Source organism: Rattus norvegicus, chromosome 1 (genome assembly GCF_036323735.1).
Source record: "Rattus norvegicus strain BN/NHsdMcwi chromosome 1, GRCr8, whole genome shotgun sequence".
Classification (NCBI taxonomy): Eukaryota; Metazoa; Chordata; class Mammalia; order Rodentia; family Muridae; genus Rattus; species Rattus norvegicus.
The window spans coordinates 206,329,740-206,400,164 of record NC_086019.1 but is presented as its reverse complement, the minus strand read 5'-3'; the positions used below and the strand labels follow the sequence as shown (position 1 = coordinate 206,400,164).

Here is a 70,425-nt window from a genome sequence, read left to right as displayed (position 1 = left end):
AGCTACTGATACTGATGCAGTCTCCAAAATGGACCCTGAAGGGAGCTTTGTAAGTCCTGTGTGAGAAGTGGTGTGGTTGTAGCTCGTGTGAGCCAGTGGTTGACATCATTTGTTTTCTTTGGTCTTCACCTTGACTCTTGTTCTCACTGAAACTGAAACTCATTCCATTCACTAGATTGGCTGGCTAATGAACTTGAGGGATCTTCTTGTCTCTGCCTCTCTCGTCCTAGGATTATAGATATGTGTCACACACACACACACACACACACACACACACACACACACACACACATAAACATAGCTTTATATATGGGTGCCGGGGATTGAACTCATGTCCTCATGCTTGTGCACCAAGCACTTTCCTAACTGAGCTGTAGTTCTGAGTCTGCAGCCCAAGTCTTCCAGCTGAAGGGAGGAGGTCTGCAGGAGTGGTGCAGATGAAACCAGTGGCCATGGACACTACATTCTTGCTGAGGATTCCATGTCTTGGGTGTTGCTGTCTGGGCTGTGGCTAGGACTAGCCCTATGATACCAGAAGTAACAAGATTGACATATGGTATGGTCCTCCTTGACACCCATGTTTTTCTTTGTTGTGTTTCAGTCCCTTCCAGCTGCCATGATGATGCCGCCTCAGCCTGTGGTTCTGATGCCAACTGTGTACCAGCAGGGTGTTGGCTATGTGCCCATTGCAGGTGTGTACTGCTTCTTTGGTAGGCATCCCAGGGACAAAGTAGGACAGGAGGAGGGAGGGGCCCAGCATTCCTATGAAGCTTGAGTAGTGTAGAATTGTGTAAGCATGGCTATTTTAAATGAAGACCTTCTAAAACCTACTCCAGTGTCATATTTGAATTATTTTTGTATACATAGGAAGTAGTGTTTGCTCTGTTTTTGCCACAAGTAAGGTGAGTTGAAATTTTTAGAGGTGTAGAAACGTTGTCTAGGAATATTTTCATGTATGAGTTGTAGGAATAAGAAAATCTGGTTCCTGTTAGACAAGGCATACTACATCTTAAATCATGGCTTTCGTTGAAAGTATTTACCCATGTAAATTAATACCTGCTTGAGTCGTAAAGTCAAGATGTGGCTTTTATATATTTTTTTAATTTTTAACCTTCCTGTGGATTTCACAGTACCTGGTGTCCAGTTGGCCTTCCTACCAGAGTAGGGCAAGCCAGATGAGATCACACACCTGCTTTCTTAGCCAACAGGAAAGACTGTGGCTCTGAGAGTAGACACCAGGGCAGGCCTTCAGGACCCCTGTTCTCTGCTAGGGTTCAGGAAACTGGAGTCCAAGCAAACCATGTAGTCCTGCTATCCCAAGGAATTCAAAGGCTAAGGCAGTAGGGATGGCCAGTCCATAGGGCAAGAGGGAATATGAGATCCTGGATGGGGCTTTGCCTATATGGTCCCTGCTTGCTGGTGCTCAGAGTGAGCATTGCTTTGGATCTAGGACAGCACAGAGCTGCTGTGGTTCATCTGTGTGGGGTCTGAGGGTTCCACACAGTCAGAATGGAGTGACTCATTAGTCTTTATTAAACTTAGCCCTTACGCCAGCTGAGCGAGGGAAGATAGTACAGGACTTGGGAATGAAATCCACCCACACATATCCTGAAAACAGCCCTGACAGACAGAACTTGGGCCTTCTGCCTATGACAAATCTCCCTGCAGGGACAAAGGGCAGCGTTTTCCAAAGGAAAGGGAGGGTAAGTTCACAGGGTTCCAGGGCCCTGCAGTATTTGAACTGGACTAGGTTGTCACCAGATCAGCAGACTAGAATGTACAACCTGCAGTAGAGGGCAAACAAGTCAAGTGGGCAGTGACCCAGGTCCTTAGAGAAACTTTAAAGCAGTGTGGTGGTTCACCAGGAGCCTTAGAAATCAGGAAAGTGGGGTTTTAGGATGTGTGCTCTCTGGAGTCCCAAATACAAGATACTGACTTGTCCTAGTTCAGTGATCAAATCAGATCCTCAAAACCCTGAGGTATGAGGGTTGGGTTCCCAGAGTTGCTCCCAGATTCCATTTTGAACTACAGCCCCGTCAGGGTATGTATGGAGTTTATCAGTGAGATGTGCTGAATTGGAGGTCTGAGGAGGGAGAAGAAGCAAGTGAAATGCAGTGAGCACAAAGGGTACCCAGTGTAGCAGAGGCGACTGGGTCACAGATGGGACAGTGTAGCCCTGAGGCCCTGAGGCCAGGAGTCAAAACAAGGGCTGTAATCCTTTCCGACGCTCCAGAGAGGGAAATTCTACCTTTTTGAGCTCTTGTGGTCTGTCTTCATACACTTGTGGCCGCCACCCTCTTTGTATGTTTCTGTCCTGTATGGTCACTGGACAAGGGCTCTTCTGTGCTCCTTCATGGTCTTATCCGAACAAGGGTACCCTCTTTCCAAGTAAAGCCCATCTACAGGCACCGGGGTTGGACTTGAGCAGAGGGTATGGGGAAGCAACAAAGACAAACTTCTGTGCAGTTACAAACAGGAGAACTACTTCTAAACAAAAGATAAAAGTTGTTGACCAATTTACCCTTTCTTGAAGGGCTCCTGTCCTTCATTCTCTGTAATGCCTCTAGGCTGCTCTAGAATGTGTATTTTAGGGAAGGCTCCTCTGTAAATAGACTTTGATCCTTTGATGTACATCTTTAAAGTTAGAAATAGTTTCCTACCAACAGAAAAGCTGTCACAGAAATAAAAGGATATTTTTCCTTTGGAGACTAGCCTCTGATGTTTGCTCTATCCCCATGTAAGCATGCTTCCTGGAAGTGAGGACTCTTCCCAAAGGGACGTGCTACAGGACTGGTGGACTGGATCTTCTGAGAATTTGTGACAGGCTTTGCTCTGTTCACTGTCTGGCCAGGTGTCCCCAGGTGCTGCTTAGAAAGCTGCTCTCTTCTATTTCTGCTGCTCCCACCTTAGTGTTTGGTGAGGTGACAGTTTGCCCTTTCATTCTCTTGGGAACCCCTTCGTATCTCCTCGAGGATTGTATTCAAGGTCACAGTTGCTGCCTGTTTTATGTCAGACTGAGCTGTCCACTGATAGTTGTAGCAGTGTGGACTTGAGGTTTGTTTTATTTTCTGAGCTATTAATTCGTTACTATATTGTTTTGTTACTCAGTGATCCCAGATTGACTAGGTCTGGAAGTGAGGCCTAGTTGGCTGAATTATGTGCTTTTTGATGCCGTGTGAGCTTCCTGACGTTGGCACAGGAAGCCTCTGGCTACCTTGTACATTTTCTTCTTCCACCCCAGAATTAGCCACTTCTCTCTGAACCCAGACTTCCACTCATGGAGAATCAGTTCTAAAAACGTTCTTGAATTGTTTTTGTGTTGTATTTATCTTAATGATTGGGGTATTATAAGGATGTTGTTTTGTTGAAACTGGATGCCCAGCTTTGGTTCTTAGGATTCCTGTATGTTTGTGAGGGCAGAGCTGTCCTAGCAGTGTGCTTGGGGTATCCTGTGCAGGGATGATTCGTAGCTGCCATCTGTCCCGTGAGTCAGGTTATCTCAGTCCACAGAGGCAGGAGAAGCAGTTCATCCAGGGTGTTTTTATTCCTGTTGCTCTCTGCCTTCTCAAAAGTGAGGTCAAGTCACGTGATATTTCTTGGTTCATATCAGCTTCATGCTGCAGAGTTTGCTCTCTTGGGAAGACTCATACCCTTGACTATTCACAGTGTGAGGTCTATGTGTACACAGACCATACATGAAAGAAGACTGCACTCAAGCTCCTGACAGTAAGGTGAAATAAGTCTGTGACCAGTTAGACAGGAATGAGGAGACTCACATGTTAGCCTGTTCTCACTGCCCATTGGTCTACCCTTGCTGTATGCCCAAGGGCCAATGCATGGCCAGTAGGTGCCTGCTGCCTCTGCATATCAGGAGGCATAGACCCTGTTGTCTGTGTTTGAGGTCTTGGTTTCAAGACCATAGCTGCTGCTTTGCAGAGCTAAAGCTGAAGGTTGAGGATCAAGGGTTACCTGTGTTTATGAATCTGTTAGTTTGAGAGCGTAGAAATGTCCTGTGGTGTGCAGCCTGCTCTGAGCTCCCTTATTCAGCATGGTTTACTTCCTTCTGTATGGCTCCGCACTGTACCCACTTGAACCAGAGAGGACACATTTTTTACAACCCAAAACTACAGGGTCCTGTCCATCCTTTACCCGCAAAATTGGCTGCTCACCCCACACTTGCTCTTACAATTTCAAGGAAGTTTTGATAAACTGGTCCATACTCGGTCATGGTGACAGGTCATGGATTGAGAATATAGTATTCACTCCGGAGGATGGAAGACACTAGGGCCAGTTTTCCTTGTATGTAGTGGCCTGCTGCTCCCAAAGGAGCTGGTTTATGAGAGCAGATGACTGCACACTGCTTTCCTATGCTGACTCTGTGCAGTTTTTTTCTGCAGGTTTTGCAGCGGTGCCTAGTTCTCTCTTTTCTGTACCCAGCTAGGTTGAAAAGTGTTGGAAAGTCTGAGCAGGACTCAGAGGAAGCTGCCCAGCCTGCATATGGTTGCGCACCTTTCCGTGTGTTGCTGCAGTGGCTGTGTTCATGGCTGTAGGCACTGCATTCGTTCTGGTGAGGTTGTTTGGGTCCCTTTAGAAACAGGCTGCTGTCTTACACCTGGATCAGGCAAAAATTTTGGCGTTTTGTTTTCTTTAGAAAATACAGAAATAGTATAAGAATATGTTTTGTTGTAATCCCAGGTGTGGGACATGGGGCTGCTTCAGACCGTCTGCAGCAGCTGACTGTGATTTGCCTCGTGCTCTAGCAGAGGTGTGGTTTTGCCAGCGACAGTTTCTGCAGTTGTGTGGTGGTGAGAACTCTGGAGACTTTTCAGAGAGTGTATATATAAGTGCTAGGCTCAAGAGGCAGGGTGGGTTGTTGTTTGGTTGTTGTTTGCTGTCGGTTATGGTTTGTTAAGTGTCATGTGCAGAGAAGAAACAAGAATTATTAGATATGCTGATGGCAAAGATCAAACCTGCCCCAAAGATCTTAATGCCCCGAGTCAGCAGGAAGTAGTCTATGATAAGCCCTCCCTTCTTTCTATCCTTTTTTTTTCTTTCCTATCTAGTATTAGGAGTTTGAAAGATTGGAGAAGGGTATTAGAATGAAAAACTCAAATAGCAAATGCCAGCTACACCACTATATGGTGACAACTTGTAAGGTGTCTGATGACAACCTGTCTAAGTCAGTCAGGACACAAGCATGAAGGAGAAGGCCTGGCCCAGAGGGTACTTAGGAAACCTGCCTCTGTTTCTCAGCTTGTACCCCTTCACCTAGCACAGGCTGCAGGGAGCCATGTAACATCAGTGCTGAGCCCAGTGCCAGCAGCCCTTCGTTGCTCTCATGGCAAAGGAATTGGCTCCCATGCCCCACTGAAGTCCCTGTGCCTCAGGCTGCCGAGAAGCGATGTGCTTTCTAATGAGCGTCGTCTTCATTGTGAAAGGCTAGAATGCAGCTTTCTTGAGGTTTTCAGAGAGTGCTTTTTTAGCCTTACCTTGTGTGTGGCTACTGTAATGTCTTTGCTAGGCTGTGAAAGTAAATTCTAGAATGTTGACACAAGCAGACTTTGGAGTATTGGGTGTACAAGCATAATACTTTGTTGTCCCCAATCTCAGTAAAGACTCATGAGTGTAGTGAGTCTCCTAAGTTCTTGAAGTAGCACATGTGATGACCAAGTTTTCATCTTGCTCCCTGTAATTTTTGATGAGATAGATTCATCTTGAATTTTTGTTCAGAAAGAAAATACACCAGGAGAGGTAGCGAGGTAGTGAGGATGATGGCCCATCCCATCTGCCGTGGGCATCCCTGTGAGATCCGGTTTCAAGTCAGGCCTAAGGTAGTCTTTCCCCTTGGAACCAGTGAGATGTATTATTTCTTTCTTTGGCACTGCAGCTTTGTGACCCCACTATTTTTGTCCTAGAACTCACTCTGTAGACCAGGCTGGCCTTGAACTTAGAGACTCTCCTGTTGCCTTCTAAGTATTGGGATTAAAGGCATGTACCACCACGCCTGGCTGACCCCACTCTTTTTAACCAAATTTCAACTTTTGTTTTCAGGGATGCCTGCTGTCTGCAGCCCTGGCATGGTGCCTATGGCTATGCCCCCACCAGCTGTGGCTCCTCAGCCCCGCTGTAATGAGGAGGACCTCAAGGCTATCCAGGACATGTTTCCCAACATGGACAGGGAAGTAATCCGTTCTGTGCTTGAAGCCCAAAGAGGGAACAAAGATGCTGCCATCAACTCCTTACTGCAAATGGGCGAAGAGTCCTAGACCCACCTGTGGCCCTTGGCTTCACAGCACTGACCCTTGGACTTGTCCACCCGGGGCTCCCCAGGGTCACCATCCCCACAAGATTCCAATGAAAGACCATCCACATACCCTTTCCTTGGACATCTGCGCCGCCCCTTCCCACATATTTTGGGGATGCATGTGGATTTTCGGTTCTAGGCAGGCAGTCCTCTTCAATGTTGCTGGGGGACAGGGTTGGGGGACAGTTCTCTCCCTGTCTCTAGCTGGGTGATGGTGGCATGGCCCTGTTATTGCACAGACCAGTCGTCCTGTTTGGGGACCTGCATCTCCTGTCCTCACCCTATTCTGGAAAGCATTCTTATAGAAAGCAAGCTGCCTCTGCCAGGATAGAGGTGATTGTACAGCGTCCTTCTGAGTTGATGGATGGCATGGAGTTACTCAGCCCAGCTGGGATGGTTGTTGACGGTGCACTGAGTTCATGTGCACTTACTTACAGGTTATTTTTAGAACTTTCAAGCTAAAACCTCCTTCCCTCCTCTGATGTTGTATGTGAACCTGGGCCCCTCAGCTAGTCCTGGGCCAGGAGATATGCTTCCCAGCCATATCCAGCAGGTCTCTAACCTCCTGTCTTGCTTACCTGCCACTGTCTGGCTAGGCTTCAGCCACAGAAATCCATCTTGGAAACAGAAGGTATCCAGACTTGGTGCTTGGCTAGCAAGGCCCCACCTTGGCCCTTACTGCTGAAGGCTGCTTTCCACCTCTTCTTTAGTCCAGCATTGTGGGTCTTACTCCAGGGGCTGTTCTTGTTGATAGACCTTCATCACAGAGTTCAGAGTCAAGTGAAGGAGATGGGCGGGTGTGGCACTGCGTGCTTACTACTAAAATTCAAGCATCGTGACACTACTGACCTGCAGTACACTCTATGGACCCACACTGTAGATTGGCTTGAGTAATAAAAATCCATGCTTAAATTAAACCTTCATGGAGGTAGAGGTGCCTGTACCTGACCAGTGGATATTGTGCATTGTATTTTGAGTTACAAACCTATGAGCCCATGGCCTGGCTATAGACCTGTTTAGGGGAAAGATGGGTGGCACCTTGTCCTAAGATTCAGACCTTGAAAGCTTTCTCAGAATCGATCCACTGTACAGGTACTGTTAAGAAGCTATCACACATTGTCACGTGTTTATGGTGTTACAGTTTTGCCTTACATTGCAGTTGCTTTTTGTTTTTCTGAGAATTTGCACACCCAGTGTTTGAATATGTGATGCACCAATATGGGCGTGAAGGTGACTCCTAGCAGTTTGGACTATTGAAATACAAAAACTAGTACTTCAGTTTTGATCTTTGCCTCCTAAAAAAGCAGTGAGATATACTACTTTCTGTTATCCGTGGGGTGCTTTTTGTCAGATGTATTGTTCATAAGTATTTATTTTTGTAAGCCTAAAGGCAGTATGTGGTGACGGTGAGCATGGGATGGTGGTAACAAGCACTTTTCTGTAGTTGTAGCTCTTTAAACCTTTTAACTGCAAAACAGAGAAGAAAGACCAATGTTTGTTAAATAGATTCAACCACTCACTTTAACACAACCAGGCACTGGAAGTCTCCATTCTAGACCGTTGTGTGGCCTTGTTCTGGGTAAGCAGATGCCCTCTTATAGGGTGGATGAGTCAAGCAGGCAGGACCTCCTCAAGTGGTCTGCTTAGTGTCACCAGCAGACTCGAGACACTGCAGAGCAGGGACCTCAGTACCTGTCTCTAGGTCTCAGTGTGGCTGTGCGCATCAGCCTCTGCCTTAGGAGGTGTGGTCTGAGCACAGGGCCACTTTGCTCTTGTGAGGCTCTGTAGGGAGCCCCTGAGCAGCCCCCACAGCACTCAGAGGCAGCATTCACTAACTTGTGCTTGCTCGAATGAGGAAGAGGGATGGTTTTAAGACAGATTTAAGACTTGAGCTAAACACAGACTCTTCCCTTGGTCATGAACATTTTATTTTTTTAATAGATTAAAGGAAGATCACGTTTTATAAGGCCTGAGTGATATCCCACTCTCCTAGGTTTTATGCTATTTTGTCTTGGAATTTCATGTCAGTACCCATGTAGTACAAGGAAAGAGGCAGTGCTTGTCGGCGCCTGTGTAGGGACTAAGGCATCAGAGCATGGCTTGCTTGGCCTTCCATCGCATCCTGAATCTTCTCAAGGTGAGAAGTCACCCCTGGAAGGAGCTCAAAGGCAGAGGCCACAGCAGAGACAGACAAGCTTCTGCGTGGGGACCAGGCTCTTTCTGGGTATCATTGCTGCTCTTGCCAAGTTTGAAGATTGATGTTGGTAGCAAAATTTCACAAGGTGTTCATTGGAGGCCCTGCCCTCAAGGTGTTCACTGGGGCCCCTGCCCTCAGGCCAACTCCAGGGTAGGTAGGTATGGGTCTAGGGATGGCCTGCGCTGTTCTCTTCTCTGCACATGTTGGTTGGCTGAAGTTGTAACCTGCTGCACATTTGTGGTCTGACATGGCCAGTGGCTTTCATCTCACCTGTGAGTAACGCCTGCCCAATTGACAGAAGTGTGGTGCGATGGGCTCTGCCCTCGCCCTCCCAGGCCACTCTTTACAGACACTGGCATCATCCGACACACTGTCTAGAGGTTGGTGGGAATAGTTCTCAGAACCCTGTCTGTGGTTATTTTGGGGATGGGGGTCCATGTCCAGATTTTTCTTTGATTATATGATATATTTTTACTTTCAGCCTTCTAATTTAATAAGTGGTCTATATAAAATAGAAAAATAAAGCCCTCTGAGGAAATGTTTACCATTTTTGTTCTTGAGTATTTTTTTAACTTATTAGTTCTTTGTGAATTTCACATCATACACCCCAATTCCACTTATCTCCCCCCTTCCCTAGTACCTGCCTTCCACCCTTGCAACCTCCTCCCCCAGCAGAGAGGGAAATCACGTGGAAGCTGTAGTACATCACACGGTGTCCCACAGTGTGTCCTTTTGTCAGTACTTCTTGCAAATGTCCGTCACATTCAGTCGTTGGTCTGCTATGAGGCCTCTGCTTTCTGCTACATCGTCTGTACTGCATCCTCATGGGGACGCCTCTGGGAGTTGGTACACTGTGTCATGGAGATCCTGCAGCTTTGGATCTGTAGGACCGGCCCCTTCACACCCTCCAGCAGTTTATCCATGGGGTAGATGTTGGGGTGGGACGATACAGAGTCGTAGGTCTGGGCCTGAGAGGTGTCTGAACTGGGGACAGAGGCAGCTCTTCAGCTCGCGTGCCCTTGACTGGCTCATCCACGCCTGTACCATCAGGGCAACTGTGCTGCCCAGGTGAGGTGCAAGGCCTGCTCTCCAGCTCATGACCCCAGGGCCAGGTCTCCAGCCTGCCGCAGGTAGCCAGGGGTGAGTGGAGAGGAAGCTATCTCTCCCTGATTCATGCCACCACACAGGAAACAAATGTCAGGGCCAGCTCTCCTACACTTATACCCCCGGGCCTGAGCCACCTAAAACTCCATTACCAGAGTCAGCTCTGCTTTGCTTTCTGGGAGGTGTGCTGTGCAGCACATGTTCTTCCAAGTACAGCATAGGCCAGGTCTCTACCATGGTCCCAGATGGCATCAGCAGTTACTTACATCAGGCTGTTCCTCACTGCCCTCAAGTCTCCAGTTCTGCCCTTCTTCATTGTTCCTACATTCTTCTTTCTCTTCTATCTTTTCTCTGCCTGTTCCTCTTACTGGCACCTAAGGTTTCTGATTGTCTGGGGTCAGCTCAGGAGTGGTTTCAGGAGTGCTATGCCCTGCCTGTGCATTATGGTACCAGACTGGTGGTCATCTCAGATTAGCCCCCTGTCTAGGCCCCATACAGTGGTCTCCGTTCACTTCTCACCCAGGCCCACCCCTGTGACCCTATGCAGGGGTTGTCTGTTTCAGGCTGTCCTCCTGTTCCTTGTAGGCTTTGTTTAAAAAACAAAACAAAACAAACAGACAAACAGGAAAAAAAAAAAAAAAACCTCTGCGGGAGACTGTGTAGCCTAGCAGGAAGGAGCCAAAGAATAGAAGAATCCTCCTTGGAGCCGCCGCTGTAGCACAGTGCTGGGCACGTGTGGAAGGATATAGGTCTGAAGACTCAGGTACACGGTGTTTGATGACAGTCCTGCAGCTTTGACTTGAGTGGGACTGTCATCTATATGGGATGTTAGAAGAGTGTGGTGGTTTGAATGCTTGGCCCAGGAAGAGGCACTATTAGGAGGTGTGGCCTTGTTAGAAGTGTGTTACTATGGGCATGGGCTTGGAGACCCACCTCCTAGCTGCCTGGAAGTCAGTCTCTGTCTTCAGATGAAGATACAGAACTTTCAGCTCCTTCCCCAACACCATGCCTGCCTGGATGCTGCCATGCTCCCACCTTGATGATAACGGACTGAACCTCTGAACCTGTAAGCCAGCCCCAATTAAATCTTGTCCTTATAAGAGTTGCCTTGGCCATGGTGTCTTCACACAATAAAACACTGACTGAGACAAAGAGTAAGATTTTAATCCCCAGCTTGAGCTGGGGAAAGCTGACCCGACAGAGACAAGAAGGCAAGGGATGAAAAACAGGAATTCACAATTCAGTTTCTCCTGGCCGTCTTGGGTTGAGCTCCACAGTCATATAGTCCAGAATCTGAGGTGTGCAGGAATAAAAGCATTCCTTCTGGAAAATCGGGGGTCAGTGTGGGCCCACAGCAGCCAACAGCAAATGAAACGCAATGAAAAGTTAGGAACATGAGAAGCAGGCTGTGAGCTGGGACCAGAAGAAGCAGTGATGCCCCAGAATCCCTGCTGAAGCATGTGTGTAGTTTCTTTTTTAAGGTTTTAAAAACAGGGTGACTAAACATTGCAAGCAAAGATCGACAGACTACTAAAAGCACACAACAGTGGCAAGAACCGAGTCGAACATTGAGATTGAGAGGTAAAAACCAAGCCTTAAGATGAACTTTTTCTGTGGGTTATTTATTTGTATTTTAAATGTTGTCCCCCTTCCCAGCAAACCTCTTATCCTATCCCCCTCCCCCTGCTTCTATAAGGGTGCCTGCCTACCCACCCACCCACCTACCCACTCCCGCCTCACTGCCCTAGAATCCCCCTACGCTGAGGCATCAAGCCTCCACAGGACCGAGGGCCTCCCCTCCCACTGGTGCCAGATAAGGCCATCCTCTGCTAGATGAACTTCTTAATGATCAGTTCACCTACATAGATGGGTCAAGACTAAATAAGCCGGAAAAAGGATTGTGGTGAGTGGATTAGAACACCAGCAGAGGAGACCCACCCTTTCGTGGGGTCTTGGGGTTTAAGGGAGGCAGGCGGTATGTCCAAAGGACAGTGTCAGAGAACACTGACAAGGTATAAGGATTTCATGGAAGCCCAGAGTACAAAAACCCTGTAGGAACAGCACAAAGCCATCAAAACAGTGTCTGGCATCAGTAATGTGAAAATGAGAATCACGAGAGGCAAAGCAGAGATGACCAGTCTGAGTGTGTGAGCTGGTGTGTTAAGTTTTCAGAGCAGCTTCTGAAAGGACAAGGCCCTTAGCCATTTCAGAGCTCTGCTCCTGTTCTGATGTGCATGTCCACACCATCAGGTCTCTTACAGATAGAGTTAAGGGTCAGCCTTGGTCTTGTGGGTTTTATGGGGCCTGAAAGATGAATTATGCAAGACAGGGGAGGGCCACCTGCTTCTGAGCTTTCTATCCCAGGGGTGACCCTACTGTGAGCTCTAGGCTGCAGGCTACACATTGCAGCATTTCCACTCTAGGCTCTCACTTATAGTCTATGTAGGGACTCCGGCATCTCAACTCTGGGCTCTTGGCTCTTGTGGTTCACCTCAGATCCAGTGTGGACTTGGTCTGTCTGTTTTGGGTCCCGCTTGGCCTGTCAGCTTCTTACTAAACAGGCCAAGTGGTCGTGGATGCACACCAGCTGCTGAGCATCCAGAATCATGGGAAACGATCAAGGTTCTGTCACAGAGTGGACGGACGGAAATCTCGTATCTGACTCCTCAAAGTTCTCTGTCACGTGGGTGCAGTGGTGTGTCTCCTGACCCCAGTGTCAGCAGTGATCTGCCATTCTCACTTCGTGCATACATCAGGCCACATAGCCCTGGGGAAGTTGGAGACCCAGTGCTGTGTAATGTCTCTGAGGATGCTTTCAAGGGAGTCATGCCTCTCCGTCAGCTGCGCTTCATGTCAACCTGAGGCCTACAAACGGACAAGAGAGTTTCCCACTAGGAAGATTGGCCTCAACCTATGCTGTCTGGATGCTTGGTTCTAAGTATGTGTAGTTGTCAAGTTGACCTTAAAATTATATGGTCCAGGACCAGCTATCACAGATTCTGCTGGCCAGAGCCCCTGGGATGCCCTTGGACCTAAGAGTTTATCACAGAGCTTCTGTCAGAGGTTTGCCATTTTTCTGCTATCTCGGAGATGTGTGGTCCCCTGCTGTTTGAAGATCTTGCAATGCCTCCTCAAAGGCCATCCTACAAAGGACAGCTTATCCTCTGTTTGTTCTTCACTGCTTGATGTAAGACATCGTCTAAGACCCAGTGAAGAACAGATCTGTCCCCTGTTCTGTGGTCTCACCCCTTACTATTAATAATGCAGTTCTGGGGTCTCTACTGGGACACTGTTCACAGCTTCTAGCAGGCAGCAGCATAGCAAGTCAGTGCCAAGTGCATCTGCTGTATCATCAACCTCCCGGGCCTACCCTGCCTTACCCCCTGCAGCCAGCCAGGCCCAGACTAAAACAAGGCCCACTGAGCCATTCGTACTTTATCCTTACTCCAGGCTCCCTACTGCACTCTTGGCTCTGGCTCTTGGGTCTGATCAACTAGACCCTGGGCCAGCATTCAGAACCATCTGACCCTGCATATAGATAGTGGCATATTTAAGCCCATAGAGAGGCCTATGGTTTATATACCTGTATCTATGGGCCAGAGGGCTATGCCAGCAGCACCTCATAGTCCATCCGGTCCTGACTCAGCACAGTTGGAGCACCTGAGGCCCTTGTCATCTGCCTGGGAGTGATCTAGTTCTTTCCAGAATCCCACTCCCACCATCTGCTGTCTAGAACAATTCTCTAGAGACACCCCTAGATAAGGGGCTGGGCTGGTGAGTCATTGGGGATGCTCCCCCAGGAAAAGTTAGTGAGAGGTGGGGACAGGGATGGGGGAGGGGGCTACCCAGTCTAACTGCCACCTCAGAGAAAGGCTCTGCTCAGCCAGGTCAGCAGGGACACAGTTTTTCCAATTGCAGATCATAACAAGAGCCCATCCCAGCTAGTCCTTGGCTTGAGGACCTATTAGGGGAGACATTCTAGGCGCTTCCAGCTCAGCATGTGTGGGCAAAGTCCCCTAAGGAAGTCCTCCCAGGTGTGAACCAGGAAAGAAAGTACAAGGGACCACATAGTGCATGAACAGTATTGGGGTTCAGGACACATGGCTCTCTGTCAGGGTCCTTAGCAGGCTGCCTTCCAGTTACCTCTCTTGGAGCACATGGCTTCCACTGGAGGATGGGCGGAGTCTATCCAGTCACTGCGTGTAAGCCATTTGAAGTCACTTCATCTTTCTACACGCTGTGTATTTGGTGACATAGATATCTTTGTTGAGGTTGGATGTCATATAGTCAGTCCTTGGCTTTATTTAGTCTTGGTTTTGTTCTATGCCATGTGAAAGATTTGATTCAAAGTCAAAGTGTAAACAAGAGTGGGTTCAGAAAGATGGGATTTTCCTGAGCGCTTCCCCAGGGCTTACCCTGCGATAGGTGCCCACGTCAGCGCTGCTTGGTCTGTCCCTCCTTGACACAGTGTGTGCTGAGTCTCCACAGCCACATAGATCTCAGCCTCTTCCCCTCCCCTGCGTGTCTTTCTTAGGTGCCCAGAAGACCCCAGCTGCCACACAGACATCCTCTTTCAGGTGCCACTCACACCACTGGAGGGTCTCTTCTAGGGACTTTGCAGTTGTTCCTAGTGTGACCGTGACATATATCTTTAGGACAGATCTCTGAATGACAAGGTAGTAAGCCCAGGATAAATCTTCGGCTTGCATACCTCCTCAGGTCCTGTGTCTCCCTGAGGAGGTTCCCTCCAGCCTCAGGTCATGTCCTCTTTGGGGCTGCTGGTCTCTTCTTAGTCCTCAGCTTCTCCTATGTGGCAGGCAATGGCCCAGTTGTAGACGACTGCTTGCCTTGCGTGCTCAGCCCTCAGCACCACACAAACCAAACCACAGTTCCGTGTTGCAGGCATTACTCTGGCAGGGGCTGCAGGGGTCTTTGCCTTCCCCATGTGTTGTTGGTGTTATTTTACGGAAAGGTTTTCTTTTGTATGTGTTGCCAAGTTTGCTAACCTTTGTCCGCGTGGTTCCCACATTTTTATTCACAATCAGGAAAGCCTTTTCTACTTTCAGGTTTTTAAAGAAAGCTTCACGGTTTCTCCTGAAGCGTAGGCTTTAACTTCCTTTACCTCTGTCTGAGGCGCTGAATAAGTTACCGTCCTATTGCTGGGAAGAGACACCATGACCAAGGCAGCTTATAAAAGAGAGCATTTAATTGGGGGGCGGCTTCAGAAGTTAGTCCACAATCGTTATGGAGAATGTGGGAGCAGGCAGGCAGGCTGGCTGGCAGGCTTGATGTGACAGCAGTAGCTGGGAGCTTACATGCTGATTCGAAAGCAGGAGGCAGAGAAAAAGAGAGAGTAGGCCTGACATGGGCTTTTGAAATCTCAAAGCCCAGCCACAGTAACATTTCTCCAAGTCCACACCTCCTAACCTTTTGTTAACAGCCAGGAAACAAACATTCAAATCCCCGAGCCTGTGGAGGCCATTCTAACTCAGATTTCCATAGTTGTCAATCCAATTGCCGTTCCCCGGAGCAAGTGTCATTTAGCCGAGAAGTGCTCATCTGACGTGCAGGAGTCTGTCCATTCCTCAGCCTCCACAAAAATGACAAGAAGAAGACAGACTATGAAGAGTGTCCCTGCCAGCGGGGACCCAGTTATTCAGGGTCCCGAAGAGGCTTTCTACCTGTGGGCCAAAATGGGGGTGAAGAGAAGAAGGAGACCAAGCAAAAGTTCTGTTGTCAAGGTCTCGTTTATTGGGGTGAATGTTACAGCTTTTAAGGCTTTCAGGTAGGGGGAGTGTCCTTTGTGAAACACAGAGGAGGGGGAGGTGCGGATATAGGCAGTGATAGCTGGAGGCAAAGAGGTCAGGCAGTGGAGACACTGGGTGTTGATTCAGGAGGTAACAGGTATCTGCTAAGGGAGCTGAGGCATCCCTTGAATGTTATCTTCCTGTGCCGTAAATTCATGGGAGAGGCTTTCATTCAACAATCTTAAGACTTATGGCAGTCATCTTAGGGGTGAATATCTGTGGCCAAACAGCCCAAAGTCACCTAGCCACGCAGTCAAAAAGCGGCTAGGCCCAAATCCAATACGGCTCCGTGCAGAAGAGCAGATCTAGATGTCACTTCTTGGCCATTATCCAGTTAGCTGCAAATCTTCTTTGCCTTCGTCTCCATGTTTCTGTACATACGGTTCTGTATCTTTCCTTCGCCTGTGCTCTGTCTACGGAACCCTTACCACTTTTTCTTTTTATCACCCAGCAGGTCTGGGCTGTGACATCACTTTTCTTTTCACTGTTCTGGCCAGGGTACTGTGGTGCTTTGAGTAAAGTGAACCCCATAACACCACAGGGAGTCGCACTGTTGGGAGGTTCTGTTGGAGTGGGTGTGGCTTTGTTGGAGGAGGTGTGTCACTAAGGCTCTGCGGTCTCAGATGCTCAGGTCAGTCCAGTGTGCCTGTCACTTTCTGCTGCCTGTGGATCCAGATGTAGAACTCTCAGTTCCTCCTCCAGTACAGTGTCTGCTCACATGCCGTCATGCTTCCTGCTGTGGCAATAATGGACTGAACCTCTGAAGCTGTAAGCGAGCCAGCCCCAAGTAAACATTTCCTTTATAAGAGTTGCTGTGGTCATGGTGTCTCCTCGCAGCGGTAGAAACCCTAACTAAGATGGCTATTATTGTTGTTAGAACGCCTGGATATACTTCATAATATGTAAGCTAGGCTCTAGGAAAAGCGTGGCGACGTTGTACTGGAATTAATACAGTCAATATGTTAGGAGGCAAGCCCTCCCCTGCAGCACTCAGTCTTACATTTATTCTACCCTCAAGTATGCTGTGAGCATCACTGCTACCTTAGTAGACTTCATCATGCCTTCATCTTGCTGACTTGGGGACTCTTAAGCCTATCTGCTCTCCTAAGTGCTTAGCCTTGGAGTGGATGGAAACAAAAGTCCGTTGGCAGAATCTGCGCCTGCTCCTGGCTCTCATCTACCCCCCCCCCCCCGCCCCGTCCCTCCCTGGCTGGCTTTTCTGTAGATCCCATGAGCTGAACCTAGAGGTGGCATCCATTTCTCCCCAGTTCATTCCAAGCACCAAGGCAGGGTGACATCACCAGGAGAGAATAGAAAAGACTTACATTTGTTAATTGTCCTGTCGCTGTGACCAAATACTCGACAAGAAGCAACTTAAGGTCATCATGGAGGGGAGGCATAATTGAGCACAAGGAGGCTGGCACATGAACCTGTAGTTACAAGCCAACAGCAGATCTGACTGTAAAACGCTAAAACCGACTGTAAAAGACCCAGTTCCTTACTTTGAGTGTCTACCTCTCAAAGATTCAACAACCTTCCAAACAGTGCTAAAACCTGGGGATCAAGTATTTGAACACCCAGTCTGTAAAGAGTATTTTGAGTCGGGAGAGTGGATTTCACAGTAGGATCACAGGACTGACAAGGCTTGGGCAGGAGCAGTGGCATCCAAGGGGACAGCAGAAAGGGTGAAATTGTATTGCCTGTGAGGCTAAATGGCTCTCCATGTTACTGTGTGCCTCAGGCTCCAGGACAGCTGAAAAGCCAGAGAAAGGAAGAGAGTCCCCTCCTGGCCTCTAAGGTACAGAGCAGGCTCAGCAAGCTGTCATCCCAGACTGCTGGAAAGCAGCCACCAGAGTGTGCACAGTGGAGGGGCTGGGAAGAAGGTTCCAGGAGGCAGGGCACAGTCAGGCAGATAGTGTGGAGATACAGACGGAGATGTCACTGGATCGGGGGCATCAGCAGGATGGTGGGAGAGTGAACAGAGTAGCAGAGCTAGGTCAGTTCTTCCTGGGAATATCATGTGAGCACAGGAAGAACAAGGACTTGTGTTAGGGTCGGGCGCTGGCTCTGTGTTTTTGTTCTCTGACAGCTACACTCTATAGCTACATTCGATTCTATGTCCTGCATCCCTCATGGCCCAAGTTCCTTATCTCTTCATCTCAGTGGCTGGCAGAGACCTTCCAAAGCAACACTCTGACAGTCCTCTGCTTGTGAGTGCATGCCATGCCCACTTCTGTAGGGATTGGATTTGGGCCTGGTCGCCTGGTAGATTGTTGGACGAAAACCTCTCCCATGAATTTACGGCACAAAAATATTACAATCACAGAATGCTTTCAGCCCGAACAAGACCCCTCTGAGTCTCTTCCAGGGTTTGACCCCTGCTGAGCCCTGCTGAAGCCTTTTGTTCCTAACTAGGAACAGTCTGGCCTGGTACTTCTCACCTGAGTCAGAATTAGGCTGGCCTTCCTGGTTATTTCCCTAATTTATTCAGGTCTCTAGTCAGTCTTTTGTTAAGTCTGAGCCAGGGTTTCCCACTGTGCTTTGCAGATACCTGCTAAGTGGTGTACTTGGGATATATAGTTTGGTCCATAAAGAAACCAGAGGCTCTTTCCTCTTCTGGCTTGACACAAATAACCTGTGTGTGTGTTTCTTTAATCCCACAGGCTTTCACCTGATTCTTGGTACCGTGTCATGTCGGTGCTGGTGCCGGCACTCTCCGTGACCTTTGAACTTGTCCACTTGTCTCCGTAGGGTCACCCTGGGCTCCTCATTCCCCAAGCTTCTCCTTCCTGCTTAGCTTCACAATGGTTTGAATGAAAACAGCCCTTACAGGCTCCCAAGGTTGAGTGCTTGGTCCTCAGCTGGTAGCCATTTGGGAATGCTTAGAAGGTGTGACCTTGTTGGAGTAGCTGTGACCTTTGGAGGAAATGTGTTATGGGGGTGAACTTTGAGGTTTCAAAAGCCTATGCTCCTGTTTCCTCTCTGCCTGCTGCCTGTGGATCGGGATGTAAAGCTCAGCTACTGCTCCAGCACAGCGGTCTGCCTATCTGCTTCCTGTCATGATGATAATGACCAAGTCTAAAGCTGTGAGCAAGCCTCCAGTTACGTGTTCCTTTACTAAGACTTGCCTTGGTCAGAGTGTCTCTTTACAGCAAAGGAACATCAAGGCAACTTTCCGTCTTTCCCAGGCGTCCTTTCTGCCTCCAGTGGAGCAGACCTTACCCAGCCATGCATGTGAGCTCACGAGAGTAGCGTGTGCCTCCTCCCCCCTTTCCCTCCCCTCCCCCCTCCTCCTTCCCCTTCTCACCTCTCCCTCCCCCTCTTCCTTGCATTTCCCAAGTGCTGTTTGTGGGAGGAACAATGTCCACCTTGTTTCCACCACAGGGCCTTGGGCAGGTCCCCCAGGAAACACAAGGCAGTGTTGCTAAGCACCCTTTGCCAGAGTGCTTGCCTTCCTGCTTAGCAGGCTGGGCCCTCGAGACTTCCCTGGACACTTAGGAGAGAGCATGTTTGTTTTAGGTTCAGGCAAAGGATCAAGACGACTCCTTTTATTTCTAGTTTTGGGGTGTGTGTGTGTGTGTGTGTGTGTGTGTGTGTGTGTGTGTGTGTGTGTCTGTTCACATGTAAGTGAAGGTTAGTGGTCAACCCTAGGTGTTGTCCCTCAGGTGCTGTCTACCTTGAATTTTGAGACAGGGTAGAGACTAGGCCTGGACCTCACCAAGTAGACTGGGCTGGCTGGTCAGTGAATCCCAGGAGTCTGTCTTCTCTACCTTCCCAGGACTAATACTACAACACACAGTTCAAAGTCCTGCTTTTATGTGCGTTCTGAGGATTCAACTCAAACCCTCATGCCTATGAGGCAAGCATTCTATCAACTGAGCCATTTCCATTTACTTAGTTTTAAGTTTCATATATTAATATTGTGTGTATGTGTCTGTCTGTCTGTCTGTCTGTCTGTCTGACTGTCTGTCTGCGAGAGTGCGCATGCACACACCATCTTGTGCATATGGAGGCCAGAGGACAACTTTTGGAGTCACTTCTCTCCTCCCCCTTTATGCAGGTTCCTGGGATTGAACTCAGTAGGCAGGCTTGAGTGACGAGTGCCTGTATCTGTTGAGCTACACCCCAGCTCCTCATTTACGTTTTTAATTTTTTATTATTTTATGTGTGTGGGTATTTTTCCTGCCTCTATGCTTATGTACCACATGCATGCCTAGTGCCTACGGGGGCCAGAAGATGAGTTACAAATGGTCGTAAGCTGCCATGTAGTTGCTAGGATCGAACTTGCATCCTCTGGAAGATCATCAAGTGCTCTTAACCATGGAGCCTTCCCTCTAGCCTCTCATTTATATTCTGAAGCCAACTCTGCCAGCATCATTTTTTGAGCTGCAGACCTCTGCTGTGCTATCTATGGAAACACAACCCTGTATCTGAGATCTATGTAAAAGCTCTGGGGTGGGAATGTGGAAACAGAAGGAGAGTTCGTGGGATACAGGTTTCTCCAGGCTGAGCAGCATCCTCCCTTCCTCCTCATGATTGTAACACCAGCAGGGACTCACACATACACCCCTCCTCTCTCTTCACGGTCTCACTGTATAGCCCAGGCTGACCTCCATCTGGTGATCCTCATGGCTTAGCCACTGGAGTGCTGGGATTACAGGTATGGGGTCAGCTCCCTTTCGGTTCTTTCCTTTGGGGGAATTTCAGATGGATCATATCTTTAAAACCATCCTACTTCATCTGCAAAACTAAGTGCCTGGTGCTTGGTTCCGTTTTGTTTCCTGACTGTCTCACGTGCGGACCCAGAGGCCTGGTGACTTAGGAGCTAAGCATGCACTCCCTATAAGGAAGGGCATTGGACCTCCTGATGTGGACCCCTGGGCTGCTCTGTCATGGCTGTTGTATTGCTGATGTCTTTTTTTTTTCCCAGAAGGATGCCTGTCTTGCTTTCCACTTTATCCAACTTGTGGCTGCAGTTCCCTTTTGTCACTGTGGGGGAAAGATGCCCATTCTCCCATCTAGAAGGCAGAATCCCTCTTAGAATATATTTAGAGTGGACCTAGAGCTGCTTGTTTATTCATTGTGTCTTGATTTTCCCCAGGCCCTGGCTGGGCCTTAGATTTTCAGAGTGGACTCTTGAGTCTACTTCCTTGGCCTGGAGCAAGCCTTGTTCCTGCTAAAGCAATTTTTCATCTTTTAGTGCCTCTGTTTCCCCAATGGGTAGAAGAGTGATGGTGCATCTATATATTTGGCCATAGCATCTCTTGACATGGATGACCTCAACATTTGAGAGCGTCCCTGCCAAATGATGCCCTTGACTCCCAGTAAGGGTGCATGGGGGTAACTGGGGTTGAGGAATCAATATTTTGCTGTGGCGTCATGAGGACAGGGACAAGGAATTTCTTGTCCTGAAAGCCACACTCTGCAATCAACGGTGAGCTTAGAGAAGCTGGCATCAGTATCTTCCTGCTGTCTCTCGGCACACCCGCTGGCCTCATCAACCTCTGGGCCATGTGTGTCAGTCCCAGTGTACTGTCTGCCAGACAGACCTCACTCACTGCACAGGAAAGGCGGGTCTACTGGCCACATCCGTGAGGACCTGTGTTCTCCTACCCCAGACCCAGGAGCTCTGCCACACTGGGTCTCTTTTCATCCACTTCTGGGGATCAGGATAACCTTATCCTCCCAGCATTTGGCCACAGTCTGTACATTTTGAGATTATCATCTTGTACCCTTCCTACACAGCCAGCCAGGACATTATCTGTCCCACACTACATAGAGGTTCCACCTTGTCATGTTTCCTTCTTGCCACTCCTACCTCTGGAACCCAAGCCTTTGAGCCCCACATTTCCAACTCTGTGATTCCCTTCCAACTTATGGGACGCTCTCCACTCTCAACAGAGGGAGGGAAAGGAAGGAGCAACCTATAGCTACTTGTATGGTAATCCAATAATTGTCAGTTATCTTAAATATAGTGCCCCTGAGGAGGCAGAACAGGACTTGGGGTCCTAGCACTACTGTAAACACAGCCTCTTGGCGTTTGAGCAGTGCAAAGCACCCTTCTCCATGTTCCTGCGTACTGCAGCCAACACACTGGTGGGTGCTAAGATGACCTCCTCAGCCCATAGGCTCCTCTGGCTACCTAGGGTGTCCTGATGCTGCCCTGGGGTTCAGTGGTTTCGAAGCTGGTGTGTGGGTCCCTGGCTTGCTTCGCCCCTGCCCATGTTCTCCGCGTCCAGCCAATGGCTAAGTACCTCTCTCTTATTCCTCTTAGACACCCTCTCGTCCCTCGTGTTCTGTTGATAGCTCTAGCTGTGTTCCTGGCACCTTTGAACCACAAACAGGGAGCCACGCAGAGTGCCCAGGGAAAGACCAGGAGGAGACACACGGTGCCAGGGTTTATTGCCGCTTAGGGATGAGTGAGCTCAGACCCCCTCTTCCACCTCAGACCCCAGAGCCCCTCCAGCAGGCAGCCACCTTGTCTGATACAGCTCCCTGGTAGCTGGTCTTGCGTGGACAGTTCCATCTGCCCTTGTGAACATGAGGTGACTGACACAGAGCTCACTTTATGTGACAGAGGGCGCACAGGCTTGCTGTGGGGAGCCCTACAGCCACAGGCTCTCACGGAGGATGAGACCAAAGGAGCCAACAGGCTCCTCAGGACCAAACCCTCGCCTGGCACCCTCCTCAGGTGAATCTTAATTGCCCTGTCCCCCTCTTTGATGCTGGTCTCACCAAGTGGCAGGCAGAGGGGAGGAGCAGAGGCAGTGAGAGCCACAGAGGGTTCTTGTGGGCCTCATGGAGCATACCTGCCTAAGGTTTTCATGGTCAGTTGTGCAGATTCTGCTCCAGGTGGAGGGACATAAGGGGTTGGGGATGCAATTGCCTTCCAGCAAGAGGCTCTAGGAAATAGTCATGGAAGTCATAGGCAGGGAGCTGCAGGCCGGGGCACATTTGCACTCGTCGATGTGGGTATAGGTGTGCTGGATGACTGTACCATCGGGACACTGTAATGTTGCAGCTACATCATGGACCTTGGTCTCCTGACAGCAGCTGCACTGATGCTCTATGGCCCGGGCCTCCATGGAGTACCTGTGGACACAGAAGGGTGTTCCTCTTAACAGTAGAATGATGCATGGTCCTCTGTGGGCTCCTGACAGCTGTCTGATGTCCACCATGTCTACTTTCTTAAACACAAAGCCTTACCCCTCCTGGACTCTCTTTAAATCCTACTCTGTCTTTCATAGCCTTCTGTGATTCCGTTCCCTTTCCATTCTGCCGAGCCTGTTCAGATGTCCCTCTGGACAGCCACCCTAAGCCCCAAAGTGAGCCTCTGATCATTTCTCCTGCCCTATCTAACCACAGACTCTCGACCTTCCTGGACACTCCCTCTTCACAGCTGACCACAGCCTGGGGCTATCTAGGGCTCACAGATGCTGCCCGACCCCCTAGACACATTCAGATTCCTGACCATGAGTCCCCAGCCAAAACCTTATTTTGTGCAGCTAAGCCAGGTTTGCCCCTGGCTTGGGTGGGAGGTGAACCATATGCTTTACACAGAGAGCTATGTGTGACCTCCTGGTCCTGAGCAGGGGACAGTCTCTGTGAGACCCAAGGTGACAGATAGCAAGCACCTAGTTCTGCTGACCTCTCAGGGGAAGTAGGACACCCACTCACTTGGACTTTCCAGAGCAGGAACCCTCGCAGAAGGTGATGTTGACCTCTGTCTCACAGCCCTCGTGCCTCAAGACGGTTGGGTTGACGTGCACTTGACAGGTACTTGAGTCTGCAAGTAAACAGGCCAGTGCAAGGACCCTAGACCCTCACTCAGAGCCCCTGGAACTGGTAAAGCTGACCCTCCGTGGTGTCAACATTAACTATCGATTTGACAGGATCTAGAGTCGTCTAAGGGAAAAGCTCAGAGAGATTTTCTGGATTAAGTTAATGTGTGAGAAAAGACCCACCCTGAATGTGGGCAGGATCTCCACGGGCTGGGGTCTCAGCCTGAATGTAAAGGAACAAGTGAGCCGCCCACCATCGTTGATCTCCCCCCTTACTGCTCTCTGGCTGCGGACGCATTGCCACCTCCTTCTACTTTGACCGCCATGTCTCCCCACCATGGTGGGACTTCACACTCCAACCAGGAGACAAAAACAAATCCTTCCTTCCCCAAAATGACTTTGTCCCGTGTTTTGTCACAGTCGTGAGAGAGACCTTTCATGGGTGGCCCGCCCCTTCTCTCGTCTTGGGACCCTGGGTGAGACTTGTATTGCTTTTAGAGGGAACTGGATAGAGCCAGAGGACTAGATAGGCGATGTCTTCAACTTACCCTCTCTTTCACAGGAGTAACAGCAGCCCGTTTTCCTTAGGATTCCCTGCAGAGCCAAGAGCAGAGCAAGACTGGGACAGAGTTGGGATAGGGGGACAAGCCGTAGAAACCCAGACTCTTTGGGGCAGAGCCTTCCAGGGGCGTGATAAGGGTGGGCCACCCAAAGGCAGGGCGTCCCAGGCACATACCGTACAGTTGGACACATCAGGGCAAGACGTGGGGATTGGGGTCAGTACGTGAACTCCATTCTCAGCACTACAATAGTATGTAGTGCAGTTGTCCCCAGGGCTGTTCACCCAGGTTTCATTGGGCTAAAAAGCAAATCACACAGTAGAGGTCCAGGCATCGATCTACCTGTGGCTGAGACCCGCTCAAGGGAAGGCCTCCCTCTACCCTCTCCTATTATTACCTGTACCACCTGGCCCTCTGGTGTGAGGCAGGCATTCTGTACACACTTCCCGCAGCACTGGTCTGGCACCAGTGTGTACTCAAAGCCCTGTGAGGACAGGAGAGGTGGTCAGGTCTCTCAATCATCCCAGCCACCCTCTCGAGGACACACTAGGGGCTCTGGGCCTCCTTAACAGGAACCGTGGAAAGGTCATGTCTTTGCTGTGTTCCCAGGACTTGCAGCTTAGCTCACCCTGCTTCTCTATGTCTAATGAAGTGGTTCTCAACCTTCCTAATATTACAGCCTTTGAGTACAACTCCTCATGGTGTGGTGACCCACAACCATAAAATTACTTCATTGCTATTTCATAACTGTAATTTTTGCTACTCTTATGAATCGTAATATAAATATCTGGTATACAGAATGTCTGATATGTGACCCCAGTGAAAGGTCATTTGACCCTCAGAAGGTTTGCAACACACAGGTTGAGAACCACTTGTCTACTGGGACCACACTAGATCCATTTCTAATCAGCTCAGCAGCTGCAGGTCCTGTCCTCCGGTCCTTACCTCTTCCCTACTTTTCCCATTGGAAAAAAAAAAAAAAAAACAAGTCCTCAAAGCGATGGTGAACTGGAGGCCTCTCAATGAGAGACTGCCATGGGTAGCCCCTCAGGGAGTTTTCTGGGCCGTAGGCTCACCTGGGGACAAGAGGTGGTGCAGTGGGTCTCCCTACACTCTACTCTAGGTTCTTGGTTGTCCACAGAGAGGCAGGTGCATATCTGGCAGGGACCCCCTAGGAAGGTTGCACCGACCTAGAGCAGAAGAGAAGGGTGACACAGAAGGCAAGGCAGATGCCGGTGAGCACTTCAGGATGTCACATCAGGACATCAGGATGTGTAGCTGAATCCAGGCAGGGCCCACAAGGCCCAGGTACTTTCCCCTTGAGATATGATGGTTCTTCAGGTCGAACACAGGTACCCATGGGCAGGACAGCAGTAAGCTGGGAGACCCAAAAGCTGAGCATGCAGATGTGACAGATGTGGTAGCCCCTCTTTCCACAGCTCTCTCTACACACATGCATGCACACATACACACAACGGCTTTATGTCCTAGGTCTTAAGGGTCCAGACCCCCTCTTCAGATCCGCCTTCATGGCAAGAATGTTGAGATAAGACCACAAACAAGGGAACATGGGCTTCCCACCCACCCCAACCTAGCTCTGCTATCCACCCTGCCGGGCTGAGCCCTTACCCCATAGATGGTGTCATTGTATGTACACAGCTTAGGTCCTGAAAGGAAAGGGGATTGAGTATGCATCTGTCAGCAGGGCACAAACCCTTGCTCCTCCGCATCCTTGGACTCCATTGTAACCACTCTCAGTGTCCCCTCCCTCATGCCTCTGCCCCATTCCTACTTACGACAGCTGGAGATGGGACAGCAGCTGCCGTTCTCATGGGTCTGGAGCAGTTCGTACCCTGGTTCACATTTGGGCAGACTCGGGCAAGTGGTTGAATTGCAAACTGTAGAGAGGTAGCCCTGTCAGGACACTGCCAACTTAGCCACACACCCCCCACCTTCTTCATTTCTGGAAACACTGGTCTCTAGTGTCATTTTTTCCCTTGGGACCTAGTGTGTTTCATGGCTTTTCTGGGTTTCAACAAATCCCCTCACTTTCTGATCCCCTTGGTCCTCGCCAATTTTCTGCTTTGTTAGGTCAGACCAGAGGTCGCCAGTTTTATTTTTAGGTAAAAAGCTGAAGCATCTTCAGATCACCCCCCACCCCTGGAATGGCCCAGTGCAGCTAAGCTAGAGGGTGACTCTTCTATGTCCCCAGGAGATGCTCACCACACAGTGTCTCAGGGCAGCATGGATTGTCAGTGCTGGGCCAGGTCACAGTCACAAAGCCAGCTTCTGTGCACTGTGGGGGTTTGTCCTGGCCCTCACACTTCACCGGCTCACATTGTACTGACACAGAGCCAAGGTCACACACACAGTCCTGGCAGTTGCTGATCCAGTGTTCTCCAGGCTGAAAAAGACCACATGAGGATCTCTGAAGGCTCTGGGGTCCTTAAGTCCCGGGTCTGTCTACCTGAACTCAACTCCCGGTCATAGTTTACCTAGGCTGGTTAGTCCTCTGCTGCCCAGAGTGGCAACAAGAAGGAAGCCCAGGATCCCACATCAGCTTCCTGGGCCATGAAGACTTGGCCTCCCTCCCTCTCTCCCTCCTTCTCCCCTCCCGCCCTCCCTCCCTCCATCATTCCTGCTATTCTTTAGCTCAAGCAGAGACCAGACAGCAGCAGCACTCACAAGCTTGGGTAACCCATCTGGTCCCACGCAGGCTGGAAAGAAACGAGTAAAGTTGTTACTGAAGATGCTGGGGTTCAAGGCCAGGCAGAAAGGGGGTCACAAGCTGAGAGAACTGTGCTCTTAGCTCTGGCTATCTGTACCCAAGCCAAGATGGAGCAGAAGGTCCTAGACAATTCCGAGGGCGTCAGGTCCCTGGGGCAGTAGTAAGATTAGATGTTGAAATTCTAGCCCTTATGTGGTAAAGGGAGGCAGGTTCTCTGACCAGCCCCAAGCAGCACAGTTTAGACAGAACGGTGGCAGGCTTCCAGGAGGCCTTTTGACATCGACAGGAATTTACGGCCTCACCAGAATCTTCTCTCATACTCGTCTTGCAGAATACGATCACGGCCTGGCAGGTGAGGATGGACCCTAAGGAGGGTGGGGTGGGGCAGGGTTTGTCTCATGGTAGATGAAAGACACTTACGACACTCAGACACACAGATGTCCGTGCGTGAGTTGAAGAGGAGCTGACCCTCAGGGCAGAAGCAGCCCTCTGCCAGGGTCCCATCTGAAAGTTCCTGGGTCCTAATGTGAGGAGAAGCAGCAGAGTGTAAGGTCAAAAATCAGGTTGCACTTCCAAGAGCCAATCGTGAACATCCCAGGGAGTCCTGGGAGGAGGGTACCCACATGCTCAGTTGAAACCCTTCAGACATGCCTGGGAGGCCAGCTGCTACCTCCACATTTCTCTCACTCAGCGAGCTCTCACCTGGGGCTGCAGGAAGCTGGATACATGGGTCCACAAGGCCTGTACTCCTTAGAGGGTGGACAGGAGAAGTCTGTGGGCACAGAAAGCGTCATCAAACAGGTTCAAGAACCGAGGAGGGTGGAGCCCTAAGTCGAATGATTCCAACTTACCACACAGCCCTCCTGTGGCATTGCGCCAGTCGGTACATACACCCTGGATCCGGCAGAGCGCTGCGTAGACCTCCAGGCTCTGACAGAGCGTTTTACTAAAATTGCCATTGCAGTGGTCACTGACACAGGTTCTGAAGAAGGCGTCTGGAGGGATGAACTTGTGGCACTCGGCAAAGACCCTATGATAGTGAGGGGTCAGGACTGGGAGCTCAACAGGGAGGCTGGCCAAGGAACTACTGCCCAGGCCCACCACCCCAAAGGCCGACTCACTGGCTCAACATCAGCTCACAGAGAGGCGCAGAGGGGCATGTGGTGGAGGTCAGTGTGCTGGACATTGGGGGCTGGGAAGTGGTGCTGGGGGAAGGGCTGGGTTGAGCTAAGCAGTCGCTGTTGTTGTTCCCCGGCACCAGCCAGTCTTTGGCCATGTCCTGGCAGTCGGAAGCTATGGTGCCATCAGGCCGGCGGCAGTCGTCTGTCTGACTGTTTGTGCAGGTACCTGGTGAGTAGAGCAGGGATCACATCAGCTTCTGTTATTTCCTATGGACCTGATCCTTTCCCCACTATGGAAGAATGAGCCAGGTCCTGCCTACTCACCACACTGGCCCTCAGTGTTGTTGCTGAAGTATCTATAGGGCAACCATATCTGGAAGATGTTTCCATCAAAGGTGATGCTGGCGCCAATGGTGGAAATGTTGACACTCATTGTGGTGGCCCCACTCAAAGATACGGTCACGCCATTCTTACTGAAGCCCGACCTTATCCACATCTGGTCCCATATAATCTAGAGATGTCCAGAGGGAAACAATGATCAGAGGGCCAGGTAGGCAGCACACTCTTCGGGCATTCTCCCTCCCAAACACCGGGAACCTTTCTAATGTCTCCCCAGTCTAGAGCTAAGAGTTATTTCTTTGCCTAGACCAACTCCTACATGCCATTTCTGCAGAGGGGAGAATGTTCTCAGTCCTCAGGGCTTTTCATCCCTGCCTATGCCGCCCCATATCTAGACCCCATGTTTGCTATGCGGTATGGAGGCCCTACCTATCACAAAACTCACCAGGCTCTCTTCCTTCCCACTGTTGGTGGTGGTGGTGGTGAGGACAATCTCCATGGAGTTGTAGTACACACTGAGGGCGCGGGGACAGAAGGTGACATTTGTGGTGGCCCCACAGTAGTAGCTGTGGGCAAGGATGCTCAGGTTGCCATGGCGAGGGTGGATCTCTCTCATGAGCACTGAGGTACAGTTGTCCACAAAAGTATAGGAGGTGCCATCGAATGTCAGGTAGTGGGAGTGCCCCCATCCACTGCAGAAGCCTATGGGAGACTACAGTTGGAGACTCACTCCCCAACCCTGTTACCCAGTGCCATCCCAGGAACTATTACTTCAGGGGAACAGTTGCTACACCAGTAAAATAGGTGTCTCCAAAACCATATTTGCTGTGAATCTGATGTTGGTCTTAAAATGGGACAGTTCCAAATTACCTAGGTGTCCCTTGAACCTAATGACAGTGTACTTATAAACGACAGGAGAGATAGGCATGGAGCTGAAGGCCATAGGGACATGGAGGCAGAATGAAACGATGAAGCCACAAGCCGAGGACCCCTGTAGCCCTTAATTTGTAAAGGCAGGGAGGATCCTTCTCAGCCCCCATAGGAAGTGTGGCCTGGCCTGATCTGATCTGACTCTAGTCTGGGGATGGGAGACCCTAAGATTTGCAGTCCCAAGTTTGAGTCATTTATCACGCAGTAATGGAAGTTGTCATCAGTACTGCAGGAAAGGACTCACACTGTGACTTTTCTACCCTGCCTCTCTCTGGTTACAGCCCCTGCCACATCCATGTTCTTAGCCTCCCTGTGCACAGTGCCTGCAGGCTAGTACAGCATTTACATGTGCTGTGTGACATTGACAGACACTGATGTCAAATGTCCCAATGCTGTCCCATCTCGCTGAGCTGTCCCAGGCCTGCCCTGTGCTCACATTCACACTCATAGTGGAAATGGCAAGGCTCCTGGTCCCACACTTTGATGGGCAAGTGCTTGTTGACACACGTGACGTTGTCCACAGGCTCTGGCTCTAGGAGGATGATTTGGTTGTTGCCCTGGCACTGGGCCACCGTGCAGTTCTCCAGGGTCCAAGACTCATTCACCTGAGGGAGAAGACATACAGAGTGTTCACCTATACCTGGAACTTTCGTGGAGACTCAAGCCCTGTCCTGCCTGCAGCCCTGGGTTCCTACAGCCCTGAATGCAGCTTGTGTCTACTGATCAAGACCCCAGACCCCTCTCAAAAGGACCTCCTGGAAGGCAGGTCACTGAGACAGGCCACAGGGCTGGGGTGCTGCTGTGCAGTCGCCATGGCTCAACCCACAAGGAGTTGCCCTTGACAACCCAAACCCACACCACATCAGTGGGAGGTGGGGAGAGAAGGGGAACCCACCTGCCGGGGAGGGGTGATATTATCACAGCCAGGAAGCAGGGGAGACAAAGGCGCAGGGGTAGAGGGCGTTGGAGGTGAAGAGGAGGGGCAGGCACCCTGGAAGCGGTCAACATCACAGTGCTGGTTGCAGATGGCATAGAATTGGCAGCCAGCTCCATCAGTCTTATTGTAGATGATATCCCCTGGGAGGGAAAGGGCACAAGAAAACATAGCAACACCCAGCCGAAGAGGCAGGCTAGTGCCAGGGCAGAGACATAGGGTATGGGGGTAACCTGAGGGAAAGAGAATCTCGTTCAAAGGGCATTGACTGAACCTTGTATACACAAAAGACCCCATAGCTCCAAAAACTGACAAGGGATATAGGGTAGGGAGAACATGGGCTTTTCTACTCACCAGGTACGAACAGCTGTCCAAATGCCCGGCAGAAACAGGGTGATGGGGAAGATGCTTGGCTGGAAATGACAGTAGGCCTGGAGGTACTGAACACCGAGGAGGAAGAAGCAGTAGACACGCTGAAGGTCGCCTGACTGCTGGGGAAGACTTCAGGGGTGTGAGGGGTCCCTGAGGTTGAGGAGGGGATCACAATGGGACCAGTGGCTATAGTTGAAGTCAGGGTGGTCAACACTGCCGAGGTGTGAGTAGATACCAGGGAAGAGGAGTGGGGCACGCTGGAACTAGAGACCCCAGGGAAAGAAGTCGTGGTATTCAAAGCTGGGGCAGTGTGGGTAGAGGACAGGCGAGAGGAAGAAGGGACAGTGGATGTGGTGGCCAGAGGTGACGTGGTACAGTGACTATAGTTGTCACAGCAGAGGAGGCGCACGTGGTAGTTGTCACAATACTGCAAAGGTCCCGATTGGTTGATATTTTTGCATATCAGCCCGAATCGCACATCACACAGGACCACCTGCTGTAGAGCTTCCAGGGGCTTGTCTGGCTCCTTCTCTGAACGGCATTGGATGTCCTTGGGTTGATCACAGAAGATAAAGCCAACCTCACGAAGCACTGCGTAGACCTCAAAGTCCCCGCCTCTGGGGCCAGGGTTGGGGAAGTCGGCGTCAAACCACTCTGTCCATTTGCAGCGAGGTTCACAGCCCGAGTCAGGAGATATAGTCCATGTGGAGGCTTGGGTGCTTGATACGGAAGAGCTGGAGGGATGCTTAGTCTGAAAGGTGGACTCCGTGCTCGAGGACACTGAGGTTGTGAAAGGGACCAGGGGCGTAGGGGTAGACCAGAGCGGGGATGGCTTGATGGTGCTGTAAGGGGTTTCAGGACAGTGGCTATAGTCATCACAGCAAAGCACACGTATATTGTAGTTGAAGCACATTTTAAAATCATCTGTCTGCTCCTCATTTCTGCAGACTAGCCCCGTCTCCAGGTTGCAGCTTACTACTTGACCAACCTTATCAATACTCACTGCAGGGTAGTTCTCTGCCCGACACTCAATTTTCTCTGGTGCCTGGCACATCTTCTTGCCAGAGGCCCTGATGTTTTCATAGGTCTCCATGTCCCCTTTTACTACCCCCGATGTCGGTGAGTCCACATCAAACCATTCAGTCCACTTACACTTGGGCTGGCAGTGTGTTGTGCCCTGGGAGGTGGTTGCATTAGTCACGGTTGGTGGTAGGGTATGTGTCATTGGTACACTGGTGGATGGCTCTTTTATGCCTGTAGTCGTTTCTAGGGTGGTGGACAGAGATTTTGGGGAGACAGTGCCAGCTGTACCCGTATGTACACTTGTCCAGATTCCAGTTGACGAGATCTGTTGTGTTGTCAAGCCAGATGTCGACTGTAATGTCTCAGGCAAGGTCTTGGGTGTTGTATGGATTGAGGAGGCTCTTCCCGGGCTGCTGGTTTCCTTGATAGTTGAAACATGTGGGGGCCTTGTGCCATGGGATGTAACAAGAGTGGCTGTGTGGCTAGAGCCTGTTAGAGCTTTTGAGACGCTTGTTCCTACTGTGGTGGAGGCTGGGTGGGTACTGGCCACAGTCAGACTAGTGTTGGGAAGAGGCTTAGGACTCAGGGTCTGAGTGGCAGTAGTTGCTGATCCCGTCACTGGGACTGACCCTGCCGTGGTGGCAGTTCCCGTCGTCAGGGCCGACTCTGTAGTGGTGGAAGATCCCTGGCAGTGGATGACACTACAACAGAGCACCTTGATCATGTAGTTGTAGCACATCGGGAAAATGCCTCCCTGGTCCCGGTTGTAGCACACCAGACCAAGGCTGACATCACACTTCACTTTCTGTTGCAAGTTGTCTAAGGCCTGTCCAGGGTAGTTCTGGGCCATACACCTGATGTCCTTAGGCTTCTCACAGACTTTTTCTCCATTGGCCCTGATATTGTCATATGTCTCTATGTCTCCTCCATCAATGCTAGAGGTAGGATAGTCTACATCAATCCACTTTGTCCACTCACATTTGGGTTGGCAGGTGGTGGAGGAGGTCTCAGGGCTGCTGACTGTCTGTATGACCGTGCTGGGGCTTGAAGTGGACCCAGTCTGTGTGCTGGGCCCTACTGTGGAGCTGGCTGAGGAAACTCCAGGGAGCTCTGAGGTGGTCTCGGTATGTGGCCTTGAGGACGGGGTCTCAGTAACCGCTCTGGTCATGGAGGCAGCTGTGGCTGGGTTTGTGGTAGTGCTCCCAGGAGGAGTTCTGGAGGGTCCAGGAGTGGTCAGGGAGGTAGAGATGGTGGCCAGACTCCTATTTGTTGCTGGGGCTGAAGATGTTGTGGTGATATGGGGCCTACTAGGCAGCATAGAGTTGCTTTTGGAAATGTCATTGGTGGTCAGTGTTTGAGGGTTCTTCGTTGTCATTGTGGTAGAAATGGGATGGGTGGATGTGGCCATGGTTGAGGTACTAGAATGGAGGTCTTTCCACAATGTGGTTTTTGTTCCAGAGACCGGTTTGCCAATAGAGGTGGTCAGCGTGGCAGTGCTCAGAACATTGGAGGAGGCTGTCCACAAACTTGTACTTGGCTTACCCGAGTGTGGCTCTTTTGAGGTTTGGAGACGGCTGGTGGGAGAGGCTGGAAGTGTAGAGAGACTAGAGGCAGAGAAACTCCCAGTAGTCCTAGTCGTGGTGTTGGGGACAATCTTCTCTGTCCTAGGGGTAGAGGGTCTCCTTTGAGTTGTGAAAGAAGTTGAGGATTTTGGCTCCTCTGATGACCACTTGCTTGTGGACATGGGGACTATGCTGGGAAATCCAGTTGCTGGTGTGGAAGTGGTGGACAGTGACCCAGTTGTGCTGATACAGCTGATATCTTCCTCACAGCAGAGGACACGGATATGGTAGTTGAAACAAGTTTCATTGTCGACCTGCTTGCTATTCCTACAGATGAGTCCGAAGTCCACATTACAAACCACCTCCTGGCCCAGTTGCTGGAAGGACATGTTGGGGAAGAGGATGGCCTCACACTCAATGTCCACAGGTTTCTTGCATATCTCGATACCTGTCTTGTTTTGAATATGATAGTAGGTCTCAATGTCTCCTCCAAACTGGCCAGGTTGGGGTTTGTCACTGTCCAGCCAATCTGTCCAGGTGCACTGAGATTTACAGCCTGTGGAAGTGGTCTCTGTGGTTGTGAGGGCTGAGGATGGACCAGTGGTTAGCAAGGATGAGGTTTGAGTCTCCCTGGATGTCACTGTAGCTGTAGAGGAAGCTCTGGTAAGGACTGTGGTTTTTTCACGGGAAGAAAATGACTCTGTAGTGCTGGCGCTGGTAGGCATGCTGGACACAGGCCAGGAAGTGTGTGTGGATGTCCCAGAAGTGGCAGTAGTGGCAGTTCCCATCGTCGGGGCTGATTCTGTAGTGGTGGAAGATCCCTGGCAGTGGATGACACTACAACAGAGCACCTTGATCATGTAGTTGTAGCACATCGGGAAAATGCCTCCCTGGTCCCGGTTGTAGCACACCAGACCAAGGCTGACATCACACTTCACTTTCTGTTGCAAGTTGTCTAAGGCCTGTCCAGGGTAGTTCTGGGCCATACACCTGATGTCCTTAGGCTTCTCACAGACTTTTTCTCCATTGGCCCTGATATTGTCATATGTCTCTATGTCTCCTCCATCAATGCTAGAGGTAGGATAGTCTACATCAATCCACTTTGTCCACTCACATTTGGGTTGGCAGGTGGTGGAGGAGGTCTCAGGGCTGCTGACTGTCTGTATGACCGTGCTGGGGCTTGAAGTGGACCCAGTCTGTGTGCTGGGCCCTACTGTGGAGCTGGCTGAGGAAACTCCAGGGAACTCTGAGGTGGTCTCGGTATGTGGCCTTGAGGACAGGGTCTCAGTAACCGCTCTGGTCATGGAGGCAGCTGTGGCTGGGTTTGTGGTAGTGCTCCCAGGAGGAGTTCTGGAGGGTCCAGGAGTGGTCAGGGAGGTAGAGATGGTGGCCAGGCTAGACAGGGAAGTCCTTGAGGTTGTTGCTGAGAACGTGTTGGTAGTGTGGGGACTGCTGGGAAGCAGGGACTGCCCTTGAGAGGTGGACCTGATAGTCACCACAGATGGGATGCCAGAGGATTCTAGACTCTTGGGATGCTGAGTGCTCACTGAAGTGACTGTGAGAGGGGTGGTGAGTGGGGATGACACACTTGTAGTCAGGGTTCCAGGGGTGGGCAAATCTGAAGCATCTATATGGGTGGTGGACCCTGAGGGAGACCAGGTCTCAACTGAATCAGTGTTGGGATGAGGCTTGGAGGACAGGGTCTGGGTAGTGAAAGTGGCAGTTCCCGTCGTCAGGGCCGACTCTGCAGTGGTGGAAGATCCCTGGCAGTGGATGACACTACAACAGAGCACCTTGATCATGTAGTTGTAGCACATCGGGAAAATGCCTCCCTGGTCCCGGTTGTAGCACACCAGACCAAGGCTGACATCACACTTCACTTTCTGTTGCAAGTTGTCTAAGGCCTCTTCGGGGTAGTTCTGGGCCATACACCTGATGTCCTTAGGCTTCTCACAGACTTTTTCTCCATTGGCCCTGATATTGTCATATGTCTCTATGTCTCCTCCATCAATGCTAGAAGTAGGATAGTCTACATCAATCCACTTTGTCCACTCACATTTGGGTTGGCAGGTGGTGGAGGAGGTCTCAGGGCTGCTGACTGTCTGTGTGACTGTGTTGGGGCTTGAAGTGGACCTGGTGTGTGAAGTGAATTCTGCTGTTGTCTGGGAGCTAAGCACTGTGTTCTCATTGGTCCCTTTCACTGTTGTAGTCCAGGTAGGGTTGGACAAGGGGAGGCTGCTGGCTGAGTTTCTAGATGACGTAGGAGATGAAGTAGGTCTGCTCTTTGAGGCAAACGTCACTGTTTGCCTTGAGCTGTGAGTTTTATCCAGTGATGTCTCTTTCCCACCTCTGGTCCAGGACTGTGATTTTGAGGATGCTGTATGAGTGGTAAGTGTGGGCAGAGAGGGGTTTTTACTGGTGTCAGACTGAGAGGGAGTGGTACTCACACCCGAGGTCAGAGAGGAGCCACAGGGCACATAATCACAACACAGAACCCTCAGCTCATAGTTGTGGCACAGTGGGGGGCTCTGTTCATTGTTGAAGCATCTCAACCCAGAGGATAGGTCACAGTTTACCTTCTGACCCAGCTTCTCTAAGTCCAGGCTGGGGAACTTCACTGCTCGGCATTCAATGGCAACGGGGGTTTGACACACCTGGTACCCTTTCCTCCTCAGGTTCTCAAATGTTTCAAAGTCCCCGCCTAACATGCCAGCCTCTGGATGGCTCTCATCATACCAACTGGACCAGTGGCAGACCTCACGAACACACACAGTAGACGCAGTGGAAGCTGAACCTGTGCAAAAGCGATAAAAGGCCCTGCTCGGTTCCTCTGACCTCAGAGTCTAGAAACAGAGGGCTCCACCCATTTCCAAAAGTTAGGACCATTCCTGACCTGAACCCAGGACCTGCCAGCTAGTCTGGAGAGAGCTCACTGACTGAGGTAGGATACACTAAAGAGGAACCTGGGGGTTTTAGTGGTCTCTGGTGGCATCCCTATTAGTTGTGCAAAAGAGTCTTGGGGACTAGAAAGGGAGAGGTGAGGTCATGGATACAGGCAGAGCCTGGCCTACCAGACAGTGGGTCAGGACCCAGCATGCCTCTACAGCTCCCTTGACAACTTCCCTTATCCCAGATGTGGTCAAGCCTTTCCCTGGGTTAACATAATAGTTTAGAGTCCAGGGGCTCCCAGAAAACCTGGTATGGGCTTACCGTTTGTGGTAAGGGGTGTCAGAGTGGTGGTGAATATGAATGGTGTGGTAGACGGGACTTCAGGGCACTCTTCAGTCGTGCGTTTTATAGTCCCGTTGTCTTTGCAGATGGCTACTAAGCAGGCACCGAGGCCATCAGTGGTGTTGTAGACAACATCATTGTAGTTGTAGGTACGGCCCTCATAGATGCATGTGCAGGCTGGGGATTACATGCACTGGCTTAGCTTACTCACCCTCCAGTCTTTCTTCAACCCCAAACCCACAGCCTTTCCTTACCTGTAAGGTTGTAAGCACACTGGAGGCCACCAGGGGTGCAGAGACTGGAGGGAAGACAGGGGCTCTGAGAATCTGTGGGCAATCCCTAACTACGACACACTTTCGTCCTCCCTGTCCTCTCCCAACCACCATGGATCTCTACCCTCTCCCTTCCCTGGGTCCTTTCTCACCAACTCTGGCAGTTCTCAGCTGTAGGGACCTGTGTGCCAATGTCATGATAGTTTCCGTCATCATCATAGCAGCCACACTGGGCCACACACTTCATCTGGTCTTCATTGAAGAAGGGCTGGCTGGGTGGACACTGTGGGTAGCAGCCTAGAGCATGTGGGGTTTATCATTTGGCTTCCCATCCTCTCAAGCATGTAGTCATTTGCCCAGCCTCCAAGCAGTGGCAGAGAACCCCCAGTACATTGGGTCTGCCCTAAAGGTACCGTGCATGGGTTACGGGGCCCAAAGGTTCTACCCTCACCTTCTAGGCCTGGCAGGTCAACCAGGCAGTGTCCAGATGGATTCCGACAGGTCTTCAGACAGGGGGCTCCACAGGGCTGATAATGCCACTCACATTGCCCATGAGGGTTGTAGTAGTCACAGAAAAGAGCTGAGCAAGAAGGCCAGAGCTAAGCAGGCGCCTGCTAGGTCTCATGCTGGGCTGCACCCAGATACACAGGCCTCGAGGTAGGCAGAAGCTTCCTTGGGTTCATTCTTTACCCCATGTCCTGGAGACCTCAACTTCAACTACCACTTGTCAGGTCAAAGAGCCATACATGTATATAGATATGTGGACACATGTGCAAACACACACGTGCACATGCACACACGCCCCCACCCACAACCATACACTCACGTGTCAAAATGGCCAGACTCCAAGCCACGAGGGAGGTATAGAGACTGCCACCCACCCCAGCCCCAGCCCCACCCTTCAATCCCATAAGCAGAGCCCCACTCACGGCAGATGTCTGGAGTCCTCCAGGACAAGCACACACCCACATCACGGCAGGCCTGGGCGTAGGCGGCCACGGCAGTGCAGAAGCACTCACAGTCACCTCCTGAGTCACAGGCACACACATCATGCACACAGGCTTCGTAGTATTTTGTAGAGTCAACCTGGAATGGAGGGACCAAAGTACCACTCAGGGAGGACAGCAATGTCTACCCAGGTCACGGGGCAGCTGAACATGGAGGAAGGGTGCAGAGTTAGCCATAGTTCAAACCCACACTTATGGGAAGTCTGATCTGGGACTGTGGCTGCTATCAGTGTTCCAAATGGGACTGGTTCGACACCACCTTTCTGACTCGCTAGTATAACTACATATTTGCACACCTGCATACCCATAACCTGCCATTTGTCCACCCATATGCCCGTGCTCCTATACCTGCTCATCTGACAGCTTGTACACCTGCCTGAATACCTGAATAATATACCTATCTGTATAGGCATACCTACTGTATAGGTATACATATGGCACACATATGGTGAGCCACTTGTATACCTATCTGTTTGGCTACCTGTGCACCTGCTTATATATCTATCTGCACACCTACATGTTCACTGCCTGTACAGCACCTGCACCCCTGTAAAACGCATACCTTCCCACCCATGCACACGCCTGGATGTACACCAGTGCCCACCTATGAACTTGCACACCTGTTCGTGTGTTCACCTACCCTCCTAACCACTTGCATATCTGCCTGCCTGCTGACCTGTGCACTTTCCCTCCTGCCCATACGTGCACCCATCCACCTGTCTGTTTGCACAGATGCTCACCTGCACGGCACTGTGTACCTCCCCACCCGCACCTACACAAGTATTCACCTGCCCATCTGCCTGCCTGTGTGCCCACCTGCATACTCACTATACTGCTACAGGCAGTATAACTGACCGCCTGTAGCTGCCCCACTTTCACACCTGCTTTCCTTCACGCACAAGCACCTGCACACCTGTGCATCTGCACACCTGTGCACCTGCACACCTGCGCACCTTCACTAACGCTCGGCGGATCCTTTTACTTGATCTAGTCATATGATCCACAGGTTTTATACCTGCAGAGCACTGCACTTCTGTCTTGTATTCTTGCCCCAGTGCACCGGCCTCCATCCTATGTCTGCCTTCCCGTAACTGACTTATTCCCTGGATTGCTGTGCCCATGACCTCTGGTGGCTCCCTGGTTTGCTTTTGGGTGCGAGCCCCTCCCTGACCTCATTCCTGTGGAGAATTGTTGAGAGACAGCAAATTTTATCCCCCATCCATTTGAATGAGTTGGTTCCCAGAGACTGCTTGACCTTCCAGACATGCTCCAAGGAAGTAGTGCAATGGTTCTCAACCTTCCTGATGCCGTGACCGTTTAGTACAGTTCTTCACGGTGTGGTGACCCCAACCATGTTATTCCATTGCTACTTAATGGCTGTAAGTTTGCTTGTTACAAATTGTAATGTAAATGTCTGATGTACAGGATGTATGTTATGCGACTCCCAAAGGGGTCAGGACCAGCAGGTTAAGAACCACTGAAGTAGTGGGTGGTCCCTATTCAGCATTTTTTAACGTCCAGACTGGCACAGCCATGGGACATGTCGTTAACTGTCTAATTCTGTGGAGGAAAGCACCTCCCACTCACACTGTGCCAACTGAAAGACCCAGGAATGGACTTAGGTTCCTGCTCTTGCCAACAAGGACACCTCCGAGTTAGCCTTGTCAGGCCACAGTGAACCAAGATATGAAGAGCATGGTAACCAGAGGGACCCCTGTCCACCTGCTCACAAGGTTGGTGTGGTGGCCTGAGGTGCTCAGCACAGGTGAGTAGCACTGGCTGCCCATGATCCATGAGCACTTTCTGGTCATGGCCTGAAAGCCTGAGTTGTGAAGCTCCTTTCCTAGCTGGACACTTGAGTCTTGGTTGTAGAAATAGAAGGTAGCCTTAGGAGATCTAATGAGAGCCAGTTACCACTTCCCGCTGGTGTTTCTGATGTACCCTAGACAGGTCTGGGGGTCACCCAGGAAGATGATGACGGAAATTCATTGAGAGTCATGGATGGTGGCTGTAGTGAAGGGCTGCTCCCAAAATAGTGGAGATGACTCCATGATGGGGATATATGCATGAATGCCCACGCATCTTGCAGTAGATTTAGGCCTAGAACTTGAAAACCCAGAGCCATGTGCTCTGACTGGGTCAGGATGACCCTCAAGGTTCTGCTATGTGCCTAGGTCAGCAAGACTCAAGTCCTACCAGGAAGAAGCAGGCAATTTCAAGTCCTGCGAACCAAGACCAGGCCCTACCTGAGAGTGGCAGGCAGCGAAAGTTGCGCTGTTGATGATGCTACATTTTTTCTGGGCCCAGGACTTGCGGTAAGGGTTGGCGATGCAGGGATCCTTGGGAACTGGGGCATCCGGGCAGGATGGGGAGAACTTCCAGCTATTTCCAAACTCCAGCACATCACCCACCACAGACTGGCTGCGTGTGGTGAAGTCATTGATGGCATTGTCATCAAAGTTCCCACACAGGCCGCAGACCCTACCCTGCAGACACATAGGGAGAGAGAATCCTCAGACAGTTCCGTGAGGTGGCACAGAGCCTGGATGGGGAGTAGAACATAGGGAGAACCCATTTCCCCTGGATTGTACCCAGTGAACTTCCAAACGAAATGTTATATAGGAAGTAGGTCCTGGGGCAGGAGGGTAAACTGCACGTCTTCTCTATAGAAGACTGTCTCTGCACAGGCCTGTGGACAGGGCAAGGCCACCAATCTTGGTTTCAGTACACCCATTATTCATTGCGATCTTAACTCATCCCTCTTGGAAACTGGCATTGTGTGTGACCTTGGTGGCCAGGGCTTTTCAATGTGGATCAGCCCTCAGTTGCCTTGTCAGCTTCCAGCCTTAGACCTGTCGGAGCTGAGCCTAGAAGCAGGGTACATGGTGGCCACACTTACCTTATAATGCTGCTGCAGCCGGACAAACACACTGGTCTTCCTGTCCCAGGACACGACTATCCCACTCCGGATCTCAATGACCAGGAAGATGCCCATGTATCTGATCTTGTACGGAGGGTCCCCACTTGGCCCTCGCGCTACCACCTTAAAGTTCCCCTCATGAAGGATCAGCTCATAGCTCTGTAGATGGAGAGATACAGTACAGGGCAGCAATGGTTTCAGGGAGCTAAGAAATGAAGAGCTTGCCTGCTCCCCTTGGAGGACACCTCAGCAGATGAAGACTTGCTATGTGAGGGGTGGAGAGAGTCAAGCCACATAGCTGCAGATCTCCAAAAGCTCACATGTGCACTGCTGTCTCACACCATCCCTCACCCACCTCAGGTGACCTGATGCTGCCTTCCTCCACTCTGGAAGGGATGCATCCCAAGCCAGCAGCTCTGCTTTCTGCTCTGTGAAATCTGACTTTACTCAGCCAGAAGTAAGGTACTGGGTATGATATCCTTCCCAAATATGCCAAGTAATTCCAAGGATGTGAAAAACAACACTACTAAAAAAAAAGAGCCATTGGAAGATCTTGAGGTAAGCTGTCTGGAATTACCTGAGTGTCCCCTAAGTCTAATGTCTGTCTTGTTGTGGCCAGAGACATACAGACATACAACAGAAGGTCATGATTAGTTAGAGACAGACTGGAGCAATGCTGCCACACACCAAGGACTCCTGGAGCCCGTAGCTCAGAGAGGCAGGAAGGATCCTCCTGACCTATATGGAGCAAGACCTTGCTAACCTTGCTCTAACTCTGGAGGAAGGATGGAAGACGGTAGAATCCATTATAAGTCTCCAGTTTGGGTCTCTCATTATCCTTCCTTTGAGAAGACTTCCTGGCTGGAGAACCAGGAATGGAGCTGCAGAGGAAAGGAGGCAGTTCCCAATGGCTACAAATGTACTAACCTCCACAAAGATCTTGATGGCCTTGGAGCAGGTGGTTCCTGTGGTCCCACAGGGGACATTCTCAGTGACAATACGGAAGGTCCCATCAGTACTGGTGTTGCCTCTGCAGTAGTCCTAAGAAAGGAGGAAATGAGGCTCTGGTTACAGCCCAGAAATAACCAGAAGGACAGAGAAGGGTGATCCACTGGGAGGGGACTACATACTTGAGCCAAGGTATACTCGCAGTTGCCTTCAAAGATGTAACGTTCACCATCAAAGGTAACAAAGTGGCCGTCCCCATAGGCTACACAGGCACCCATGCAGGGCTGGTTGGTGCATTCCCACCGGCGGTTCCGGCAGGTGCTGGGAAAGGAAAGGTCATTGCTGACAAGGGAATTGTCCTCTGAGACCAGCTGTCCTGGTCCTGTGCTAGCAAGCCACTTCACTTGGGGAATTAAGCTCAGTGTAAGTCAAGCTTTGGTCATGTGTGGCTGTGTTTCCAATCACCCTAGGCTCGATAAACAGTCCTTCCTCCACAGAATGGGGTCCTGGGAGTACCTTGGCCCCAAGACACATGCTGAGGCCCCTAAAATATCAATATCTCACACCAGTGTCCCTGTAGATGCCTCTTGACCCCCTCTGAGATCCCAAGACTTACCAGTTATTGCAGTCTACCCGAATGATCTCCCCAGGTCTGTATGTGGCCTCATTGTGTACGCAGGGGCAGTCCTCCTCAGCAATGCAGCCCCCATTCCCATCTGCTACCAGCCCTGAGGGACACACGCAGCCCGAGACACATTGTGTGCTGAACTGTAGACAAAGTTGGCTGGTCAGGGACTGAGACAGCTGCCTGTTCCCTCATCCCTGTTAGGTTTCCAGGACACGGAGCAAGCAGACTCAGTCCTGGGAATGCTCAGGAGGAGCCATTAAGGAGCAGCAAGACGCAAAGCCATTGACTGCTCTGTGACATTGCCCCCTCCCCACCCTTCCTGCAGATTAAGACGGTAGACAAGGGTTGGCATTAGAACTGAGAGGACTCACGCAATCCACATCCAGCGTGTGGCAGCTTCTGAGGCATTCAGCCCCGTGGTCACCCACTGAGGCATTGTTACAGTCCAAGTATACCATAGGTGCCTGGCACTCTGCAGGGAACAAGCATGTGAGAGAGACCTAGGGTGGGATACTCCTGGCCCCTGCCATCCCCCCAACCCTGTCTTACTGCTAAGATCGTAGTGAGCTAGGGTCTTACGTGGCTTGTGCTCTTTCCAGAGCATCCAGGCTATGTGGACCTGCCACAGAAGGTATAACCCACAACCCCCAAGAGCTCTATGGCTACACTGCCGGAAAGCCCACAGACCTGCCTTCCGTAGAGCATCCTGGCACAGTAGCCATGGCCGAGTACAGGCTGGTCAGAATGGAATGTTACCTTTGTTTCTCTGCATCAGGGCTCCCAGGCAGGTCAACTTCCCATTTGTACACGAGCTACAAGAGACAGTAGCAGCCCTGCTCTGGGCCTAGTGTCTCCTACATCTTAACCCCAGCACTTCCCATACCCCACCAAGGTCTGGGCCTTCATGAAACTCCTTGTCTCCTCCCAAGGCCAAGAGGGTGCCTGCTGTTAGGGGCCCATGGGAAGACCCTGGACCCCACATTCTCACACACTCAAGGTTCAGCCACCAGCCTGAGACGGTAGTGCCCTTACGTAGGGCCAAATGGTAAGAAGTTAGGTCATTAAAGGGGACAGTGGGGCTTTAACCCTAACTTGCCCATCCTCTCTTCCTTGCTATGCAATGAGTTATGTTCTACATGTTCTCCTACCATGATGCGCTGCCTTACCACAGGCCCAAAGTCATTGGACCACTCAGTCATATCCTTATAGGCTGAGCATTCAAAACTGTGAGCCAAGACGAACCTCTCTTTCTGTCTTGTCCTGGGTTTTTGGTATAGTCCCAGAAAGCTCGATTATACCATGAGTTGTAAAGGAACTGCCTTTGAGGTCAAGGGGGGAGTAGGACCTCGGCTGAGAACTGCTTGTGAGTGCTTCTGCACGCGATATCACAGGACCCTCAGAACAACCCCCCTGCTGTTTCTCAGGGGCGTCTGAAAGGTGCCCCCAACACCCAACATGCCCCAAGTATGTCCTGAAACCCTCAGTGAGGAGGCCATACAAACTTTCAGGTATAGAAAGACCAGCAGCTAGAGACCTTGCTGACACAGACCTGTGAGGATGGGGAAGGGTGTGAGAACAGTCTCCTTACCACACCACACCGTTGTCCATAACAACCTCTCCGGAAGCCACCACGGTTCCATGGAAGTAGCAGGGGCACTCCTCCACTGGGACACAGTGGTCCTTGTCATTCAGGAAGGTACCTTCAGGGCAGGTGCAACCATCCACAGGCACAAAGGGGATGCTGCAGGTGACGTCAACCTCACTTAGAGAGCGGCACGTAGGCTGGCAAGTACTCACTGAGTAGGAGTACTCCTTGGTTTGGGGGCAGTTGTTCATGTACTTGTCTATAGGAAGAACAGGGGACAGAGAGATCAGTGACTGGGGAACTGGCCCAACCCTTGCTCTTCCCTGCCTCAAACCAACACCCTTGTTGACACAACAGGATGCTGCACAGTAGGCATGGGACAGAGGACTAATAGCTACTGCTGCCGAGGGTCCTAAGTGGCCCCTGTGCCAGGGTGGCAGGATCCCCGTGGGGATGTATACCCTGTGACAAAGCCTCGGTGGCCCACAGCGTACTCACAGCAGGCTTTGCCCCTCCAGCCACTGAGCAGCACGCCTTTGGCAGCACAGGCACGCACGTAGGAGGACAGGGCGGCACACATGCAGTCCTCGCTATTCTCACAGTTGCACGTGTCAAACAAGCAGTTCTGGGAGACAGGACATCAAGGAGTCAGGAACCTCTGTCTCCTAAGTCCCCTTGTTGTTCATTAAACTTTCCTATTGCATCCGCCAAACCCCGGTCAAGGCCTGGGCCTGTGGCTTCCCAGCAGGAGCCACCCTATAAGGGACTTTGACAAGCAGTGCCGTGGAGGGTTGGCTTAGGCTTGGCATTAAAGACAGAGTCAGAGGCCACAGGGCAAAGTGGCAGCCAGATTAGAGGCCAGGCCTGGGATCTGAGCATAGAAGCTAGAACGCGTGAAGCCTAAGGCGGGGAGGGGCCCTGAGGAAGAGTGTGTCCGTAAGACAAGGGCAGGGTCAACCTGTATCTGAGGTGTCATTCTACTTGGGCTTCCCATAGGGAACCTGGATGGGATGAACAGAAAAAACTGAAGCAGAAGCCAGATAAGTTCAGGAAGGAGTGCCCAGCAAGGTGTCGTGGAAGTGGGTTACCTGGAGACCCACCCTTGGGGGTGGAGTGATATGCTAAAGCTTAGGGCTTTGGTGTGATGTTTAGGATTGAGGTGTCCCCCCTCCCCCGAAGATGCTCTGTCCCATGTGAATGGGGCACATCATAGAAAAGCCTTTAAGGGAAGGCCCATGGAGAGAAAGGCTACTTGTGATCACCCTGCTCCAGACCCTGCTGTCTTTGCAAGAGGGAGGTTGTACATGCACAAAGACTATGAAGGACCCTTCTGAGCTTTCTTTTTTAGCTCCTCGATTGGTGAATCTTTTAACTGCCCTGGGAAGTACACACCAGAGTGGGTAGTGGTGGGTGGGCCTTGGGAGTCCCGCCTCCAAGGGCTTTTATGCCTACCCCCACCCAAGGCCAGCAGATCATGGTCTCACCGAGTAGAAGGGCACCGGGCTAACAGTGGCATGGCAGGCTGAGAAAACTCCTGAGCTTTCAGTGAGCATCGAGCACCACTCCCGAGCGAAGTTCTCTAGGAGAGGGAGAAATGTGGGCTGCCCCTCAGCTGCTCCTCAGAGCCTGTCCCTGGCTGTAACCTTAACCCTTCATGCCTTCCTGTCTACATGGGGGTTCTCTGAGCCCTTCCCTTGGGGGTTCCTGTGGCCCAGAGGTCAGGAAGGGCTGTCAGACTGGCTAATGGCTGGAGAGGGTGGTTACCGTTCTCCACACTGTATGAGCAGGGGTCTTCATAGGTGTTCTTGGAGTTGGGGCAGGAGGCTTGAGTCTTCCAGGTGTTGGAGAAGGCTGCCCCTGTGCCCTCCACCACCCCACTGAGGGCCGTGAAGTCATCGGCCTGGTTCTGGTTGAAGTTTCCACACAGGCCTAGAGACCAAGGTCAGGAGGTCAGTGATTTATTCAACCTGGTCACTCTCCCCAGGCTGTCATCCATCTAAGCATTGTTAAAAGAAGACCGAGGAGAAAGTCCCTGCCTAGTACCTCCCCTATGACAATCTCCTAACAGGGCTAGCCCAATCAGGGCAGCACAGCAGGCTGTCTTCCCAGGCTACTCCACAGGTTACTGACTAGATGTCAGACATGCTGGGTGGTGCTGGGGTTTCCACCGAGCCATAGAGCCAATGCTGCCCAACCATCTTTCACACTTGATCTCACTTCACAACCTAGAGTTGTGAAGGCCCCAACAGCCCCACCCCCACAACCCTATGTTCAAGCCCATTGGTGCCTCACTCACCACACATCTGGCCTTGGTAGGAGCGGTCCAGCCTGACAAACACCTGCATGAAGGGCACCAGCTGCACTTGCAGCTGCAGCCCCGTGCCCACCTGTACTATAACGAAGAAGGATGATGGCCTGAAGATGGTGACGTTGCCTGTAAGGGGAGAGACGTTAGGCATGCTGGGAGCTGGCCCAACAAACAGGACAGTGCAGGCTGGGACTGGAGGTGGAGCACCTAAGGAAATCCCATGCCCAAAGTCCCCAAATGTGCACGGGATGTAAATGACTGCCAATTGTCCCTGATAGGGCGTGGACAGTGTTGCTAGACATAGGGCTCCCATAGAACAGGGGTAGCAACTTGTCACCGGAGCTGACAAACAGCCGCAAAGAGCTCAGCAGGAGCTAGACTCTCCCCAGTGCTGAAAGCTGACCGCCCACTGAAGGCAGCAGCCTGGCCTGCTGTGTCAGGGAGCCACACACCTGCTGACAAGGGCAGTTGAGTGAAAATGGAGTTCAGGAACACAGCACCGTTGACCTGGATCCTGACGACCTGGTATGCAGTGGAACAGTTAGTACCCACAGGGCCCATCCGGACACTTACAGAAAGAATTGCGACGGAATCCCCCCTCCATCCAGTGACAGAGCCAAAAAGGAAGCTCAGCCCTGCCCTCGCAGGAGGTTCTAGAATCTCTCCCTAGGTGGTGGCTGCTCCTGTCTTGCAGGCTTGGAGAGGGAGTGATGGCCTCTCTTTAACCGGTTGCCACTCTATATACTTCCCTACCTCTGTTCTTCATAACCCAGAGTGTGATGGTAGTCAGAGCTCCAGTCCTCACCATGTCCCCGCTATTGAGGCTCAGCGTCACTGCTTTGAGGCAGTTCTCGGTGTCCGTCATTCCACACTTCCGAAGATCCACCAGCACAGTGAAGCTGCTATCTGCACATTTCTGTCAAGAAACCCAAAATGTGTGATTGGATGGAGAATTTCCCTTTGCACAACCCCTCAAGACCTGGAGGGACTCTACAAGTATCCTCAGGTACCCCAGTTTTCCACAGGCAGCTTGTCATGGGGTCTGGAATATCCCATGGCCTTCACCCCTGCTCCTGACCATCGACAGGACCCTAGTCGGTATCTGTGGACCAGATTATGACCACACCTTGGTCAGGATGTAGCTGCAGTCTCCATGCACATTGTAGAGTTTCTCATCAAAGGTGGAGATGTGGGACCCGCCTTGCACAGAGCAGGTGCCGGGGCACGGCAGGTCCTGGCACTGCCACAGTCCCCCGAAGCAGGTGCTATGGGAGAGAGTCCATGAGCAGAAGGGGAACAGGGCAAAGGCAAGCCTCACCCCACATATCTCCATGCAGGCTGTTAAGCTTACCAGGAGCTACAGGTGGTGTTGAAGGACTCTCCAGGGGCATAAATGTGGCCACCGTGGGTACAGTGGCACTGTTCCAGGGGCAGGCAGCCCAAATGTCTGACATCATCCAGCACAGTTCCTGGTGGGAGGGGCAGTGAACACAGATGTCTCCCACACAGATAGTGGGGCTGCTTGCTCCAATACAACCCTAGTCCTAGGCAGGGGGAAGGGTCCCTGGTCTAGAATACTGTCCCAGCCTGAACTGACGGGGATAAGCTCCTCTGGGCCTCAGTTTCCCCACCTGATCTCAGAGACCCAAGACACCTATTCTCTGGAAACAGGCCAGCAGTTTTCTGTCTTGCTAATGATCAGTTTCAATTCTGCACATAGCTGTGGGATGCAACCCCTAGTAGGGCCAATCAACCTTAGGAGTTGAGAGGGTCAGCTGATGCTAGGGTCAAATGCTAGTGCCCATAACCCAAAGGTGGCCTTGGAGGTGGAGACAAAGGGCACAGGGCCTGCCTGGGGGACAGAAGCAGCCATCCATGCAGTGGTCCTCGCACAGTTGAGAGCGCTGGGGGTTGGAGCAGGTATCCACACAGGGTGAGCTGCACTCTTGGTATTCCATGTTGAAAGGGCAGGTCCAGTCTGTAAGAGATAGTAGCACATGACCCAGGAGAAGTGAGTCCTGATCACTCCAGCCAGTGGGAGTTATGCCCACTGCTTGCTCTTGTGTCCACTGAGGTCCCAGAAAGCTATCTCCTGGATAAAGCAGTAGGCAGGAAAGCAGGGGCCCAGCACTTCATAGACAGCCTTCTATACCCATGGCCACCTGAGGCCACGGTCCTCCAGGTGACCCTACCCTGAGGTTCTGGAGCGACATCTTGCTGTGCTCAGGGACACAGCAAGGCCCACTAGAGTCTTCAGGCATAGACTCTTCCCTTCAATTCTGCCCACTATCTCCTCTGTCTATGACATTCACCCTCTCTTGGGGACCCTTAAGTGGTTCTCTCTACCTTGTCTTCCCAGTCATGTTCTAGGCTCAAGACTGGCCCTTAGTAAGACCTTGGGCTATCCTTTGGTGAGGGTACTAACTGCAGAGATCGGAACGCCTCCAGTTCTGTGGGTGGCCCCCTGCATGGGCACACTGGCGGGAATATTCAGCAAAAGTGGCACATGGGCAGGTGGGGCAGCGGCACAGGTCCTGGACACAGGCATCCAGGTACACGTTGACGTCTACCAGGGCGATGCACTCGGCAAAGGCAGGGCCAAGCAGGATGTGACGGCAGATGCCCTCCTGGAGAACACAGAGAGGCTAAGCACCTTCTGAACTCTTGATCCTCAAGCAGAATTGTCATGAACCTTGCAATGAGGACCATGTCCCTCCAAGGGCAGAACATGAAGCCCCTCTTCCCTGGGTTCCTTCCATCCATTTGTCTGTTCATCCATCATCTCTCTATCCATTCATCATCCAGCCACTATCTATCTATCTATCTATCTATCTATCTATCTATCTATCTATCTATCTATCTATCTTTCATTCATCATCCATCCATCATCCTTATACATTATTCTCAAACACTGTGAACTTGTTGTGTCTGGTTACAGAGTCCTACTTGGCTCTGAGGGAATGACCTGGGCCTCTCTGTTTCTCCAACCTCCAGTGCTCCACGACATGCTGATTTGTGGCTTGTGCATACAGGAGAATGCAGAGTGCATTCTTGTATGGTAGCTCAGAGAAGGGAATAAACATAACCCACCCTTAGGTGTCCTCCACCTAAGTGCTGCTATTGAACATCTTCCTACACCAGAGAAGCCAGTGTGGGGCCAGGCTTCCCAGGACTGAACAGCATTCTCCTTCACTTCACAATTTAGGGAGGACTCAGGTATTTACTAGTTTCAGGGATTATGGACTCCCATCCAAAGGATGAGTCCTCCTGCTCACAAGAGGGGTTTCTTAAGTGTCCTTGAGTGTCTGCCTTTGGCTCACCGTATGGTGGTGGGCACACATATCCCCCATACACATTACCTGCACACAGAGATCATGTGTGCCCTTGTGGACAAGTTGTGACTGTCCATTAAAACATGTGATCCTTTTTGGACCCACTGAGGAGGGCCAGCCTGGCCTACCTCCCTCAGACCTAAACAGCAGCCTCCTGGGAGCTTTTTATTCCAATTGTTCAGGAGCTTGAAAGCCCTCCATCTGGTCACCCGGTGTTCCCCAGCCGTTGGCCAGGCAGTGCTTGGTCTTATATCAACCTTGCACTGTTCCCGGACTTGGGGACTGTGGCCCGATCAAAGTGCTCACCGTATCTGTGCAGTTGTTGGCAGGTGACAGTAGGACATCCTGGCACTGTTCTGTGGGACCATCCAGCTTCTGCAGGTTTCCAAACTGGACAGGGGTCAGCCTAGTGTCTGCAGGAGAGAAAGTTCAGTCAAGAGGTCTGATTATCGGGGGTTTTACCTGGAAACACACACACACACACACACACACACACACACACACACACACACACTTCCATCCTCCATGTCTGCAATCCCTCCTGGACTTCCTAGATTTTCTATCCCCTAGGACCATCTAGCCCGAAGACTCAGTGACACTCACTGTGGGCGTAGAACTCATTGACAGCTGGGAGCCCGTTGAAGTCACCGCACAGCCCACACGTCTGGTTGGTGTATTTGGAGTCCAGTTCCAGCTGAGGGTGAGACAGAGCAGCTTCAGCCTCAGGGCTTCTGCTCTGGCTCCAGGCCCTGCCTGGCAGCTTCCTACCCCACTCACCCAGGGAACTAGAAAGGGTATTCCCCTAATACTCTGCAGGGTCCCTATAATAGGTCCAGGAGCTCTAAGGGCTGCAGGTGAGCTGTGAGGATATGTGGAGACCATATGGACTGGTGAAAACTGCAGGTAGCTATGAGTGACTGGGGTTTTGTGAAATCTGTGGGGAATTTCCAGGGAAGTCTATGAAGACCGTGAGGATTCTGGAAGGGAATGTGGAGTTGTGGGAGACCATGGAGGGCTCTGAGGAATCTGTAGTATTGAGAGGAGCTATGTGAGATGGCAAGAGTTTGTTTAAGACCTGTGTAGGGTTATCGGGGCTATAGGGAGCTGACTGAATGTCCTCACCAGGACACTGTCTTCTTCATTCCACAGGAAGTTGAGGACTAGCCTGATGCTGATCTTCACATAGCCACTGGTCTTCTCCATCAGAAGACCTGCACGGCTGTAGGGCAGCTCCTCCCTGTGCAGAAAGTTCTGGTCTTCCTTCAGCAGGTATAGGCAAGGGCTGTCCTCCCCACCCACTCTGATCCTGATCCCTCCCCAGAGTACCAAGTGGGGACACACTGAGGTCTAAAGACCACAATGAATGCAGCCCAACTCACCGATGTCCGTTTACCAGGACAGAGCCATTAGACAGCTCAATCACCAGTCCCTGGGCCCTGAGGAACACATAGGTGACCGTGGGCCTGGAACCCTCAAGACCACGACGTAATTGGATGTTGAAGTCCTCGTAGGTGGCCCCGCAGTGTGAAGAGAAGACATAGTTACAGAGGCCAGGGAAGCGGAACACGTCACCATCGAAGGTCTTATAATGGAAGTCACCCCACGTGCTGCACACTCTCCCGTTGTGTGCCAGGTGTAAGGCTACAGAGAAACCAGAAGGAATCACTGAATGTCACCACTCCATGCCAAGCTATCCAAGGGACAACCCCCTAGGGCCAAGGCAATATCTTTGGAGCAAGGAAGCCCCACTACCCATAGCTATGTAAGGTAGCTCTCTTCTGTCTCACTCCCTCAACGGCTCAAATAAAACCCAAAGACCCAGATCCATCCCTCGAGGGGCCTTTTCATTTGCTGCAGGTCAGATACCCCACAGTAGTCAACAGATGTTCCCGGGGAAAGTTCCAGACCCTATTCAGAGCCTCACCCTATGTCAGCTTCAACCAGATAGGCAATCTCCCACTTGCCCACGCACCCCCACTCCTTAGCCTGGCTGGCAGTAGGAGCTGTCCACTTACCACTTATGCTTGGGAAGACAGAGATAGGTGGGATGAAGGTGACATGCCGTGCGGATGAGGATGTGGGGGCTGCAGAAGGAAGGCCAGGTCACACGGGGGTGTAGCTGAGGGTATCTTTCCTGGCTACCCACCCTCCACAGTGCCCACCCCAAGGAAATCAGGAAGCCCAAGACTAACAGGTTGGTTCCAGGATATACAATTTCTAATTGATCACCCCTGGACCTCTCACCCCCACCGAAACCCTCTCCTATCCGCCCAGGAGCTCCTCCGCTTCTGAGTGCTCTGGTCTCTGTGTGCCCAGCACTGCCTTCAGGCAGTTAAGAGTTTTGATGTGATGAATGGCTGTGGGAAGACCAGTGGTCTGTCCTACCAGAGCTCAATCCAAATCACTGCCTCCCCTCCCATCCCCTGAGCCACATACCACTATACACTTTCTGACTGTCTCCGGTGAGTTCTGGATGTTCTGCGCTCAGCTCTTCCTGGCCCTGGCTCTCTGCAGGAAAGGGGAACACAATTCCAAAAGAAGCCATCAGGCCATGGCTGCATCTGTAGCTTAATGTGAGGCACATGGGTTGGCTCTGCCTGCAGGACAAGCCCCTCCTGTAATCTATAGAAACCTGAACAGACTTGGGCCTGGTGACCCTAGCCCCACCAGCTACAGTATCTTTCAGTCTGTGAATACCATCAAAGCCAGGTTTCCTGAGCAGTTCTGGTCCCTGTAGGCCAGTCCTTCTCCCTACAGTGGCACCTTGTCTTGCCAGTGATATGGAAGATGGCCCCAGTGGGTCAGAAAAGCAAATCAGGAAACAGTATTAGTATCATAACTGTCATGATCATCTGTTGGGTGGTGGCTTGAGGCCCTTGGAAGACAAAGGCTGGCTTTGTTAGGGAAAACGCAACTAGCAGTTTCCACAAGTGGCGTAACAGAAAGAAACCTAAGATCCAAAGGCAGCCCCAGACTGGATCTATGAGTCAGGGCAGGTAGCATGAGGAGTTCAGTTCTTGGTGCAGAATGTCCACTCTCGATGGCCTGGACTGTCCACTGCCTCTGGGCAAGGCCATCTCCACAGCCTGACTGCTAGAAGCCCAGGAGGCAAGAGACTAGAATGCTAGAGACAGCTTCAACCTCCACAACTCAAGCCTCTGAAGGCTGGTGGCTCCTGAAGGCCAGCACTTTGTAAGGGACCTTGTTCCCCAGGCCAGCACTCAGATGACTACTTGCTCCAGTGCCATGGGCAGTGCGGCTTCCTGTTTGATTTTCCCAGCGTGTCCAGATGACCTTTGGAAACCGCAGGGACTGTCCTGTGCGTTAATCCTTCCTCAAGGGCCCCGCTTGACTGCATTTCCCAGAGGCACGGACACTCCCTCTGTCCATCCTTGACCCCAAATCCACAGCCTCTCCCAAGTGTGCTTGGCCCAGCCTGTCCTCTGCCATCTTCTGGAAGGCCCTGTGGATAAGAATATCCCCTATCCCAAGCCCCCTGTGCTATGCCAGTCCCTGTCAGGCTGAAATCCCTCAGTCTCCACTTGACCAGAGAGTTGTCAGTCACCTCCTACACACACACACACACACACACACACACACACACACACACACACCCAACATCTTGGTCTAGGTTACCCATCCTGACAAGAACTAAATCCCTTCTAAGTGAAGACCCCCACCCCCCAACAGTTAACACAAAAGGACATTTCAGCAACCCAAGGCTTAATTTGCCCTTTACAAGTAAAATTAGTGGGGAAGAGGGCTGGCTGCTCAACTGGTAAGCTCAGCACTCTGACAAACAGAATCTGACACAGGGAGAGCCCTGTTATGGAGGAATATGGCCCAGGGGAACAGTCAGCAGCCATCAGACAGTCCTAGAAGCAAGAGAAATGACCATGGCTTCTCGGGCTCTAAAAGAATGGATTTGGGGGTACCCTTTCCCCCACATCTACTGCCTTCTTTCACAGATATAGGAAGCCTGGAACTGAGGTCCCCTCCTGCTCGAACTCCCAATCTAGGATTCAGAGCCTGGGGAGGTCATAGCACTTGGGGATTCCAGCCAGCTCTGCTTACTTACTGCTGAGCCCTGTGGGAGCCACCTTTTGACGGTCTTAGCATCCCGGCTTTCTCAAGAGCAAACAGGAAGGGAAAAGCGCTCAGCTGACAGGGTCGCACAGCCCACCTGACTTGGCTATAGTTTAGGCTACAGCTCTGGGTATCCTATCGGTCTGTTCTAGCTCCATCTCTAATTCTTGGAGGTAGAATCCACTCCATCAAGGAGTCCCCGGCTTCTGTGAAGATCACCCTGGTACCTGTAATCCCAGCAGTGAAGGGAAGACCTGTCCTAACTAGAAGTCTCTGTCCCTGCTGATTCTGAGGCAGGCCCCTCAGACTCAGAAATACCTCTATGGTCCTCACATTCATCTCCCCTTCCTGCTCATTTCCAAAGCCAAGACCGTCTTAGGGTTTCCCTGGGGTTCATTCCCGGAGGCTTAGAGGACCTACTCTCTTCCAGATACCTCCCTCCAAGCCAGGTCCCGGGACCACAGTGTTGGGGACAGTGGGAAGTGCCTGTCATCTCGGCAGGAGAAATCCCCAGGTGGAGGTCATCTCTCTGGGAAAATAGTTTTGAGAAGGCAAGAGGCTTCGAGCTTACCTGCTGGCCACACCATGAGCAAGGCCACAGAAGCCCAGACCAGAGCCCAGCTCCAATTCCTGCCGCCCATCCTGGGGGCAGTACAGAGGGCAGGCAGGAGGGACTAAGACAAGGCACTTGCTCCCTGGGGGCCTGGACTTATGTAGCCGATGGCTTTGGCCCAGAGCCCAGTTCCCTGGCCATGTATGGCACTGTCTACTCCCTACACAGCCACGTGTGTTTGCTCTTGGGGAGGGGCTATGGCAGGAAGAGGCCATGGAGAAGGAAGGATTTGCATCACGGTGCCACCAGACAGAGTGTTCCCACCCCTTGTGGCTTCTGAGAACTAGGAGGGAGTGGACAGGGAAGTTTGGGAGTGGAGCTGGATTCGAGGCCCTGGGCCTATGTGGTGGGTATTTGGCCAGGCAGCCCTGTGTCAGCCCCTCTGGGAAACCAGACACTACAAGGATCAGGGTCAAAGGGGCAACAACCTTGCCTTGTGTCTTCCTGGGAAGCTGGCCCCAGGTGCTCAACAACACTGGGTCCCCAAAGAATATCAACAAGGCTGTGAGGGTGGCTCACGCCTCAAGGACTCATACCTCAGCCCAGAAAATGGGGACTTAGGAATTCTAATTATGTTCCAGATGGGCATGGACTGGCAGGGTCCCTGGTCTGTATAGCTTTGGGGGGGTCCTGTGGTTGAGGGGAACCCTCACAGAATCTGAGAAAGGATGAGTCTCTGGGCTCCTGTCTTCTGCAGAGCTTAAGCACATGGGGAAAGTGAGGCCCAATACTGATTTTGGCCAAGGCAGGCCACAAGCTTCTCTGGTTGGACTCCACCTCTTCCCAGGGTCAGTTTATTAACCCTGGGCCTCAACAAGGGGAATGGCCAAAGGTCCCAAGGGCCCTGGATCTGCCTCAGGCCTCAGCTCTGGAACTTGTAAACTCCAAACCGGGGGACAGTGGGGCAAGGGAATAACTAGAAGTCTCCTGACCCAACTGTCCATCCTGAATGGGAGTCCCATGGGCTCAGCTCTCTTAATTGTGTTGGTTAGGTTTCCCAAGGGTTGTGGGGAGCCACTTCCTGGACCATGAACATATCCACCATTTCTACACCACTGCAGAGAGCAGGATGCTCAAGTCTAAGTCTCCTTCCTGTTACATGCATACAAAACACGCTCACAGTCCCCCTGTTACAGCCACCAGGAATGCATACGAGATCTGACCACCCCTGAGAGCTCTAGGGGTTGGCCACATCGGGGAGTGGCACAGTGTTTGGGTGACTTCAGTATCATGGAAGCCCCTCCCTGACTGCTCCTGTACTAGAGATGGGATGGGAAAGGGAAAAGTCTATGTGAGAAGCCTTTAACCTGTTTCAGAACCAAGAGGTTGGCTGTCGTCAAACAACAGAGCACAGGAGGTGCCCATGAGGACATGGGGAGGCGGGAACCCCACTCAGTCAGTGAGCAGCCAAGTGGGACCACCGCTAGGGAACAGCCTGGCACTTCCTTAAGTTAAAAATAGAACTGCTATATGGCCTAGCAATTCTACTCTTAGGCAAATTTGCCAGAAAAGGAGAAAACAAAGACAAATACCGGCACCACTGACCTAGTGGCTCCATCCACGTTTGCTAAAACCGGAGTACCCCAAGCATCAGAAATGAGACAGTGACTGAGCAAGCGATGCCCCACCCCTACAGTGGCCTAACCACAGACCTTTCCCATCTCCCCGAGGTAGGGTTTTTCTGGGTAGCCCTGGCTGTTCTAGAACTTGGAGATCCACCTGCCGCTGCCTCCCAAGGGCTGAGATTAAAGGCATGCATCACCACAGCCTGACAAGCGTACAGACATTTAAAACGGGGGTGTTTTGTTGTTCATCACAACACTGATGGGTCCTGAGGACCCTGGTTTCAAAAGAGATAATACTGCAGGATCCCACTTCTCGGATCCACAGAAAGCAAGATGGGATGCCAGAGGGTAGAGTGTGTGCCTTAATGGGGACACAGTGTCTGCTGGCAAGATAGAATGTTCTAGAGGGGAAAGAGGGCAGCTGTGCGAGCCACTAAGATGGCCCTGGTATAGTCTGAATGACACCATTCAGACTTTATCTCAATGATAATGTCAAAAGTCTGCTCACACTTTCTCTTGCATGGTAGATGCCCCCTGGGTGTTTCTGGGTGTACTAAGACTGGCGGCCAGCCTGACACCTGTTTTCTCACCCTTGTCTGCAGTTTCTTTAATGCCCAGCGCATGTGTCTAGAATGGCCTAGGGTGGGGCCTACAGCTCCTACCTAGGGATGTGGTACTATCCTGAGCTGGGTCTGATATCAGCACATCAAACTTTTGTTCTGTAGGCTTCCCACCAGGATCTGCAGGTCTGAGATGTTCTTTTTTATGCCCAGTTCCTTTGCTAAATGGTGCTGCTGAAGGACACCCAGGGACGGTCTGGAGGGGGGCTCTGTCCCCTTCCTAGATGGCCTGTGTCAGCAGCTGTGGCTTACCTAGGCCTCTACTGCAACCTGCTCTCCATGGCTTTTCTACCTGCTCAGACTGGGCTGTGAGCCCAATTGAACACGGCTGGTGTTCAATTGCACTTGCTTCACTGATAACGCTTGTCTCAAAAGGAGAGTCCTGTAGTCTCCCACCTCTGGAGAGCCCCACTGCTTGGACAGCTAGCTGCCATACCAGTTTCTCTCCTTTGCCCAGGATCTGGCACCCTGTGTTCACTGAGCCGAGCCCGCTGAGCCTCATCCACCTCCAGCTCAGGTGACATTGCCCACTCCTGCCCATCCTCACTCAGGAAAAAAAAAACCCTGTGGCATCTGCACCCACAGGCAGCACATAGTAGGACCCAATAGTTCCACACATTGCAATGGAGGGGCTGCAACCTCCACCCACGTCCTGCCCTTATCCTGGCACTGAGTTCATCTCCGTGGACAGGAGGGGGACAGGCCTGCTGGGGTCGCAGCTGTTGAGACATCCCGGATGTGGAGGCCACCCAGCCTGTTTGCTCAGCCTTCCAAGTTTACCTCTTCACAGTTGAAGGAGTTGGAAGCCGTGAACAGGGAGGAGAGGGACAGGAGGAACATGGTTGTTCCTGCTTGGCAGGGGTGGGGGGAGCGGGTGGCTGGCCAGCCGCCTCCTGGAGTGCAGAGTGTGTGTGGGGGCGCCTCAGCTATGCCAGGAACCAGCCCTGTGGTTTATGACCACAGAGCCTGGGGCGGGACCCTGTCCTTCATCCTGGCCTCTGAGGCCAGGGCCAGCTAGGACAAAGGGAGCTACACTGGGCCACACAGAGCTCAGGGATGGAGGTGACTCCTACGAACAAAGGATCCCTGGGGCCACGGAGAGCCCATGTTGACTCGTCACAAGAACACTGCTTCTTGGTTTGGGTACTGTCAAGCCTGTACCCCCAGCACATTCACAGGTTTCTAGTAAGATTAGTCTCTCATAGGAAGCAAATGGAGAATACGTGGCTGTCCTGGGCTCCAGACGCCAGCCTGTCTCCACAGGGGCCGATTAGAGGCACTGGAGAATCTACTGGGGTTGGGCAGTTAGTTCACCCTGGCTCTAACATCCTGGTCCTCTGAGCTGCTATCAATGATAAAGACCGAGCGTGCACCTGAACCCTGAGGCCAGGCTTGAAGAGCATACCTGGCCACCCATACAAGCCCACCCTCCCACAAGGACCTTGATCTCTCTAGCCTCCACCACGAACCTCACACAGATGCTTCCTGGTCTGTTTGTCTGTCCTTTTTCCTAACTGGTGGACCTAACTGTGAGCAGGTGTCACCCCAGGCAGGGAGATATGACAAGATCCATGGGTCACTTCAAATCCTGCAACAGGGCTGGGCCTCTTGGCATAGCAACACAGTTTTCCTGGAGCCAAGAGAAGGTCACCCTGTTTTATGGGGGCAGGTGAGTGACAGAACGCCTCCTGAAGATTAGGGAATAGTAACACCAGAGACGAAGCATCAGGGCAAAGGTCAGAAGGGATTAGCTGGTTCAGGGAGCCTTTAAAGGTCTGCCTAGGACTGGGGCATACAGCGGGAAAGCAACATAAAGGGGCAGGTCTGTAAGGGGAGTTCCAGGTTCTTCTCTAGTTGGAGGAACTGAGGATATTAAGAGGAATGTTTTAACAGGCTGACATGACATTTGAGTGTGGTGAATGCATGCAACATAAGATTTCCCATGTTCCCCACACCTAACCACATAGCTTAGCAGCATAAGCCATGTTCAGTGTTGTGAAGGGATCCCTAGCATCTACCTCCAGAATTCTCCATCTTCCCAAACTAAAGCATGGTCCCATTGACCACAGACTCTCCGTCTCACTCCCCTCAGCCCCGACAGCCCGTTTTTGGTCTTCTGTTGTCTCTAGAGGCCTTCTAAGAAGAGAACACTGAAGTGTGATTCATCACGGGACCGGATCAATTCTTTGAATGTGTTCTGCTCCAGGTTCATCCATGCAGTGGCATGTGCTAGAATTTATTCCCTCTTCAAGGCTGAGTGTACTGTGTGCTTGGTCCACACCTGCCTGTCCATTTATCTGTGGAGGCTTGGCGTGCTCTAGCCTTTGGCTGCTGCAACACTACCATGGATGCTGACATCCAAGCATCTGAATCAGCACTTTCTAGTGCCTTGGATAAAGACGAGGAGGGGAAGTTGCTGAGCTGTGAGGAAATTGTGCATGGTCTCTCTGCTGAACTCTTTAAGGACCTGTTGTTCTGAATCGTCTTATGTCAATTTGACACACAAACTAGAGTTATCTGAAAAGAAGATACCTCAATGAGAAGATGCCTTCGCAAGATCCAGCTATAAGGTATTTTCTTAGTGATTGATGGGGAGAGCCTAGCCCATGGGTGGTGCCATCTCTGGGCTGTTGGTCTTGGGTTCTATAAGAAAGCACGCTGACAGTCAACCATTGGACTGAGGTCAGGGACCCCCTAAAGAAGAGTTATGGAATAGATTGAAAGAGCTGAAAGGGCAGCAACCCCATAGGAAAACCAACAGTATGAACTAAACCAGATCTCAGAAACTAAGCCACCAACAAAGAGTATACATGGCTGGGCTGCAGACCCTGGCACATACATAGCAGAGGGCTGCCTTGTCTGGCCTCCATGGGAGAGGATGGGCCTAATCCTGTGGAGACTTGGTGCCCCAGGGAAGGGGGATGTGGTCAGGGGGCAGGGGGGATGAAGTGGATATGAGTGTGTGAGGGGGATGGGTGGGAGGGTGAAGAACACCCTCTCAGAGGCAAAGGGGAGGGGGTGAAGAACTCTTGGAGGGGGGACCTGGAAGGGAGCAACATTTGGAATGTAAATAAATAAAAAAGAAAGAAAGAAAGCAGGCTGAGCAAGCCAGAGGGAGCAAGCTAGAAAGCTGCACCCCTCCATGGCTTCTGCTTCAGCTCCTGTCGCCAGGGTTCCTCATATGAGTTTCTGTCCCGACTTTGTTCTGTAATGAGATGTGCTGGGGAAGTATTAGCAGAATAAAGCCTTTCCCGCCTAACTCGATTTTTGGTCATGGTGTTTCCTTGCAGCAATAGAGACCCTAAGTAAGACACCTCCTGACCTCCTCAGCAGCTGTCCCATCTTAGATTCAGGTAATGGGTGAGGCTCCACATTACTTGTAACTTTCCTAAGCCTGTACTCCAAATCCTGCCCCCATAACAGCCACCTTGTTAGCGTGGGGTAGCTTTTACCCGTGACTTGGTTTACATTGCTCTGTCTGTCAGTGACAGTGAGAACCTTTAATGTGTTCCTTGATACATCATCTTTGAAAAGAAAAATGCCGATTTGTGTCCTTTGTCTATGACTAACTTGCATTTCTTGGTTTTGTTTCTCCCAACTGTCTTGTTATTGGCTTTATTGTTCAGGATTTTACATATTCTAGACATTAATCCTTTATCCAGTCTGGGATTGGCCATGGTCCTATTCTATCCTTACCTTTCCATAATCGAAGGAAAAGGACTTATTTTTATTTTGTGTATGAATGCTTGCCTGCATATATGTCTGTGCACCGTGAGCCTGCAGTACACAGAGAAGCAAACCAGAAAAGGACGCCAGATCCCCTGGATCTGGAGGTACATATATTTGTGAGCTGCCATGTGTGTGCTGGCATCCAAACCTGGGTCCTGTGCAAGAGCAGCCATCGCTCTTCACCACTGACTTTAGACTGAGGCTCTGGTTCAGTTGGTAGGGTGCTTGCCTAGCGTCAGAAAGCCCTGAGTTCCAGCCCCAGCACTGATAAAATATGGATGGCAGTGAACACCTGTAATCCAGGCACTTGGGAATTGGAGACGGGAGAATCAGAGGTTCAAAGCCAGCCTCAGAGACATAGAGAATTAGAGGCCAGCTTGGCTACATGAGACACCGTCTCTTTAAAAAGTAAATAATTTTAACTTGATGAAATTTTACTTTTCTGGTTTTTTTCCTTCTCTGAGCTTTGGCCCCACAGACACTTTTCATTCCCGAAATCTTTGCACATGTGTGACATGTAACACTGGCTCTGTAACATAGGTACAAATCAAATAATTATGGATGATAAACGAAAAGGAAAATTATTTAAAAAACAGTTTTGGGGTGTAAATGTAATTTTACCACGTATTGGAGATAAAAAGCAAATTTACGTACTAATGAGATGGATTGCTTGAGCTTTAAATATTTAATTTTATTTTAATTGTGCATGCTGGGCGGGGGGTGGGGGGTAGTGTAGTGTTCAAATAGTCCCAGAGGCCAGAATAGGGTGTCCAGTCCTCTGGAGTTGAAGTTACAAGTGGTTATGAGCCTTCTGGTGTAGGTGGTGGGAACTGGACTCTGGTCCCCTAGAAGAGCAGTAAGTGTTCCTAAGTGCTGAGCTGTCCCTCTAACCCCAGATATGCTTGCTTAATTTTGCATAACGAATTGCATCTTGGCTGAATTTGAAACTGCAAGACGTAGAACATCTTTGATGTTTTTAAAGCCAATTGATACTTTGAATTTACAATAGTAAAAGCTTAGAATGTCGCTTTACATAACTATGTCCACGAGCTCCATAATGGTGGCACATTCTTTTCATCCCACACTAGGAAGGCAGAGACAAGGGGATCTCTGTGAGTTCGAGGCCAGTCTGGGCTATATAGAGTCCCAGGTCTTCCAGGGCTACACAGAGAGACTGTCTCAAACAAGCAAGTGCTGTGGGGTAAATGGTTGCCAAGGGTTTAGAGGGTTTTCTGCGTTCTTCTAAGCACTTCATAATAATGGCTCATTGGCTCTGGTATTTACACCCTTGATCTACTTGGAGGTCATTGTGCCACTGGTGAGAGGTAAGGGTCTTAGCTCACGCCTTTGTTACTATTCCTTTCTGCCCAGTTTTTCCAGTATCATCCCTGGTGTTCTTGACACACACACCTCAACTATCAATAAGCAGTGAGAGCCCACCTCTGGGTACTCAGTTCTAGCCCCTGGCTATGTACGTGTCTTTCCCCACGATGGTGTGGCACTGCTTTTGTTGTATATATTATTAATTTTATATTACATATGTATATGTTATCCATACTGTTTCACATATCTAGAACCATCTTGTGGTCTCCTGACGTCCCATATGAAGTTAGGGTGGCTTTTGAACTTATCAAAAAAGATACCATTAGCCAGATATGATGGCACATGTCTTTTATCTTAGCACTTGGGAGGCAGAGGCAGATGGATCTCGGTAAGTTCAAGGACAGTCTGGTCTGCAAAGAGAGTTCCAGGACAGCCAAGACTGTTACACAGAGAAACCCTATCTCAAAAAAAAAAATCCATTGTGTGGTGTGCATGCATACATATGTGTATTGTGTGAGTGTGCATGCATGAAGCTGTGTACATGCATATGGAGGTGAGAAGTTGGTGCCAAGTATCTCCCTTGATTACTCTCCACCTTAGACCTTGAGCTATGGTCTCTCACTGAACCCAGAACTTTCCACAGCTAGTCTAGCTGGCTAGCTCATTCTAGAAATCATTCCTGCATTTACGTGGGTACTGGGTGTTCAAACTTGGTCTTGTACTTACAGAACGAGTGTTTTAACCTTTGAGCCATTTCTCCAGTCCCCACCATTGGAACATTTATAGGGGTCATATGCAATTATGTGCACGTTTTCCACTTTCAGTCTTTAAAGGAACTTTAGGTGAGTTTTGCAGTTCTTAGTATTACCTCCTTGATTAACTTTATCCCTAAATATTTTATTCTTCTTGATGTTGTGCAGATGAAATTGTTTTCTTTCTAAACTTAAAAATGTTTATTTTATGTGTATGAATATTTGCCTGGGGCAGTGCCCATGGAGGTCAGAGGCTGGTGCGTTAATCCCTGAGTCTGGAATTACAAAGATTGTGAGCCCTCATCTTTGTGCTGGAAATAGAGCCTAGGTCCTCTGCAAAACCCACATGTGCTCTTAACCTGAGCAATCTCTCCCACCTCAAAAATAATTTTCTCCATTTCCCTCTTTACTTGTTCTTTGATGCTGTACAACTTATTCTTAATCAGCTCCGTGGAGGAATTTCAAGGGCTCTGTCTATAAATTCATGCTTCTTTCAACTGAGTAATTTCACATCTTCTTTCCCAATTCAGTGACTCTTAATACTTGATCCTGCCTTTCTGTGCCCAGAAATTCAAATGTAACATTAAACAAATGTAAAAGCAACTTTGTATTCATTTCTGGCTCCAGAGAACTTTGCGTTCACTCCTGACCTGGGAAGAGACCTGAGTGTGACGTTCAGGGTAGGGATTTCACACATGACTTCTGTTATGTCCCAGAGGTATCCTGCATTGCAGGCTCTGTTTTGAGTATTCAAATCAACGTGGCCACAGTTGCTGGTCTTCACTCTGTGAACGTGGTACACCGACCGCTAATGGATGTTCATATCCAGAACCATCTTTGCATTCCAAGAATAAAGCCCTTGGCCATACTGTGCAGTCCTTTCCCCCATTTAAAAAAAATTAGTGTTTGAGAATCTCAGACAAGTATATGATGTACTTTGATCATACCCGCATCCCGCCTCCACCTCCAACTCCCCGTGGGACTCCCCCAGCTCCTGCTTCAAAGTCATCACGCGTCCTCACAGGTACTCACACTCTTTGCTGCCATGTCTTCACCATCATGACGGATTCCATCTTCAAACTATGAGCTAAAATAAACCCTTCCTTTCTTAGGCTGTTTTTTCATCAGGCGTCTGACCTCAGTACTCACTACCCACTGTGCAGATGTTTTAAGGGCTTCCATGTTCACTTGGCTGGTATTCTGGAACTTTTTACACCAAAATTCACAATGGGATACTTGGTATCTCAGCAGGTAACGGTGAGTGCGGCTCCTGCAGTGAACTCTAGTTCAGTTCCCAGTAGCCACATAGGTCAGCTCACAACGACCTCTAACTCCTGACTCCATGGATTTGACACCCTCTTCTGGCCTCTGAGGTTCCTACATTCACCACACACACACACACACACACACACACACACACACACACACACACACACACACACACAAACACAATGAATCCTCTTTAAAAATTTAGCAGTAGGATAGACTGAAAAGATGACTCAGGGGTTAGGAGTGCTTGGTGCTCTTGGAGAGGACCTGCGTTCTGTTCTCAGCACCCACATGACAGCTCACCACCATTTGTAACTTCAGTTCCAGAGGATCTGATAACCTCTTCTGGCCTCTTCAGGCACTTCAAGTGTGTGATGCACACATACACATGCAGACATAGACTCTAAGACATACAGGATTTTTTTTTTTTTTGGTTCTTTTTTTCGGAGCTGGGGACCGAACCCATGGCCTTGCGCTTCCTAGGTAAGCGCTCTACCACTGAGCTAAATCCCCAGCCCTGACATACAGGATTTTTAAAGCAAGGTCCTGGCTTCATAGAATGATCCAGGAAGTGTTCCTTCCTCTTCAGTATCTTAGAAGAGTTTGTGGAGAATTGTTATTGATTTTTCCTTAAACATATGGTAGATGTGCTGACCAGGTTTATGTCAGTTTGGTACACACTAGAATCATTTCAGAGAAGAGACCCTCTAATTGATAAAATACCTCCACCAGATTGTGACCTGGATGTGTACATAGTCTTAGCCACTAAGCCCCCAATTTCAATTTCTTAATGTTTATTAACTGTTTTGTATCATTTAAAAAAGATTTATTTATTTTATTTATATGAGTACACCAGAAGAGGGCATCAGATCCCATTACAGATGGTTGTGAGCCACCATGTGGTTGCTGGGAATTGAACTCAGGACCTCTGGAAGAGCAGTCAGTGCTCTTAACCACTGAGCCATCCCTCCAGCCCAATATTCTTGTATCTTAACATTCAAAATAATATCAAAGTTGGGGCATCTCCAGTGTAATATGTAATCTTGTCAGTTTGATGGAATTCCGACTGCCTTAAAAACAAATCCCCGGGGAGCATCCTTCATGGGCTGGGGTTCTGGGCTGAACAAGAATAGCAAGCTGAGCTGTGTTCATCTCTCTGCTGCTTGACTGCGGCACCATGTGACCAGCCACCTCTCTGCTGCCAGGCACACACAGACTTCTACCATATACCAAAATAAACCTTCTGTTACTTAAGCTGCTTTTTGTCATGTATTTGACCCCCAGCAATGAGAAAGGTGATGAACATGTCCATAATTGATAGAGAATGTTCCATGGTAAAACGTGGCTCCTGCAGTAGCCTGTGTGTGTGGGCACATTGGGTCTAGGCTTGTTTGAGTCTTCCTGGATCTGCTCTGTCCTTGATCAGCCTGATATTTGAAAGTGTGATGTTGACATCTCCCGGCATCATTCCCTAAATTCTGACTGTTTGCTTCACGTATTTTTTGATTCTGTTGTTTGATACATATGCGTTCATATCTGTTGTCTCTTCTGTCGAATCTTTGATTTTGTTAACATGTAGTGTCTTTATTTGCCTCATATAAACTTCTGATCCTAATTAGTTTTATTGTCATTTGAGGAGGAAGTCTCAATTGAGGGGTGGTCCAAATCAGATTAGCCTGTGAGTGAATCTGTTAGGGATCATAATTGATGCAAGAGGGCCCAGCATACTGTGGGTGGCAGCATTCCCTAGAAAGGCTACTTGATGATGATCCTTTGCTGATTTCCTTGGGAATCCTTGAGAATTTCTCTTTTGTTGCTTTTAAGATTCTTTCTCTGGGGACTGGAGTGGTGCTCTTACAGAGGCCCCAGGTTCCTTTCCTAGCATCCACAGAACAGGTTAGCAGCTGTGTGTAACTCCAGCTCCAAGGGCTTGATGCCTTACTCTGACTTCTGTGGGCACCTTTAAATGGTACACATACACACAGAGACACACACAGACACACACAGACTCACATGTATACACACACACAAACACATATACACACACAGACATGGACAGACACACAGACACACATACATATACACACACAGACACACATGTGTACATACACACAAACACATATACACACACAGACATGGACAGACACACAGACACACACATATACACACACAGACACACACAGGCACACATATACACACACATATGCACACACAGATACACGTATATGCATACACAAATACACACAGACACACACGTATACACATACACAGACACACACATATACACATACACAGACACACATATACACACACAGACACAAACACACACGTATACACACGGACAGACACACGTATACACAAACACAAACACACACACATACACACAGAGAGAGACAGAGACAGAGACAGAGACAGAGAACAAAAAAATAAAGTCTGGGATCACCTCTGCCACATCTGCTGTCTTCTGACCTCTCCCCTCCTCACTCTGTCTTTCACAGTCTTCTGTGTTTAGTTGGACTTTTGAAGTAGCAAACTATGACGCCCTTCTGGTCCCCTTTTGCGTGTTTTCTGTAGATATGTGCCTGCTTCCTTAATGATGTGCAACACTGTAAAGATGTCATCATCTCAAATCAATGCCAATTTAACTTTAATTGCGTGAAACTCTATTATTTCCTTCTGTGTCACAGTTTTATCTTTATAACCTTGTATACTCAGTAGTTTATAATTATTTTTATGCATTTGTCTTCTAAAGCCTGCTGAAAACATAAATGGAGTTATGGAGTTACAAACCAAAACTATAACAATAGTGGCTTTTGTATTTCTCCACTTCTTTAGTTTCAGAGAAGATATTCATTTCTTGGTCCAGCTTTGAGCTGGTGTCTAATGACCTTTTATTTCAACCTGAGGACCTCTCTGTAGTGTTTCTTGCAGGACAGATCTGGTGGCGAGAGACCCTTCAGCTTTTGTTGATCTGAGAATTCCTGATTTCTCCCTAATTTCTTTTTTTTTTTTTTTTTGGTTCTTTTTTTCGGAGCTGGGGACCGAACCCAGGGCCTTGCGCTTCCTAGGTAAGCGCTCTACCACTAAGCTAAATCCCCAGCCCCTCTCCCTAATTTCTGAGGAGTAACTTGCTCGAGTCTTGTCTGGTAGCTCAGCACCTGGACCCTCCCAAGGCCAGTGTACGTTGTTCCTGCTAACGGGGCCTGTTTCCTTGTTTCTTTATAAGCCCCAGATCCTTGTATGACATTTTTTGTACATGCAAATGATTTATTTTGATACTATTCACCCCCAGCCCTCCACCTACCTCCTCTCTGACCTAGGCCCCATCGTCCTACACTCCCACTTCATGTTCTCGGGGTTTTTTGTTTGCTTGTTTGTTTTATTTTTATCTTTCCTTTTAACCTATGGAGTCTAATTTGCACTCTCCTTATACTCTTGGCTATGGGATCATCCACTGGAACGTGTTTGACCTACCAAAAAACCACATCCTGATATTAATCTTTATTAAACTCTGGTTTCCTTAACTCATGTTTCCACTAGAGTTTTGACAGAAATTTCTCTGAATTCCTGGGTCTTCCCGCACTTGTGCACCTTGGCTCTGTGCTCAGGCCTCCTACAACACTGAAATCACGCTCAAGGTGGTGTAGATCCTCGTGGGAGATTTCCAGCACACAGCTGCCTGTAGATGCCCTCATTTCTCAGAGGCCTCCTCTAGTTCTAGCCCAGGCCTTACATGGTTTCCGACTGTGCTCTTCCCCGCAGGAGTCTGCGGGCCTGTGATCTCCAGAAGCATTTACAAGCTGTGCAGTCTGCTCTTCCTGCCCCAGTCAGGCAGAACAGGGATGGCGACTTTGCCACCCTAGTGCATGCTGGCAGATGAGAGCATGGGCACACAGTCCACTTTGAGGACTGTCTGCTTGCTCTCCTGGCTGTGGGGAGACAGAGGACACAGAACCCTGGTGTTCTGTGCCAGATCTGCCAGCACACAAGCATGAACCTGTGACGCTGTTTTGGAAGTGGAGTCTTCTTGATTCTTTGCTTCATTTCTGGAAAACTGTCCATCCCCTAGAGCCCTGGCCAAGTTAGGTCAGGCAGCATCTTCTTGCTTTGGCCCAGATCTGGGTATTTCTGCCGAGTAAGGAGTATAAGGTTTTCCAGTCTGCTGTTTTGTTGACTGATTAATTCCTTTTAAAAAGTAAGAATGTGTGAAGCTGGGGCTGGGGATTTAGCTCAGTGGTAGAGCACTTACCTAGGAAGCGCAAGGCCCTGGGTTCGGTCCCCAGCTCCGAAAAAAAGAACCAAAAAAAAAAAAGAATGTGTGAAGCTGTGTTGGGGTAAATCATTAATTAAGCAATTAATTGATTAATTAATTATATAGAGCTCAAACTTCTGGTGTCCGTCCAGCTCCCGATGCTGACAGACCTAGACTCCTAAGAATTTTGGTGAGAGAGAAGCTTCTTTTTCTAGCAGACAGCAGTCAATGGAGAAATATATCACTAGCCATAATGCTTCCAACCAGAGACTGAATGCTCAGCCCTCAACAGGACACCCATCACACCACCCACTACTGAGGCTCAAGGAGCATTGTGGAAGGGGAGGGGGAAGTGTTAGAGTCAAGGAAGGGAAGCAGTGCTGTGAAAGCTCACTTCTAGATGAACTCATGAACTCATAGTGGCTATGGTCATCTACGCAACGTCAAGTTAGCCAAAACTCTGGCAGAGATGGGGCCTTACTCCTTACTGAAAAGATATCGGCAGTTGACAGCACCTGAGGGAGGGAGAATCAATTCTTCTTTAAGGATGTGGTCACTGATAAGCCTCCCTTCCGGCAGTGGGTGCTCTGCAAGTGTGAACAACACTAACTGAACTTAGGGGGCTACCATAAAAACAAAAGAAAAAAGTTGGGGGGTTAATAAAGGGATTAGAGGGGGAAATAGAGAATAGATATGCTTGTATTTCATTGTTTATGTGTATGAAATTCTTTAAAACAAAGAAAAAATTAAAAATCGGATAAAAGGGAAAATCTTTCCTACAGAGGAGCACCAATAAGAAAAGAGGAAGGGATCAGAAAATCCTGGTGGGTGCCACTCAGGCAGAGCCAGGCAGGACACTGATGGGCCCCACATATCCCCACAGCACTTACTAATCCCAGCGGCTCAACTTCTCAGTAGGGAAGTCCTGAGCCAAGTACGAAGGCAAATGTTCCAGTGTGGTCCAGGTTGGGGGAAAGGGGAGAGGCAGGAGGAGGGACGAGAGTGGGAGGGAGAACGAGGCAAAACTCACGTCCTTGACCAGACATGAGTCAACCTAACATGGAAAGACAGATTGTGGGTTCTGTGCCAAAAACCTAAACCCCTCAAAAGAGCAAAGTCAAGAAATACAGAAGCAGACGGGCAGATGCCTCGTGGTTAAGATCAGGTGCTGCACCTTCTGAGGACGCAAGTTTAGTTTCCAGCACCCATGCAGAGTACTTACAACCACCTGTAAACCCAGCTGTGGGGGACCTGATGCCTCTGCCCTTGAACGAAGAAAAAGAGGAGACAAAGAGGCACTGAGGACGGTTCCCAGAAGGCAGGAACCACAGGCACGAACCTCTGTGCTTTGGCCATTTGTCAGTATCTATGACGAATGCAGCCACAATGGCTGAGGGGTCAAAGCCTTGTAGTGGCTCTCAGCAGCAGGGTAGCCTGGCCCCAGCGGGTTGGATGTGGGGATACAGAGAACAAGCTGAGAGGCCCAACACAGGCAGAGGTGAACAGCTGTGATGACAAACGCAGCCACACGGTGAAGGTCCCACAGTTCCAAATGCTGGCACCGTGGCCAGGTGAGCTCCTCTGTGTGACCCCCGCCCTGTGTCCAGGGGGCACACCCATATCTACCAGGGGAAGGGCACGCTTCTTAAACTCTGGTGGTTCGGAAAGGATTATGTACATACAGCATGCGTAAGCAAAAGTTGACGCAGACAGCAAAGCACACATTGGTTAATACAGGGAGGGAGCACAGGGGAGCTCCTGCTTCTATTTCTGCAACATACCTGGAAATTCAAACCCTATCAAGATTAAAGTCCCTTAGAGTGCTCTGTGATATGTGACTGGAAGACTTGGGTGGATGAGAGGGCAGAGCAGAGCAGCCACAAACCTCACCTGGGCACAGATGCCCAGGAGAAACGTGCCCAAGGACCAGGGTGAAGGCAGCAGCTCAGGAGAGGAGAGGGTGAATGTCTCCAGGATGAACCCCAGGAGTGGGTGGCACAGGAGTCTGAGGCAGTCAATGGATGGGGCAGTTGTTCCAGGTGTCCCAGCCACGGCCTAGTGTCCCTTCCCATTTCCAGAATGCCTACACAGGGCCAAGACCTTGTGGTGGCTCTCAGCAGTTGGGCTGCCCAGCGCTGGCACTGATAGGCAAGTTGAAACGTGTGTAGGGTTGGTAGAGAGAGAAAGGTGAGAAGCAGCCCCCTGCCACCAGGTTTGCTCAGGATTAGACAGATTGAGGGAGAGCAAACAGAAGTGGGGCCTCAATGTCCTGTCCCTGAACAGAGATGCCAAACGGACAAACAGGCCCTTCCCTCCTCTCCAGGAACCCTGTTGTTGACTTGCTGCCCACGAGGTTTGCTAAGAGGCCTATGGCCTCCTTCCCCCATGCCCCTGTGCTGAGAAAGGCACCTGGTACCAAAGCCAACTGGATACCCACACCCAGGCTGCACTGGCCTCTCCCCAGTAAGCTCATACCACCTAGCCACAGGGCCCCTGTGGTAACTGGGCTATGGAGCCCCAACCCAGCCAAAGGACACACCCTATGCAGGTCTGGGCACTGGGAAAAGGGACACATAGCCTGCCCTGTCCAACAGGTCTCTTGCAGGAGTCACAGGCCCAGAAAAACCCTCTGCTATCATGTTCAGATGCTTCCTGTCCCAGGGGCCCACTCGTGTCTCATGGCAGGAATATAGCCAATGCTCAGAAAGGAGCAAGAAGGAAACACATGAACTGTTAGTTCATGCTCCTGGGAGGCACGAGTCTGAGCTGCCCGGGGCCAGCATTATCATGAGAAACCCCAAAAGACACACTGCAGATATGAAGGAGTGACTTAGTCATAAAGTCTCTGGTCCATTCGCCTCAGACTCCTGTGTATGGAGAGGGGCTGCAGGCTGAAGCCCACAGATGGGCTAGCTTAGAACAGCTGCCAGGTGAGCCTGAACAGGACATCCATACATCAGTCAGGGAACCCGCAGGTATGACTAGACACACCCCCACATGCAAACAGTGAGCCATGGCTCTGAGCTCTCTAAAAGCAGACTGCAAACGAGCCCAATCGTCACTGCAGAGACCTTTTGGGAGGTGTGGATGGAATCTCAGCACAGCTGTTTAACATCCAGTTCTCAGGACAGCTGCCAGGCACTTCCCAAGCCAACACGGGCTCTGGTTCTAGCACGGCCACCTTAGCAGCGTACTCAGAACAAGGGCCCCGAACAGAATCCAA

The 70,425-nt window shown here is 50.5% G+C and overlaps 2 protein-coding genes across 4 annotated transcripts in view; one reads left to right on the top strand and one right to left on the bottom strand.

Moving 5' to 3' along the window:
• Tollip (toll interacting protein) overlaps positions 1-9,045 on the top strand; it is a 22,690-nt gene extending 13,645 nt beyond the window's left edge. For 2 of the 3 annotated variants that reach the window (XM_039083487.2, XM_039083484.2), the window contains 2 exons: positions 602-692; positions 6,052-9,045. In XM_039083487.2, coding sequence (XP_038939415.1) covers positions 602-692; positions 6,052-6,266 — 306 coding nt within the window. In that variant the 3' untranslated portion in view covers positions 6,267-9,045. 3 annotated transcript variants of the gene reach the window in all.
• Positions 9,046-21,797: 12,752 nt separating this feature from the next.
• On the bottom strand, positions 21,798-53,765 carry Muc5b (mucin 5B, oligomeric mucus/gel-forming). The gene is made up of 49 exons (NM_001427156.1): positions 53,651-53,765; positions 51,430-51,501; positions 51,009-51,077; positions 50,373-50,634; positions 50,116-50,230; positions 49,597-49,687; positions 49,300-49,406; positions 48,087-48,288; positions 47,514-47,639; positions 47,013-47,130; positions 46,788-46,926; positions 46,467-46,577; positions 46,114-46,183; positions 45,650-45,787; positions 45,118-45,282; positions 44,838-44,932; positions 43,852-43,978; positions 43,357-43,612; positions 42,525-42,580; positions 42,140-42,240; positions 41,757-41,908; positions 41,323-41,461; positions 41,120-41,233; positions 40,172-40,351; positions 39,519-39,758; positions 37,195-37,351; positions 36,717-36,845; positions 36,418-36,562; positions 36,248-36,291; positions 35,973-36,170; positions 30,160-35,556; positions 29,767-29,948; positions 29,308-29,476; positions 28,387-28,643; positions 27,927-28,113; positions 27,603-27,828; positions 27,333-27,511; positions 27,184-27,253; positions 26,902-27,002; positions 26,439-26,470; positions 25,977-26,157; positions 25,550-25,651; positions 25,383-25,420; positions 24,830-24,943; positions 24,151-24,237; positions 23,930-24,052; positions 23,742-23,787; positions 23,090-23,198; positions 21,798-22,504 (listed from the first exon to the last, which is right to left on the bottom strand). Exons 1-49 carry the CDS (start codon positions 53,718-53,720, stop codon positions 22,315-22,317), a joined length of 11,778 nt encoding a protein of 3,925 aa, NP_001414085.1. The 5' UTR covers positions 53,721-53,765; the 3' UTR covers positions 21,798-22,314.
• Between the last annotated feature and the right edge of the window lie 16,660 nt (positions 53,766-70,425).

Excerpts from the sequence above, each read along its gene's own strand:
- Muc5b (NM_001427156.1), bottom strand. The coding sequence starts at position 53,720 with ATGGGCGGCAGGAATTGGAGCTGGGCTCTGGTCTGGGCTTCTGTGGCC. Across the intron at positions 49,688-50,115 it reads ATGAAGAAGACAGTGTCCTG|CTGGAACTGGACTCCAAATA; the intron begins GTGAGGACATTC and ends TCTCACCCTCAG. Across the intron at positions 39,759-40,171 it reads GGCTGCAGCAGCATTATAAG|GGTAGGGTCTGCGGCCTGTG; the intron begins GTAAGTGTGGCC and ends ATGTGTCTGCAG.